This window comes from Ascaphus truei, chromosome 2 (genome assembly GCF_040206685.1).
Source record: "Ascaphus truei isolate aAscTru1 chromosome 2, aAscTru1.hap1, whole genome shotgun sequence".
NCBI classification, from domain to species: domain Eukaryota; kingdom Metazoa; phylum Chordata; class Amphibia; order Anura; family Ascaphidae; genus Ascaphus; species Ascaphus truei.
Window position 1 is genome coordinate 456,932,256 of NC_134484.1, and position 68,364 is coordinate 457,000,619.

General features: G+C 44.7%; 1 protein-coding gene and 1 long non-coding RNA gene across 7 annotated transcripts; one reads left to right on the forward strand and one right to left on the reverse strand.

The window, feature by feature from the left end:
* The first annotated feature begins 12,612 nt into the window (after positions 1–12,612).
* On the forward strand, positions 12,613–51,653 carry NKTR (natural killer cell triggering receptor). 6 transcript variants are annotated; one of them, XM_075587990.1, is made up of 17 exons: positions 12,613–12,754; positions 19,002–19,076; positions 25,004–25,078; positions 26,247–26,354; positions 26,515–26,559; positions 29,189–29,276; positions 31,400–31,429; positions 32,060–32,205; positions 36,002–36,245; positions 39,366–39,518; positions 40,870–40,960; positions 41,638–41,783; positions 42,611–45,385; positions 46,520–46,603; positions 49,536–49,595; positions 50,415–50,507; positions 50,931–51,653. In XM_075587990.1, exons 1-17 carry the CDS (start codon positions 12,676–12,678, stop codon positions 51,007–51,009), a joined length of 4,371 nt encoding a protein of 1,456 aa, XP_075444105.1. In that variant the 5' UTR covers positions 12,613–12,675; the 3' UTR covers positions 51,010–51,653. The 6 variants fall into 6 exon arrangements, with proteins under 6 accessions (XP_075444105.1, XP_075444107.1, XP_075444108.1 ...); XM_075587992.1 differs by having other exon boundaries at positions 49,539–49,595; XM_075587993.1 differs by having other exon boundaries at positions 36,095–36,245.
* On the reverse strand, positions 46,656–59,220 carry LOC142487906 (uncharacterized). Its single transcript, XR_012799343.1, has 3 exons — positions 58,707–59,220; positions 50,093–50,181; positions 46,656–46,809 (listed from the first exon to the last, which is right to left on the reverse strand). It is a non-coding gene; the product is annotated as an uncharacterized LOC142487906 (long non-coding RNA).
* Between the last annotated feature and the right edge of the window lie 9,144 nt (positions 59,221–68,364).

Sequence of the window (68,364 nt, forward strand, 5' to 3'; positions counted from 1 at the left end):
GCTACCTGTTTGGCCGCCTTGTTGCTGTTTCCATGTTCATGTTCATTGTTCCTTGTTCATGTTCCTAGTTCCTTGTTCCTGGAGCCTGCTACTCTCTCTCCATTGCAGAGGCCGTGTCCTGGTTCCTGTGCTGAAGCGGTGGATCTCCAGCGTAACTTCAGCTCCCTGTTTCCTGAGGCCTGCTGCCCTTCCCATAGCAGAGGCCTGTCTCCGAGTCCTGAGGTCTGTAGCTCTCTCTCCCCGCAGAGGCTCGTCCTGGACTCCTGCGCTGCAGCATTGGTTTACCAGTGCTGCCTGGCGGTGTGCCCACTCCGGTCAGCCTTCTCCTTCCTGAGACCAGCGCCATGGGCCGTGGACGCCACTCACGCAAACCCTGTTCCCGACCTGCAGCAATTTCACTGAAGCAGGAAGACCTGCTTGATCTCCTGTTGCTGACTCCCTGCTTGGACTACGTCTACCATGATGTCTCCAATCCTGACCCTGGCTCGTCCACTGACTACGCTGCTCTCTCCAGTCCCGACCCTGCTATGTACGACTATGAACTGCGCAATCCGGATCAGCCTGCGCGGTCTAAGGTCGGTGCTTATATAACCCCACCTCAGCCACGCGGCCCGACCCTGGTTTGTGGCGAGCACAACCGTGACAAGGCCTTAGTTAGCATGTTAAATGTTAAAGTTCATGACAGTACAATTAGAAAAAGACTGAACAAGTATGGTTTGTTTGGAAGGGTTGCCAGGAGAAGGCCTCTTCTCTCTAAAAAGAACATGGCAGCACGGCTTAGGTTTGCAAAGTTGCATCTGAACAAACCACAAGATTTCTGAAACAATGTCCTTTGGACAGACGAGACCAAAGTGGAGATGTTTGGCCATAAAACACAGTGCCACGTTTGGCTAAAACCAAACACAGCATATCAGCACAAACACCTCATACCAACTGTCATGCACGGTGGTGGAGGGGTGATGATTTGGGCTTGTTTGCAGCCACAGGACCTGGGAACCTTGCAGTCATTGAGTCAACCATGAACTCCTCTGTATACCAAAGTATTCTAGAGTCAAATGTGAGGCCATCTGTCCGACAGCTAAAGCTTGGCCGAAATTGAGTCATGCAACAGGACAATGATCCCAAGCACACCAGCAAATCTACAACAGAATGGCTGAAAAAGAAAAGAATCAAGGTGGTGCAATGGCCAGTCAAAGTCCAGACCTCAACCCGATTGAAATGCTGTGGCGGGACTTAAGAGAGCTGTGCATAAACAAATGCTCGCAAACCTCAATGAACTGAAGCAACGTTGTAAAGAAGAGTGGGACAAAATTCCTCCACAACGATGTGACAGACTGATAAAGTCATACAGAAAACGATTACTTCAAGTTATTGCTGCTAAAGGTGGTTCTACAAGCTATTGAATTAAAAGATATACTTAGATTTTCACACATGGCTTCTCCATTTTGGCTCTATTTTTGTTAAATCATGACACTGTGTAATATGTCATGTGTTGTTCATCTGAGGTTGTATTTACCTAATTTTAAGACCTGCTAAGGAACAGATGATTGTTATGTCCTGATATGTAAAACCATAGAATTCAAAGAGGGTGTACTTTCTTTTTCACACAACTGTATACAGAACAATTAAACAATGTTTGTATATCATGTGCTTCCAGTTCTAGGCTATATTGGCTTTTAATTTTTTTATTTGATATGTAATATGCAAAATTGCCACAGCAAAGATGCCTATGTGCGTTTTTACAGCTTGCTTAATAATAGCCACAGTTGAACTTTCTGACACTGACGAGTGACGAGTGACATATAGATGATACACTCCAGCCTTATTATATAAACTGCCAGAATAGAAAGCCCCCATTGAAGGGCATTAGGGGCACATTTATCAAGCGCCGGTGCAGGTTATCAATGGGATAAATGTGCCAGAGTGGGTGCAATAACCCGTACCAGCACTTGTTAAATGTAACCCGTAGAGTCTCCCCCTCTCTCTCTCCCCCCTCTCCCTCCCTAAAATGTTATTAGATCTTAATCTAAGAATAGCTAATACTAGATAAATATAACCTGATCAAACAAATGACATGATACGTTTTCAACATTTATTAATCCACAAATGATTCAACATTCAATATCCGTGTGTGACAAAGTATGTGACCCTTTAGATTCAGTACCTGGTGGCGCCCCCTTGAGCAGTAATGACATCAACTAAGCATTTCCTGTAACTGCTGGTCAGTCTCTCGCATCGATTCTGAGGAATGTGGCCCATTTCTCCATACAGAACTGCTTCAACTCATGACCCACATTCAGTTCAGCTTCAGCTCACAGACGGATGGCCTGACATTCTACTCTACAATCTTCTGATACAATGCAGGATTCATGGTTGTGTCAATGACGGCAAGCCATCCAGGCCCTGAGGCAGCAAAGCAACCCCAAACCATCACACTCCCACCACCATGTTTAACGGTTAGGATGAGGTTCTTCTGTTCTAATGCAGTTTTGGTTTTTGCCAAACATAAAGTTTCTCACTGAGGCCAAAAAGTTCCACCTTTGACTCGTCTGTCCAGAGAACATTGTTCCAGAAGTTTTGTGGATCATCTATGTGTTCTTTGGCGAACTTCAGATGACAGTAATGTTCTTTTCAGTGGTTTCCTCCTGGCTATCCTTCCATGCAGGTTGAGTCATGAACACTCACATTAGCCAAGGCGAGAGTGGCCTGCAGATCCTTGGATGTTACTCTGAGGTTCTTTGTGACATCCTGGATGATTTGTCGGTTTGTGGATTGTGGAATATTACTTGTGGATATTACTCTTACAATCCTCCATTGGATTGCAGAAATCTATGAATTGTACTCTGAGAATCCTCCAGCAGATTGCGGAATCCGCGGATTGGATTGTAATTGATAAAAAAAACAAAAATCCGGAAAGACGAATCGCCCGTTTTGAGCTAGATTCGCAGAAGTCTGCGGACCAAAGGAATCGCCCGATCTGCAGCAGATCCAAATCCGCAAAAAAACATTTGCCCATCTCCACTGCCATAACATACCGCAAAAATAGACACTGTGATGGAAGCAATACGTCTGATTTAATAGGCTCTTTAGCCCATCAGTCATTGGCTTTAAATAGCAAGAGAGATGCCAATTGTTGTTTGTCAAAATAGTGTACTGGTATGCGTTTTTTAAATACAGCAAAATAGACACACTGTGGAATCATAGGCTTTTTAGCCTATCAGTAATTTGCTTTAACTAGCAAGAGGAGTAATTAGTGAGAAAAGTATCACCTAAGACTGTGGGCATGCTGATGTAGTTGCTACAATATTACCTATTCTGTGAGTGGAGTCATAATATATTTAACTAAATACTAGGTACCTGATTACCCTAGAATCGCTTACAGCAGCAAAACATGTGAAAACTTGTGTTTGTTACATAAATCAGTTCTGTAATATTAAATAATAGTGACTGTTTTGTTTGTTTGTTTTTATCATTTTAATATACTGCTCATCCCTTGATCCCACGGAGTCTGAGTTTCATTCCCCATAGAGACTCTGCCAACATCATCCCTTGATTTCTATAGCAGGCTTTAGCCCACCTCCCCACCAGTGCAAGATCTTTGCAACACTTTCCTGTGTGTGGCCATTTGTTGCCAATGTTCCCAGCAGTTTGAGCCGCAAACTGTAACAATAGATAATGTTGCCATAGTAATAAGGATACATTGTTGCTGCTGAGTTACACTGTCTGAAGCAGCCATTACGTTAGGCACAAAATCAGGATTTTGACAGATTTATAACAGGAGGACCAAACGATTGCCAGTTTAGCTAGGAATGTAGAATTATACATTGCCACGCCCTCTACATATACAAAGAAGAAGAAAAAGGGGGAATGTAGTATTTCTGTTTTAATAGTGAATGGAAAAAAAATGATCGCAAGTAGGTGGTATATTGAAGGTAATTAAGTCGGTATATATCCCAACACTTCCACCTCCATTTAAAGTACCCGTTGCACAGAGTGTGATTGTATCACTTTGAGAGACCACTTAATGACCCCGTGGAAAGGTCATGCAGCCTGTAAATCCCGTTGCAGTTTAGAAGGTAACCCTGATCGTGTCACTGTAAACCGCGCGGGGGGATAGGGCAGGGGTGCACAACTCCAGTCCTCCACCCCCCCTCCCCCCTTCAACAGATCAGGTTTTCAGGATATCCCTGCTTCAGCACAGGAAGCTCAATCAGTCCCTGCTTCAGCACAGATGGGCCTAATCAGTCAATATTGCCTCCAAATTCACCCGGAGGTGAGAAGGAGTAGGAAGATAACAGGTCAGTACAGCCAGGGCGGGGACCGGCTCCTGGATGTGGGGTTTTCGGGGCGTATCGCCGCTGGGTGGATAGAACGAAGCACAGATTCTTTAATGATACTCCGGGGACTCCCTGAGATACTTACATCTGAACGTGAGGCCTGTATTTCTGCATGTTTAAAGGTCCTGGGTCACGCGGGCCAATAGGAAGCGGCAAGGGATGACGCCGCGGCTTCCTATTGGCCCACGGGACCGGGGTACCTTTAAACAGACAGCTGGGGCTGCTACTGGCATCGCCATCAGATGGAAGTATTAATTAACGTGGTTCAGCTCAGGAGACCCCTTGCTTAAAAATATATATATATATATATATATATATATATATATATATATATAAATGAGTAAAAAAGTCAAATGGTACAGCCACTTTAAATGCCTCATTGTTATTGTCGGCACAAGAAGCACCTTCTGAAACACATGATCTCCTGCCAAATATGTCATTATCAATAGAAAAGCAGATGTAACCCTGGCTTGACAAGTCAACCTTACTAACTAAACGTATTCAGATCACTGGTTCTGACAGGCGCTTTGAAATACACTGATGTGCCAACTTGTGTGTGCTAGGATCCGGGTTGTGGATGTAGGGCAGGTGGACAATCTCCGCGAGCGTCACATGAGTGAATTGTTATCCTCTGCCACTGGGATCCGCACGGTGTACAATAAATGGTTAGCTCTGCTTGCAGATAGGAAATGGCAGGAAAAGAAAAAAGCAAGACGCTAAAGACTCCAATAAACAATACAACAATAGGCGAGGGTGGACATTTTTCTGCAGTTAAAAACCAGGACAATTTTTGCGCATGCGCGAATGCCAGAGCCGACTACTCGCTCTCGCCAGGCGCGTGAATACGCAATCGGCTTTCGCCGGCAGCACATTTGCAATCGGCGCAAAAGACGGGGCCTTTTGGAAAAAGTCACCGGGACAGAAGCAGTGGTGGTATTCAAAAATGTTAGCAACAAGTTCTCTCTCACCGTACCGACCTTTTTATAGGGGGGGGAGAGAGACCAAGGGAGTGGGGAGAGACCAGAAGGAACCAATACAATTCAATTCATTTTTGCACACACTGATTTCATGGATACAAAATCATTTTTTATTCAGTTTAACAGGACTGCACACGGGGGGGTGGGGGGGAACAGACCAGGGAGAAGGAAGAGAGACCAGGGAGGGGTAAGAGAGAGAGAGCCCAGGGAGGGGGAGAGAAAGACATGGAGGGGGGGGAGAGACAGGGGAGAGATAGAGACCAGGGGGGGGAGAGAGACCAAGGAGGGAAGAAGGAAACCAGGGAGGGGGAGAGAGAGACCAGGGAGGGGGAGAGAGAGACCATGGAGGGGGAGAGAGAGGCCATGGAGGGGGAGAGAAACCAGGGGGGGAGAGAGAGACCAGGGAGGGGGAGAGAAAGACATGGAGGGGGGGGGAGAGAGAGAGACCAGGGGGGAGGGAGAGAGAGACCAGGGGGGGGGAGAGAGACCAAGGAGGGAAGAGGGAAACCAGGGAGGGGGAGAGAGAGACCAGGGAGGGGGAAAGAGAGACCATGGAGGGGGAGAGAGAGGCCATGGAGGGGGAGAGAAACCAGGAGGGGAGAGAGAGACCAGGGAGGGGGAGAGAGAGACCAGGGGGAAGCAGTGCCATACAAATGTCCCTAAGTGCAGCCTACACCCAGTGCAAATACAAATGTGAAAGTGTTTTCTGTCAGCAGTACAGGACAGTTCGCGGCGGGGGGGGGGGTATGACAGCGGTATGACGGAGCCGCTGCCGCACTCACCTGGTAGACGGAAGATTGGTGTCTATTGCAGCTTATAACAAAAACACAGTGACAACAATGACACATCTATAAATATCAGAACGTCATGTAGGGCCCTTAAGACCCTAAAATGAGGTGCGTTATAGAAGTGCGTTATATTTGGCGGTGCAATGTTGATGTATCGCTCTTTTAAAAAAATCACTTTTTTGGGGCGATAGTACCGCATTTGTAGGCTACTGCAGTTTGATGTATCCAAATTCTAAGTTGGATTCCGTCTGTTTGTTTCTTTGTATGTCCGAAGCATCGAAATCTCACAAACGGCACCACGTAGCACCACAAAACTTTCACTGTACATTCTGCTGCGGATTTGTAGGTCAACGCAACTATTTTGAGCTTCCAATGTGACTCACATCCCAAATTATGGACATTCTAAGTTTCCCTCGGCTGTCCAGCAAAAATGTTAGAGCAGGGGCTGGAGGCGTGGCTACTAAGGGAGGGCTTGTCCTTGCCTGGATCGGAGCTGTGAGTGTGTCTGTGTCTCTGTGTGTGTGATGTGAGATGTGCGGGGGAGATATGCCAGCGGGGGGGAGGGGGGAGATGTGCCAGCTAGCAGGGGGAGATGTGCCAGCTAGCGGGGGGAGATGTACCAGCGGGGGGGAGGGGGGGAGATGTGCCAGCTAGCAGGGGGAGATGTGCCAGCTAGCGGGGGGAGATGTACCAGCGGGGGGGAGGGGGGAGATGTGCCAGCTAGCGGGGGGAGATGTACCAGCGGGGGGGGGGGAGAGGGGGGCAGATGTGCCAGCTAGCGGGGGAAGCTGTACCAGCGGGGTGGGGGGGACATGTGCCGGCAGTGGGGGGAGATGTACCAATGGTGGGGGCGGGGAGACGTGCCGGCAGCGAGGGGACATGCCACAGCAGTGCGGGGAGATGTGCCACCAGCGGGGGGGGGGGGGGCGGGGACATGTTCCGCCAGCGGGTGGAGACACACACACACAGACACACATAGACACACACAGACAGACACACACAGACAGACACACACAGAGACAAATCTCACCCCGCACTACATCCAGCAGCGGAGGGGGAGAGGGGGGGCCGGGGACATGTTCCGGCAGCGGGGGAGAGGGGGCGCGGGGAGATGTATTCAATATTACATTCCCCGGTTGAAGCCGGGCACAAAAGCTAGTATATATATTTTATAAATCTATATATGGCATACAGCTCAGGACTGGATGCAGTTTTCCAGCTGGCAACATATTATTCCCAGAACTTACCAACCTCAGTGGTTACAGAGGCCTTTACATTAAAATAATGCACCGCACACAAGCTACAGTACATTAATTAAATAATGTGTACGAGCAGCAATCCATCTCACTCATTTTGTTTGAGAGAGCTTTTTTTCAGGAGGAATGTAGTTTCTGTACCTTTTTTCATAGACCAATTCATAAGGGAATTGTACAGCATTATTGTGATGATCTAAAATACCCTAATTTTTATATGTTTTATAAAAGTGGGAATAAATGTGTATATTATTTCTTATGTTCAAGAATAATTCCCCTCTCGCCCCCCTTTTCTCTAGAAAAAAATCAGTGTGTGTACATGCATGTGTAGCACACTTTCCCCCACCCCCTGGGAGATAAGGCGACTACGGTGTGTGTGGTGCGTTACCTGTGCGTTACTCCTACCACCCCAATACATATAAAATATACCCCCTCCCCATATATATTAAATATACTCCTACCACCCCAATACATATAAAATATACCCCCCCCCATATATATTAAATATACTCCTATTACCCCAATACATATAAAATATACCCCCACCACCCCCATATATATGTAGCCCTGGTAAGAAATGGGGCTATAGTTCTATCCTCCTCCTAGTATAATCCCTGCTAAGGGCAGGTTGCCAGGAGTTATCATGGGTTTCCCCCACTTCAAGCACTTGCCCTGAATGGTGGAGGTAGGTCACCTGACCCTGTGTCCAATCAAGAGACACAGGGGCGATGCCTGCTGATATCATAAAGAGCAGTGCATTTCCTATTTAGAGTGAGTTCTCTCTGAGTCAGAGAGAGACAGTGAGTTAGTGTTAGGGAGGAGAGGAGTGAGCAGCTTATGAGTAGAGCTGATAGAAGATAGTGAGGTGGACCAAATACCTCTCACCCTGCTTAGGGGGTGAGGGAAGAGCTAGCCCCACTCTGGATGGCCCTTGGGTCCAAAGTGGAGGCAGGGACCATCACAAAGGAGAACAGCTAAAGGGACATTGTATATCAACTGCACCTGTCTGCTGCTGCGGGAGACTGAATAAAGGAGTCTGCTGTTAAAAGGATCAGTGTGTGAGACTGGAATCTCTCATCCCTGGGAGGGGAATTTCTGTGGTAGGGATTCCACCCCGTATTCCTGGGGCTTACACCATTGCACCATGGAGGCGCTGCACCATTGAAGAAGAACGAAGGCATCCACCCCAGTAACCTGTCCTGTTGTTCCCCTATGACACCGCGGGAGACTCAGGCCCTCATGTTGCCAGCAGGTATGCACCACACAGAGACATGTAGCCAGACCTCAGAACACCTTAGGGGGCCCGATCTGCGATTGGGTGGGGGTCCATGGGTTATATATATTAAATATACTCCTACCTCCCCAATACATATAAAATATACCCCCCACATTGTACTTTACCTATCTCCTGCAGGACACAGACAGCACAGGAATATGTCTCTGGCCCGCCGGGGTGTGGGCTCCGCCCCCGCTGTCCTCTGATTGGCTGACCTCTACTCCAATCAGGGACAGCACACCTGTCCTCCTTGCTTTGCCCAGCCACCGTCCCGGCCCTCCCTCTCTCTGCCTCCGCCCTCTCAGCACTTAACGCTCGCCTGCCCTCGCCACTGACCATGCCAGCCCTCGCGCTGCCACTGCCGCAACGATTTTATACCGGAGAACAAGCAGCAGAATTACCGGCCTGTCCGGGTGAAAACCGGACACCTGGCAACACTACGGTGGGCACGCATGGGCCAGGCGCATGGGGCCCCCTCTGCTGTGGGCCCCAGGGCAACTGCCCAGCGTGCCCATATGTTAAGGCGGCCCTGGTTACATAATATTATAACACGTAATGGAAATAAGCGCTTCAGACATGACAGTAACGTAAGGAAGGGAGTCCCTGTCCCGCAGAGCTTACAATCTAAGTGGTAATTAGGGAAAACTTGCAGAGACAGTTGGAGGGTGTTATGGTAAGAAGCGTATAGCATCAGCCACTGGAGCTACCAATATGCTGCGGTACAGAGATGTGTTTTTAGAGGTAGAAATAAAGGGTGGCGGTCGGATATTGAGGGGAAGGGTATTCCAGAGGTGTGGGGTAGTGAGTGAGAGGTTGTAGATGGGAGAGGGTTTTAGATACAAAAGGGGCGGACAGAATACATCGTTGACCAGAACGCAAGAGTCGGGCAGGTGCATAGCGAGAAATGAGGGCTGAGATGTAACAAGGGGCAGGAGAGTGTAAAGCTTTAAAAGCGAGGAGAAGAGGAATTTTGTAAGTGATACAGAGTTTAATAAGAAGCAAGGAGAGGGATTTCAGCAGGGGAGACGCTGAGACAGATTTAGGAAAGAGTAGAGTGATTCTGGCAGCAGCGTTTAGGTTAGATTGTAGGGGAGACAGGTGAGAGGCAGGACAGTAGGTTACAATAGTCGAGACGGGAGAGAATGAGGGCCTGCGTTAGAGTTTTAGCAGTAGAGGGACAGAGGAAAGGTTGTATTTTTGCAATGTTACGGAGGAAAAAAAGTATTTGAGCTACAATGTGAATGTGACAGGGGAATGTTAGTGAGGAGTCTAATGTGACCCCTAGGCAGCATGCTTGTGATACTGTGTGATACTGCAAACACTAATGTAGAAGGGGGCAGTAGGGCCAGGCTTGGGAGGGAATATGAGGAGTTCCGTCTTTTACATGCTAAGTTTGAGTCGGCGGAGGGCCATTCAGGACGATATAGTGGAGAGACATTCAGAGATTTTGGTCAGTACAGCAGGTGTATGGGATTGAAAGCTAAATTGGGTTTGCATCAGCACAGAGGTAATCTTTGAATCCTAGAGATGTAATAATGTGACCTAGAGAGAGTGTGTAAAGAGAAAAGAGGTCCAAGGACAGGGCCTAAGGCTGAGATTATACCAAGTGCTGCATGGCGGCAGCGCTATTCTGTGACGTCACCCTGCGCTGCCGCCGAGCAGCATCTTGATTATACCGGGGAGAGAGAGAAGAGGAGGCTCGGAGACGTGACCATGAGCGGTTCGCTCTCATTGGCTGAACCGCTCACGTGACACGGCCGTCGCAAGAGAAAAACTAAACCCTCTGTCTCTTCCCCAGACGTCCGCTTTGCAGTACGGTCGCGGTGCGGCCGTCACCAGCAGTATGAGCGGTTCCATAGGATTTTTGCTCGTTGTTTTGGCGCCCCTTAGGCTGAGTCCATAGAGACGGCAGCCCCGCGGAGGCTGAGGGAAAGCGGGTGCTTTCCCTGGCCTTACTACGCGCGCCGTCCGGGGGCGTGTCTATGGGCGGGCCAGTGACGTCACGGAGCTGGTTTGCCCTCATTGGGTGAACCGCTCACGTGACCGACCCTCCGCTCCCCTCAGTGCTGAAACGTAATTTTTTCTGTCTGCTACGACTCCGCACGCCTGCTCACTGACAAGCATGAGCGCGGCTCAGCGCAGACCCTAGGCATGGCCGGCTGGGATTATCGTGGATCTCGGTGCGGGGGCTTTTGCGGGGCCTCTTACCTTTTCCGGTGTAGCATCTCCTACTCCTCCAACGCAGTGTTGTGACATTGTGGCATACTGTTGTCATGGCAACGCGGTGCCACGATACCGGAACCCTGCAGGAGGAGGTGCCACCGCCGGACAAGGTAAGAGACGGTTACCGAGGCCCGCTCGGTTCGAAGGCACAGATGGAACCGCCATCATCCAGCCCTGCCGCTGGGGTACGCCCATAGAGAGATCGACAGAGGGAGGAGGTGTTGGCAAACGTGACACTGAAAGTACGATGTAAGAGGAAATCCAGGATAAAGCTCTGTTACGGATACCAAGGGTATAGAGAATGTGAAGCAGAAGCGGGTGGTCCACAGTATCAAAGGCTGCAGAGAGGTCAAGTAATATGAGCAAAATGTATTGACCTCTGTCTTTGGCAGCATGGATGTCATTAGTTGTTTCAGTGGAGTGAGCAGTGCGGAAGCCAGATTGTAGAGCTGGGGTCTCAAACTCAGTCCTCAAGGGCCACCAACAGGCCAGCTGTTATGGATATCCCTGCTTCAGCACAGGTGGCTCAATCAGTCGCTGAGTCGTCGACTGAGCCACCTGTGCTGAAGCAGGGATATCCATAAAAGCTGGCCTGTTGGTGGCCCTTGAGGACTGAGTTTGAGAGCCCGGTTGTAGAGGATCTAGGAGAGAATAGGAGGTGAGAAAATGGAGCAGGTGAGAGAATAGAAGAGGTTCAAAGAGCTTAGAGGCAAAAGGGAGACAGCACGGTAAATAGAGACAGATAAATATATATATATGCAATACGATACCGTTTGAAGACGAATATCAGAGGCAGCACTCCAGGTAAGTGGTCAAAAGAAATTTGTATTAACAAGACATCTTATATTATATATATATTTATGGATAAGATGTCGTTAATTCAAATTTCTTTTGACCACTTACCTGGAGTGCTTCCTCTGATATTCGTCTTCAAACGGTATCGTATTGCCTATTCTATACCATACAGGATTTGCACCCACATTATTTCAACCAGACGGAGTGCCTATTGTTCTGCACCATCTATTATATATATATATATATATGTAAATACAACTGTATGCTCATCTGCATGTCTTAGGCAGGTCTGCAACCCCACCTTTCCCCATTATCACCCAGCACACAGCACTTCCACTGCAGCAAGGGATTCTGGGAAATGACATGCAAATGAGCACACAGTGCCACTTTTTGCTTCAAAAACAATTTTTAACATGGTTCCCTATAGGCTTAAGCTTGCTGCATGGTCACAGCTTTGAGCACAGCCAGGGTTAAGGTGCATACCCAGAAAACCACCCACAGACAGCTGTTTCGACCTTTATGGGTCTCATCAGTGTGGGGTTGATTAACTGGGTATGCAAAGAAGCTAAAGGATGGGCCAACCATAATAATATATATATATATATATATATATATATATATATATATATATATTTTTTTTATTAACAGGGAACAAAGTTGTCTCAAGTTGTGAACTTCTAATGCCCCCAAATAAATGTGATGTTAGGGGTATGGACTAAACAAAACGTAATTTTAATTTAAAAAATGCTGACTTCAGAGACTGAGAGGCTGCTGGAGCCTGTGGGCCCACACGTGTATTATAAACCAGGCCTCCCTCTTATTGCGTGCTATGGAAACTGGCTGGGCCTGCGCTCCAGCAGTGGAGGGGTTAAGGAGAGCCTGCTCTGGCCACGCCCCCATGCGCTCCGCCCTTCTCTCTGCCACGTCACCCCCTGTGCCGCGCGGGGAGTGGGCGGGGTCGCGGACGTGGTGCGCGCGCCGCCGTGTTCGGACTCAGGCAGCGCCAACGACAGCCCTCTTCCCGGCATGCACCGCGGCGCAGGACCCCCACCGCAGTGTCGGCGGAGAAGAGGACACGCAGGGAGAATAGCGGAGCCGGGAGCGGGTAATAATACTGAGGCCGCAACCCCCCCTACAATTCCCACAGGGTAGTAATAGGGGGGGGGTTAACAATTATAACCGGGGGTGTAATATACATGGTAAGGAGAGCCGGGGCGGGGAGTGTAATATACAGGGTAAGGAGAGCCGGGGCGGGGGGTGTAATATACAGGGTAAGGAGAGCCGGGGCGGGGGGTGTAATATACAGGGTAAAGAGAGCCCGGGGCGGGGGGTGTAATATACAGGGTAAGGAGAGCCCGGGCTGGGGGTGTAATATACAGGGTAAGGAGAGCTGGGGCGGGGGGGTGTAATATACAGGGTAAGGAGAGGCGGGGGGGCTAGGGGTAATATACAGGGTAAGGAGAGCCGGGGCGGGGGGTGTAATATACAGGGTAAGGAGAGCCGGGACGGGGGGTGTAATATACAGGGTAAGGAGAGCCCGGGGCGGGGGGTGTAATATACAGGGTAAGGAGAGCCCGGGCGGGGGGGTAATATACAGGGTAAGGAGAGCTGGGGCGGGGGGTGTAATATACAGGGTAAGGAGAGCCGGGGCGGAGGGTGTAATATACAGGGTAAGGAGAGCCGGGGTGGGGGGTGCAATATACAGGGTAAGGAGAGCCGGGGCGGGGGGTGTAATATACAGGGTAAGGAGAGCCGGGGCGGGGGGTGTAATATACAGGGTAAGGAGAGCCGGGGCGGGGGGTGTAATATACAGGGTAAGGAGAGCCGGGGCGGGGGGTGTAATATACAGGGTAAGGAGAGCCGGGGTGGGGGGTGTAATATACAGGGTAAGGAGAGCCGGGGCGGGGGGTGTAATATACAGGGTAAGGAGAGCCGGGGCGGGTGGTGTAATATACAGGGTAAGGAGAGCCGGGGCGGGGGGGTGTAATATACAGGGTAAGGAGAGTCCGGGGCGGGGGGTGTAATATACAGGGTAAGGAGAGCCTGGGCGGGGGGTGTAATATACAGGGTAAGGAGAGCCCGGGCGGGGGGTGTAATATACAGGGTAAGGAGAGCCGGGGGGGGGGGGGCTCAGGGTAATATACAGGGTAAGGAGAGGCGGGGGGGCTAGGGGTAATATACAGGGTAAGGAGAGCCGGGGCGGGGGGTGTAATATACAGGGTAAGGAGAGCCGGGGTGGGGGGTGTAATATACAGGGTAAGGAGAGCCCGGGCGGGGGGTGTAATATACAGGGTAAGGAGAGCCCGGGCGGGGGGTGTAATATACAGGGTAAGGAGAGGCGGGGGGGGGGGGCTAGGGGTAATATACAGGGTAAGGAGAGGCGGGGGGGGGGCTAGGGGTAATATACAGGGTAAGGAGAGCCGGGGGGGGGGTAGGGGTAATATACAGGGTAAGGAGAGCCGGGGGGGGGGGGGTGTAATATACAGGGTAAGGAGGGGGGGGTGTAATATACAGGGTAAGGAGAGCCGGGGTGGGGGGCTAGGGGTAATATACAGTGTAAGGAGAGAACCAGTGGATGGGGGATTAATACACAGATACAGTGAGAGTATTACGAGGCACACAGGGAGATTATATTATAAGCTCTCAGGCAGGGATATCCTTTCCTATTTTCTAATTGCCTGTTGCTCTTAGTGTGTGTATAATTCCCTTTAATGCATTCTCTCGTGTAAAGTGTACACTGGTGGCATTATGCAAGTAAAAATATGCATACATGGGAAATGGGGTGGGGGGGTATACAACAAGCAGGGTTAATGTCAGGAAGGGGGAATAAGCGTCAGGGGAAGGATGAGACAGATATATAAATACCGGAAGGAAGTGATGAGTACAGATTGTGTTCGCTGGGAATACCACACAGGGAAGGGTATACCACACACAGATGTAAGAGAATGGTTGGGAGATGGATATAGATAAGTCAATATAGATCACAAAAAGTGATAAAAATACGAACACAGCGCTAGAATGTCAAAACAATGAAGGTTTATTTAGTCCGACATGCAGACATAGCCTGATGTTTCGGCCCCTACGTCTGGCTATGTGTACATGTTGAACTAAATAAACTTTATTGTTTTAACAACTGAGCCACTGATTGAACCACCTGTGCTGAAGCATTGATATCCTTAAAACCTGACCTGTTTGTGGCCCGTAAGGACTGGACTTGGCCATCCCTGGGTTAATCCCTTCAGTGCCCTATGGACATACAATGTAGTACTTAATGAAAGCCTGCACCCTGGAGGCCCTTGTATGTCCTGCACTCCTCTGTCCCCCCTCCCCCCCCATCTCCTTTATCTGAGGGCCCCTCCTCCCAACCCCTACTTCGTGGCTTGTGGGGGAGAGGTAGTCGTTTGAAGACCAGGGGGAGAGGGAACCTCCATACAAAAAATCTATATAATTAACCCCCTTCAAGCGCATTCAAATTAAATAAATCTCTTTCAATACCCCCCTGACCAGCTCCCTACCTCCTCCGTGGCCAGGGACCAGTCAGGGGGTTGATTGTTGGGGAACTGCCACCCATTTGGTCGCGGGGCACCATCTTTCTTTAGGTCTGTGACGCCACTGGCACCCGACACCACGTAGGCTGTGTGGCTGATTTTGACTTTTTGGAAGCACGCACACAAATTGAAAATGCAATATTTCTATTTCTTTGGTGTTGGGAGGGGAAAGGGTCACAGTGACACGTGCTCCCGCACCATTTTCTTCCTATGAGAACCACAGATTGATGAGGACAAAGTTCTCGCCAATCATGGGTACTTCTAAATTTGTTGGTGTCTTGTGAAACTGAACTACAAAACACACGTATGTAATGTGACAGTGTGTTTCCACACTAATTTCACGAGACCCCACAGGCACATTTTATTCCTATCAATATGGAGTCAGCCTTGATTCCCGTTGGTAGTTTCCTTAGTAACACCATTAAAAAGCACCCCACCTAACGTAAAAACATATCGTTTTTCATTTGATCTATTTTAGAAAGCAATCATTATTCACCTCTTTTTTTTTTATATATATATATATATGCCAATTTAAAGTGACGTATCCCAGGATTCCTCTGCCTACTTTCAGAAAATATTGTACTGCAGAAATTGTCTGGGTGTATTACTCTTTAGTTACTGAATGTGAAAGAAAAAAATGTGAACTAGCGCTAAAGTGTAAAACACAGTGTGAAATATTACAATAATAACTTCTAGTGAAGGTAGGCTGCCTAGTGATACTGCCAATACTAACAGAAAAACACAAGAACAAGAGAGAACCTGGCGCCAAACAGTCAGTGGAATGTCCTGTACTCCTCATGGGATCCGCACACTTGCTCGACAGACCACGTAGTGGAAAAAACACAAACAAACACAGATCATTGTGCAACACTGTACTATCGCGCGCAGAGACATCCTGTTTGTGCCGGAGGAGGAAGTGAGGCGAGCGGCCACACGCGGTGCAGAGCTGTGGATCCCGCGCACCAGCCTCCACAGCCGGCACGGTTCCGGTCAACATCACAAGGGCGGTTTGGAGCTGAAGTCGTGGCGGAGCAGAGACATCACTCTGCAGGGAGACCATCTGTGCCAAGGACTCGTTCCTAACAACGCGGTTTTATGCCTTGCTGTTTGTAAGTAGGGCTCCAATTTTTCCCTCCCGGATGACCTGCGGTTCTTTCTTGTATTTGCCAATGCCATTTATGGCATAGGTCCTTTTATTAAATAGTGTTTTTAATTGTCGCTAGGACTCTCATTGTTTTGTGTGATTTATAGTGTTATAACTGCTTACCGTACAGTGTTGCACTATGATTTGTGTTTTTTCCACTACATGGTCTGTCGAGCAAGTGTGCGGATCCCATGAGGAGTACAGGACATTCCACTGACTGTTTGGCGCCAGGTTTTCTCTTGTTCTACTGTTTAGTTACTGTAATTACTTGAGAATATCGGTGCGTCATAATCTGTCTAATGCTACTTTGGGACCCACCACACGTGCATGTAAAAATATGGTGTGTGACATAGTTTACCAGACAGTGTGGCTATCTATATTACATTCTGCATTGCAAAGTGTAAAAAAAAAGACGTGGTACATATGAGGTGGATCACATGAATCATGAACAAATGTATACCAAAAAGTTTGAAAATGTGTGGCCACTCAGGTGGCAAACTCTCGTGGCATTGAAGGGGTTAGTATAGGTTTGTGCCACAACTAGCAGTCCTGTCTAGTTTTACATTTGAAATAAACGTTTGTGTGTATTTCTCCGCGATAGAATAACACTGTCACTGTAATACACACACACAAATGCAATTAGGCGTGAATACGTTTTGCTGCAGTGTGTGCAAATATTCATGCACCCCTCTGCTTATTAGTTCATCCCAGGTATGATGTTCTCGTTTAACCTGAACACACACAAGAGGACACACACACAGGGGAGAGACTGCATGTATGTGGGGAATGTGGGAAGGGATTTAGTCGGTTAGATCACCTGAACACACACAAGAGGACACACACGGGAGAGAACGCATGTATGTGGGGAATGTGGGAAGCGATTTAGTGACCTTTCCAGCCTGAACACACACAAGAGGACACACACAGGGGAGAGACCGCATGTATGTGGGGAATGTGGGAAGCGATTTAGTGACCTTTCCAGCCTGAACACACACAAGAGGACACACACAGGGGAGAGACCGCATGTATGTGGGGAATGAGGGAAGGGATTTGGTCTGTTATCCCACCTGAAGAGAGACACAGGGGAGAGACCGCATGTACTGATGGAGCGGCCGTTATTCGAACACATCTCGGTGCTGATTTTGAGTTCTCTGCTGTTCCCCACGCAGCATGAAACGTGGCTAATCGCCCCAGGCACCCGCGCTTATCGCGGATGCTTTGTTTGAATTTCATGGGTTCTGTTTCTGTGTTTGCGATATAATGGATGAATTGTAATGTGTACAGTACTGTGCTACTGTGCTACTGTGCTACTGTGTCAATTTCATGTTTTTAAAAGCCAGAACACTAAAATTTGTGTTTCTGCTCTCGCCGCGCTCGCATCTTAGTGCGGGAAGGCTGGAATTCATCCCACGGTTTCAAATCAGGATTCCAATGTACATGACGCGTGAAGTGTTCGAATAACGGCCGCTTGATCAGTATGTGGGGAATGTGGGAAGGGATTCAGTGTGTTATCCCTGTTCATTTATGTAACTGTATTTGTAACCATGTATTATTTGTCTTAGCTCTATGCCCAGGACATACTTGAAAACGAGAGGTAACTCTCAACGTATTACTTCCTGGTAAAACATTTTGTAAATAAATGTTGTGATGTATCGGGGAGCTGATTTATGGCACTCGTAGATGTTTCCTAGCCATACAAAGTGTTTTTGTATTAATTTATTGTCAGTTTGATGATTCCCCTTTTAGGCATCTGGCTACATTTGATGTCTAAAGAGATGTGGGTGTTGTAGTCTATAAATAAATCAAATACATGACTGTATTCAAGTATCAATGCCAACTATTTCATGTTACATTTTGGAAAGTGACTGATTAGTACGTAGCGCTATCGAATCTTAAACAAGTTGAAGCACATTTAACCCTCTGTACTGGAACTGTGGTACAGCCCCATAGAATGTAATTGTAAAGGTGCAATTTATCTCTGCTTGTAGCTTGGAAGCGGAAATCACAAAGATAAGCCCCCATTTATTAGAAGGAAAATTCTTCCATTTCACAAGAATACATTTGCAAGGGGTGTCTCTTGAGTGAGAGTGACTCTTAACCTCAGTACCTCTATCCCAGATGCTTATGTGCTTCAGTAATAGGGAAAAAAGATATAGTAGGGCCAACCGTATGCTGATTCAAATGCAGGTATTCAATACATGCACAGAGAAGTCCCGCTGCCAGAGTTCATAGAGGTGATTCAAAATCCTCCACACACTGTCAATTCCATTTTAACCTCCCCTTTTCTGTGGTTTGTTATTTTCTCCCTACATGTCTTGGGAACCACGAGTATAACCACTTTTTTCCTTGATGTGCTTCAGTAATGTTATGTTGGGAGTAATTTATCTAAAACGGTTCAGAGAGGTTGTTAGTGTCTCTTTAAAGAACCAGGTGATGATATGAGGGAGGGGGGAAGAGTATTTTTTATTTATTTTTGAACTTGTGGGAGGTGTTTGAGGTGATTTATAGCTGGAGGAGGCTTCAGGAAAGGAATTTTCATGGGCTTTGCTGTCCTGTCCCAGGACAAGCAGATGTTCTGTTCACTGTTCTATTCTTGCTCTATTGTCACTGTTCGTGTTGAAGCCTGTGTTTCAGAGGACTCTTTTTTGCTTTATTTTAAGGTTGTATCCTGGCTGCCATGGGGGAGACAGCTCGCCCCCAGTGTTACTTCGGGGTTGAAATTAATCGGGAACCCAGTAAGTATAGCATAATGTTTCATCTGAAGTTATCCCTGTCAGCAGCTCCAGATGCAGAGATCCTGTGCTTCTAACAGCTGGAGAGATCGTACATGTTTGCATATTCGTCGTCAAGATAAACATTACTTTGCATGTGATGGAGATAATGCACTAACTCTATAAAGTACTTTGTATGTAATTGTGTATTCTAAAGATGCATTGTGTATGTAATATGTTTGCAACACAGAAAGCACTGTAAAACGTGTGTACACACTATATGTAATGCAGCTATATACTGATCTGAGTATGATGCGAACAATGTGGCTATATAATGCTTTGCATCTGATCCCGTTGATTTTTATACAATGTTGTATACATAATACCACCCTGATACAATAATATGCGTAAGGAGTGCTATGCACTGATACTCATAATACAGCTTTACTTTGCTTCCTGTGTCGCAGAGATGCTTCTTCTGCAAAGTATATGTAATGCCTATATGTAGGATTGTACCTCTAATACGTAATGCCTATATGTAGGATTGTACCTCTAATACGTAATGCCTATATGTAGGATTGTACCTCTAATACGTAATGCCTATATGGAGGATTGTACCTCTAATACGTAATGCCTATATGTAGGATTGTACCTCTAATACGTAATGCCTATATGTAGGATTGTACCTCTAATACGTAATGCCTATATGTAGGATTGTACCTCTAATACGTAATGCCTATATGTAGGATTGTACCTCTAATACGTAATGCCTATATGTAGGATTGTACCTCTAATACGTAATGCCTATATGTAGGATTGTACCTCTAATACGTAATGCCTATATGTAGGATTGTACCTCTAATACGTAATGCCTATATGTAGGATTGTACCTCTAATACGTAATGCCTATATGGAGGATTGTACTTCTAATACGTAATGCCTTCGTCTCGTTCTGGGCTCTGTATAGTTGGGAATGTGTCGCCGCTTAGATATAATACAACTATGCAGATTATAGCAACTCCAAATAAAGTTATTTATGTAACAGAATAAACGGTCAGCAAAAAAATGTGGACAGTGGTTTTTTTTTTAAATTTAAAATTTATTTGAATGAAACGATTGGCAGTGTATTGCCAGGATTCGGTTAGTTATTTTGGGGTCCAGTCCTAACATGCAAAGGTTATTCTTGCTAATTAGTGCATTTTTATATGTAAAAAGGGTTACAGAGAGAAGTTGTAGGGGAGGATCCTCACATAGAATGGGTTTTTTCCACCAAAAAATGTTTAAACTTTTTTTTTAGTGCTTCCAATCTTTTTAAGACACTGTGAGGAGCCTTCTGTATTCTGTCAAATCTTACATTCAAATTTTCTTTGTTCATCTTTGGTAAAGTGGTGGACGAGGAGGATACATTGAAAATAAAAACATTAATTTAGTACAAGAATAAGCAACATTTCCTTTTAAGATTGGTTGAATAATTGAATAGTTTAAAGAAAGGTAGAGTAATTACATTGATAAGTTGTATGTGTATATCTATATCTTTCTAGCTTGACCGCTTTGCCACATCTCCTTACACTTCGTCCTTTAAATATGCAAAACTTAATTTAACGTTAAAGGTATTTTGGGGGGGGGGGATTGCAATGAATCTATATTTATTCAGTCATATATAATGTCGGCGTATACTAGAACAAACCACCCCCAAGAGAATGTAGGGGGGAGGAAAAAGCCCCAAGGGAATGCAGACTTTAGCTTTTAACTTAGTAGATGAGTAAAGTACAAAGGCCTCAAATATGTGATCACGGGGGAAGGAGACACTTCTGAGTGCTTGTGATATGCTTATTGTGATCTTTTGTTGGAGTCTGAGAAGGTAAATCACTTTCCTTCAGAGTTCTTATATAAGAGTTAAAATCAATCTTTATTTTACAATCCGACTAAAATAACACTCCATTTTATTAAAATGAACTAAATGGGATGTATGATCATACAATGGGTTAAAATCTTTCAGAGTTACTGTATTGGTTGCAAGAAAGAAATTTGCTGAGTGACGTCTGTAATGTCCCGACGTGCGTTTTGCATTTGCTCCCTTGGTAAGGGAATGGCCAAGCGAGCATCGGGACATTACATTGGCGTCATTCAGTCACAACTTCCTTCCATTCAGACGGTTGCACAGAGATTACAGAATCTTGTGTGGGGCTGTAACAGGTGGGGTTGCCAGCAGTAGGGGCAGGCATACATACTATAGCTAGTTCCAAAATCTAGTGAGCATACTTGGAAATGGGAGTTCCCGTGTATTTCTACCCTCTGGAGTCTGTCTTAAAGAATAGGATGTAGACTAGTCAGTTGAATTGTAAACCGAGACTCACTACACACACTTAATGTTTTACTACCAATTTTGCTGATGGTAAATATTTTTTAACCCACTGTACGATAGTAGCACATTTAGTCAATGTATTAGAATGGTGTTTTATTTTAGTCGGATTGTACAATAAAGATTGTTTTTAACCCTTCATATAAGAACTCAGAAGGAAAGTGATTTGCCTTCTCAGACCTCTCGTACTCCAACAAAAGATCACAATAAGCATGTCGCAAGCATCAGACGTGTCTCCATCCCCCGAGATCGGATATTTGGGGGCTTTGTACTTCACTCTCCTACATGAGTTAAAGGTGCATTCAATTTGAGCTTTTTCCTCCCTCTGTTTTCTTGGCGGTGGTTCCCTGTACATAATGTATATGTTTATGCATGTTTTTCCCTTAATGCACCTTCCTTAATGACATGACGGTCGCGCGGGCACCATTGTATTGGGGTGGGGGGGGGTGGGTGGGTTTGTGTGTGTATAAAAATGTCCATCGTGTATATTCGCTGGCAGCGAATGGAAGAAACCCCGGGGGGAAATCCCTCTGCAGTTGGTGACCTCGGCATCACTTTGTCACCTGAACCGCGGTTTCCTAAGAGTAGAAGTGCTCATCAAAATAAATAAACCACAACATTGTATTCGCTCTTGGAGGGATTGCTGCTTTAATGTTATCCCCTAGCTTGCCAGTGAGGTCTGCAGTGTGTGGCAGGCCTTATTGGCAGTTGTTATGGGGTAAATATCCTTTTGCGCTGCTCTTTCTGCGATGATTACTTGTTTAAGGGGTGTGATGTGGCTTGTAGAGACCGTGCCCATAAGAATAACTATGAAAGCGACACTGTCCGATGCCAATCCCTAGAACAATTGGCTCTTTATTATATCATCTTCCCTCCACTGTTTCCTCTTTGAAGGCATAAGAGCAGGTGACCCCATTTGAACTTTCGTTTTAAGGGTGTGAACCGTCCTAATAGTTTTAGATTGTCACAGAAAATCGACATCCACTTAGTGTTCAGCATCCAATCTTTTCGTTTTTTTAAATCTAGCCATACAAAACATTCAATCATTTGGTGGCACAATCTTATTTTCTATGGAGAGAAGCTGTTTTTAAATCCCTAAAGATGTGAAAACGAGAGCTCTCTCTAGCGTAGTATGACACAAATGAAAGGCAAGCGATCTCTGTATATAGCAAGCAGTAAAATACACAATCTTGCACACCAATAGAAAAATGTAAACTGCGATACTTCTAACCGGTGCGCCTAGCGCGGGGGAAGACCCGCAGCTGTTTGTTTTGTGAATACAAAAAGAAGAATTAGGGGTTTCAAAAGCAGGTTTGTTCAGTCAAAAAAAGTGAACCGAGGTTTCGGCTGGATTTAAAGGCTGAACAGATGAAGTTTTTTTTTGGCTTAATAAATTAGCTTTTTTGGCTGCAACAAAAGGAACATATTGTAATTGAATATCAGGAATGATCATTTGAAAGTGAATCCCTTTTGCTAATATATGTACTGACACTTCAATAGGTCAAGTGTTTTTTTGTTTTTTTAAATAGTTTTGTATGGGGGGGGGAGAGAGAGAAGGGTACACAAATGGAAAAAGGTGTGGGGTACATTAAGTTTTATTCCGTAATATGTATAGTTGGGTTGCCATTACCTATTGTGTGTGTTGGATGCACTTTTCTTTCTTATTGCCACATCGTACTCCCCTGCAGTTTGTTGGCAGCATATACATAAAAGATATTAGTTCAATAAAATGACTCCCACTTTTCCATTGTGTTTAATCATTTAGAGACATTGCATGGTTATACCATCCAAGTGAAACAGTCAACACTGTGTATATACAGATTTGTATACATAAATATACCCGCTCACGTGTTAAGGGATTGAAGGATTTCATTCAATGAAATATTACTTTAGTAATTTTAAATAAAATAACTTGGAGATTTACCCTTTTTAATTCCCCATGCACTCCTAAAACCAGTCATTTCAGCTGGAGATTTGTTTGGAAAGCTGGCTTTGCATAGACATCGTTGTTTCGCGGTCTTCTCGCGTCCATTACGTTCATCCCTCTGTCAGACGTTCTTCAAAGTACAAACAAATTAAAATAAGAAGCAACATCTGAATAACGAACCTTCTTCTGTGGTTTTTAAAACTCATGCAAAACCTATTATAGTAACTGGGTCGTTTCCAATAAAAAGTACCGCAGCTGGTTTTAGTTTTTCGTAAGCCAAGAATTCTCTTGTGATCCTATTAATTACAACTTGCGCTATCTGACCTGCCATTTTACCCGTCTTATTTGTTGGATGTAACATTTTCGTTCTCCATGTGCACCCGTGCGTGGCTTTGCTTTTGGCTTCACCTGTGCATAACGCTCTAGTTGGTGGCTCTTTGAAACCACTGCGGTTGACTACTTAAGACCCTTCATTACCGGCTAGTAACCCCTTTTTATATTTAATCTTTGAACTGTAGAACTTCACAACAAGTTAATCTCCTGTGTGTAGTTCTCCTTGAAATCTTTGCTTCTTGGCAGTGACTTTAAATCTATGTTGACACCTACTTGTTCACTTGAATAGTAATAGGGAAAGTATGTTGTGGCATAAGTGGTCATGACTATTGCATTGTTTGGGATAGAGGCAAACAAATGGTAATTAAGTGAATGGTGTACGACAGGGGTGCGCAAACTGGGGGGGGGGAGCGCAAGATTATTATGGGGGGACACGGCGGTTGCAGAGGCCCAATGCGCTTCTCCCAAGGCATTTAAATGAATGCCGGGGGATCGCCTGATTCCTCTGCAACTTCACTTACCTTGTCTTTGGCAAAGCAGCATCAAATGATGCCACGTGACCCAATGACGCCAAGAGTCGGAAACAAGGTAAGGGAGTGGGCCGCAGCAGGGAAAGACTGCGCACCCCTGGGGTACGGGACCTGTACCCATTTTTTCCAACCACATACTATATTAAGCACATTCCTGGCCCTTCAAACTGAAAAGAGCAATTGTATTTTTGTTGAAATACTTGGTACGGTAGATTTACTAAATTACACCTCTGCCTACTGTATGTGGTTAAGCCTTGGACAATTGCTCCTTTGATTTTCCCCTCCACTCCCTGTCTTGCTTCTTGGCCCTATTCTTCACCACCTTGTTTTGTCACTGACTGCCATTTCATGCATTTATTTAACCTGATCATGAAACATGTGATGTAACTACTGGAACTACTCATTGGTACCAAAACATTATCCTTAAGCGGACCCCTAGTTGGTTTTCGTTTGTGTTGTCAGTGGCAGTTGGCTAGAAATGAGAAAGTTGGTGGAATGGCCGTTAGTTAGATCAGTTTAATACTTTGCTTATAGCACCAATATCCGATAATGAAAACGTACAAGAATATCAAATGTATTTATTTACAAAATGGTTGATATGAAAGGTTAACGGCTTTAATTTGTGAAATGACAAAGGGGTATGATGCAGTGTGTGCTTTCTGAGTTGTGTTTAGTTCCAATGCTTTGTGCACATAATAGGGGAAGAGAATGTCTCGTTTGAAGGCATTGGCTTCGATCGTACTTCGTTGAGAAGTTTTTAATTTATGAATAATCAACGTGTTTATTATTTTTTCCCCAGTTGGTCGTATTGTATTTCAGCTCTTCTCAGATGTATGTCCAAAGACTTGCAAAAACTTTCTCTGCTTGTGTACAGGTGGGTACAAAGATGCGGAGTCATTTCTTTTATTGTTACTGAACCGATTGTGCTTGTTCTTGGCGTGTATGGGACTGTGCCAGTGGAAGGTAACATGAAGTTCCAGTTAAACAAGGCGATTATCGCCACCATGTACAACTGTACAGGGTAATAAAGCATATGGGTTTTGGCCCCATAAAGTTATTACAGTATGTACAGTATGTGTTCTACATTATACTTAACTTACCTCCAAACACTAACAAAATAAAGCTATATGAACAGGCTATAAACAAGTGTGTGTGTGTGTGTGTGTGTGTGTGTGTGTGTGTGTGTGTGTGTGTGTGTGTGTGTGTGTGTGTGTCCATTTGCATGCAACACATTCATAGATGTTCTTTGCCATGGTATTAGCAGACAGTTGTGTGTGGAGATTAGGTGAAACGCCCAACGAAATTAAATGTTGACACCGCAAAGCAGGAATCGCACGTTTCTTTATCGCAGACCACTTCAGTGTTAGTAATCATTTTGAAACACGATCATACTTAAAATATAAATTAACTGAACCAGGAACGAGTATGGTAGTCCTCCAAATAATGTATATTTATAAAATATTATATATTTCACTGTTACTTCATGTGGATCCGAACCTGTCTTTATTAATAATGGAAAATAAGTCACATACTGTATTTGAGTCTCACTTCTTCTCTCAGACAGCTCTTCCATGTAGCAAATAAACCTTAATAAATAAAGTACATATGAAGACATATGATGCCATTTGCAGTGATCTTACCAATGTAAGGCTACGGCCCCAATCCTCTCTGCTGCACGCGCGACTGGCGGCGCGTGCACGAGTGAATGCTGCGGTCTGTGGGTCTGCTGCAAGGGAAGAGGCGATCCGACGGGGGGCGCGGCCATGTCGTCACGCGGCTGGTTCGCCCTCATTGGCTTAACCGCCACCGTGACGTGGCCAGCGCTCCGTCGCCACGACAACTCAATTCTTGTCAGAAAATCTGGTCGCGCATCGCGATTGCTGCGCACGCAGGCAGCTACTGGGACCGGCCCCATTGAGGGGCGGAACTTGTTCCTGCAGCGCACGCCGTAGCGAGGGCAGCAGTAGGCACTGGGGCCGAGGCCTAAGTAGTCGGTACTCCTCATTCTTTGCTTCTTTTTTTTCTTCTTCTTTTCTCTCCAGGTGAACAGGGTACTGGAAAAACAACTGGAAAAAAGTTGTGCTATAAGGGTTCTACGTTCCATCGAGTTGTTAAAAACTTTATGATTCAGGGAGGGGACTTCAGCGAAGGTAACGTGATGACGAGCGTTGAGACGCCCTCCTTCGCCTTTCGACTGGAGTTTAACGGGGTGGTGGAGGATCGTTTCGAAAGTTCAAAATTGCTCCACACGTATAACACTTTTTCTTTTTTTTTCCCTCTCTTCTTCCCACGACCACTTTTGTTTGGCAGGTAACGGAAAAGGCGGGGAATCCATATACGGCGGTTTTTTTAAAGGTACGGCCACGTCTCTCTTGCTTTTGTGATTCCTTTCATACATTCGATGAGGGATAGACTTTTTCTCAAAGTCAATGGATAGGTCACTTGCATGATTCTAATGTTGCATGAACAATCCATATGCATGAGTGGGGGCGAAGTACTTTCCTACGCTGCTTAACTTTTAAGAAAGTGCAATCTAACTGTATTGGTTAATACCGTGTCTTTCTCAGCATGGAGGCTAGGCAGCTTTATTCATGAAAACTCCTATCTTCCTGCCTAAAACTGTCAACATATTCTTTTATTTATAGAGAATGTGGTCTTTTGCAAAATGAAAAGGTAAGAAACAAAAGCTCAGTAACACAATGAATTCACTCTTCCCCCTCCCTCCCCCCCTCCCCTTTACACCCTCCCCAGTAAGCTGATTATTTTGCAGTCAGTTTGGTAGCAGGAAATTCTGTTCTGCTCTCTAGAAATGGGAGGATTTTAGAATTCCTAGCAAATTTGTCCATCGATTTTGTCAGAACAAATGTTTTGTCATTTTTATTCGTTTCTCTCCCCAAGGTTTGTACGTTCCCTCCTTTGGTAGTCACCACAACTATAGAGCAGGTTTTATAATTCTCACCATTTCTGTAGCAGACGGCAGGCAGATCTATAAAGGCACCCGTCTCGCACCTGCCCGACGTCGAAATTCTCATATCCCAAACCAGTGCCGTTTTAACACCGGTGTTTGCTTCCTTTAAATGCTAAACGTTAATACAAACGTTAGTTACTCTCTGTATTATTCCTGTCTGTGGGACATGCATGCCATTTAAATGTTTCACCTGGGTGACTGACATGATAGCAAGGTGCAGCAATGCTGTGCTTCTGCACCAGGGGTGCTCAACGCTTGTCTTCAAGCCTCTTTCCCTCAACAGGTCAGGTTTTCAGGATATCCCAACTTCACAATAGGTGCCGTGTCCCGGCTTCAGCACACATGGCTGCATCAGTCCCTTTAGCACTGGTGGTTCAGTCAAAAACTGTGCTGAAGCTGGGATAGCGTGAAAACCTGACCTGTTAGGGGGGAGCGGGCTTGAGGACTGGAATTGAGCACACCTGTTCTACACTACTGTGGCCAAATGGCAACTTTTCTTTTCCACTGAAGGTTTTCTTGTGTTTTTTTCCTGTTTTTAAACAGTGTTCTCAAATAGGTAAGTGTAACCAGTCTGGGTCATTAGACTTCTTTCCATCCTAGTTTCAGCATATAGTTTAATTCCTACAAATCTCTCATATCACATATTGTCCCTTAAAAGTTATCTGAAGATGGCTTTGCTTTGCAGCTGTTAGTCTGCACAATGCAGGCCCTTCTGCTGCAGAGAACTGGTTTCTTAGCTCTGAAATCTTGAACCGATTTTGCCTCCAACACCAAGAGTTGCTGTCGCAGCCGGCAATAAGTTGGGTAAAGGGCTCCACAGCTTAGAGGCGATTTGCTGCGACAATCGTGAACCGTCGAAATCTGTCGTCCGCTCTTCACCATCAAGTTCTCTCAATGTACAGGTGGCAAGTGTGGAGTTAGGTCTTCTTTCATAATGGGTTGATTGAAGCATCACGTAACTCAGTCCATGCAAACACATCTCACTCAACGTGGGTCTCTGGTAAATGCTTTATAATAGTGTTTATATATAGGTTGAAAATAGTTAGATGATATATTCAGTCTTGATGAAGTTTGCTACGGCAGCAAGCATGCAGGTTAGAGATGGGGTGGCCGACTCCTCAAAGGCAAAGGTGGTCCTCAAGGGCCACAATGGGTGAGGTTTTAAGGATATTCCTGCTTCAGCACAGGTGGCTCAATAAGTGGTTCGTTGACAGAGCCTCCTGTGCTGCAGCAGGGATATCCTTAAAATCTGGTCTGTTGGTGGTCCTTGAGGACTGGAGTTAGCCAATCTTGGGCAAGATGAGGTGGTTGGCTGCTACTGTTAAAGTGATATCTTGAGAGAGAGATTCTATATAGATAGATGTACATATATATTAGTTTATTTTTCCATGGGATTTTGGAGGATTGGCATTTTTACCTACAAATAATGTTCCATTTGTGTCATACACAGAGAGCATGGTGGTGTAGAGTGAATCTCAAAATGTATAGCAATACAAGTGCTCTTCTTCGTTGACAAAGTTAATCTTTTTCTACCTCCACCTATAATCGGAGCTTTAGAGAGCGAGAAAGTATTTGGAAGTCTGCAGTTGTAATCATTGGAGAAGTCGGGTGTTTTAGGGGTAGTTTTACGCTGAAGCTTTGTAAGGGCTCAAAGTATATAGGACGTATGCGCTAGATGCCTTAGAAAGTATGTAAGGGGATTGCTGAGCATGGTCTTTTTAGTTTTGCTATAGATTGACAGGGCGCTGACATTATGACTTGGCTGTTCTTGGTAGAATGATTCCTTGGGGGGGTCATCAATGCATTGTTCTGCAGATGAATCCTATATTTATCCATACACTTCCTGCCACTCTACTGCAGACCTCTCTGTCTGTGCTTCCATAAATATTTAGCAACTGGGTTGTATGTGTATTATTTACCATTGATTACCGTTTTCCCCCTTGGTTTCTCTTTGGACCGACTAAACCGTTCGTTCTTTTTTTGTTTTTTGTTTTTATTTTATTTTTCCCCTCACAGATGAAAACTTTGTCCTCAAACATGACCATGCGTTCCTTCTGTCTATGGCAAACCGTGGGAAGCATACCAATGGCTCCCAGTTCTTCATGTAAGTTCTGTTTTTTTGTTTATTTTTTTTAAATTCATCTAATTGATCATTCAGACCTTAAGTGATTTAACTCTGGCTAGTTACTGTATATAGTACACCCGAGATTACCATTCTCACTAATGAGTTTACATTGTTCCCTGGAAGAACGTCTTGGTTGTAACTATTGGTTATTGCTGACTATTTTGTCTGGTAAATTAGATAAGCCTAATATTAGAGCGAGGGAGATGCAGGCTATACTAAGTGTATGTAACAATTTGATTCATACTTGTAAAAGCTTTGACCATAAGGTGTGTGTGTGTGTGTGTGTGTGTGTGTGTGTGTGTGTGTGTGTGTGTGTGTGTGTGTGTGTGTGTGTGTGTGTGTGTGTGTGTGTGTGTGTGTGTGTGTGTGTGTGTGTGTGTGTGTGTGTGTGTGTCAGGGTTGCAGACCTGTCTAAGACATGCAAATGAATATACAGGAATATTTACAGTTGCTTTATGTATGTATATTAATTCATTTCTGCTGTAAAGAATTGGAAGCTTACCGTCTAGCACGGGGATACAGAACTGTTGTAAAATTGCCACTGTTCATGTTGTTATGGTCTTAAAGCTGCAGTTCCACTAACACAACGTCGAGTAGATTCTGTATCGTTGCCTTTATACACTTTACTCAGCAGTATCCTTACTCCTAAACTTACCACTGGCAGGTGCACATTGCAGCTTTTGGATCAACCTGGCTATCCTTGTCAGTCCCAGCTTTAATTGAGTCATTCAGATATTTAAGGGCATTCATCTGCCTCCAATTACCTGACCACCCCAGACTATCCCAAATGGTGACCTCTAACGTTCAGAGCGCTGGGGATTCTCTGTTGGTTTATGCAATGAGACCAGCCTGGTTGGAGGATAGAAATCAGGGGGTATATGTGGGTATATGTCTATTTGAATTGATCTGGCAAAAACAATGTACATATAATACAGTAAGTCCATCAGACATAAGCACATAAAAGGAATCCCGCCCCCCCCCAGAGAGCTTGCAATCTAATGGATTGTTGGGAGACTTGAAGTCCTTAGGGGAAGGCTGATATCTGTAAGTGCCTCTGGCAATGTATTAAACTTTCATGCGGTCTCTGTGTATTTTTCACTTAATTGGGTTTATTCTAGGCTTGTAACGCTTTGGGAAAGTGAGAATGTAAAGTGCAGTTTAGTACTTTCAGTGTAATAGGGAGAGACTCCGTGAGTAAAGACACTGACTGGCACTGAGTGTGAAGCAGGGGAGCCTGGTTCAATTCCCGGTGTCGGCTCCTTGTGACCTTGGGCAAGTCACTTTATCTCCCTGTGCCTCAGGCACCAAAAGCATAGATTGTAAGCTCCACAGGGCAGGGACCTGTGGCTGCAAAATGTCTCTGTAAAGCGCTACGTAAAACTAGCAGCGTTATACAGGAACATGCTATTATTACTATTATATCCTGAACATAAACTATTTATGCAACCCCATCTTATTGGGATATTTAATTTGTACATGTACAGAGAGGCAAGTATTAAGTAGTTAGCGGTATGTTAATACCGATCGCCTTGACTGTCCGATCCATCACCATGCTACCGGCAAGACTAAATCCAGAGACCTGACCCCTGCCCACCAACCAAGCAATGTATCTAACCCATATAACCTGACCATAATGTTCCCACCACAGACATTAACAATTACTCTATGCCCATCACATGAAATGTTCCATATCTAACCCCACCATTGTTTTACCAACTAAAGGGCAGTATATAAATGTTATAAATAAATACTGGCGCGTATTTTCAAAACCACAGCTCCCATTAATACCAAGTGACCTGGGATAGATTCAGGTCTGGGAGATTGTAGTCTGGGCCGTGCTGCCCGTGCTGCCCGTGTACCCCCCCTGCCCCTGCCCCACAGACGTTGAGACCGGTCAATTGGATCATCCTCCTTACACGGTCACTGTTTAAAGCCAGTCACTATAATCCTCACATGACTTAATCAGATTCCTCATTAGTGCATCTTGTTTCGTTATTAATTGGTGTATTGTATTGACCTTACAAGATGTGTATCATGATCTAATTTTTTGTATATATATTTTTTTCCCATACATATTCGTTTACTGCTGGTTTATTATACAGAACGACAAAGCCCGCTCCACATCTTGATGGGTAAGGCCTGTGTGTTGCTTGTTTTCTCTCTGGTTGTTTTCAAACCTATTTGAAGACGTTTCTGTTTTAAAGAGATTAAAGGAGCAGTCCTTGTCCATGCCAACTTCTCCAGAGCATGCTGCATTTAGCACTTTGCATAACTGATGTATACATGGCAATACATTGTATGCATGTGTACAGTGTATATCTGAGCAGTGCTGGATAGAGTATCTGTACAGTGAATAGACTCATTTATATCTTTGCATATGAAAAATCTCAATCGAACCGCAAAAATGGAGCAAATAGTATTGTGTTAAGTAGCATTGAGCGTATGGTCTAGAACATTTGGTCGCCGCCATTCACCACGATTCACCCCACTGCCACCCACTTCGCCACTACGGTAACGTGCCTTACCCTAACCACTAACACCCCTTAAATTAACCCCCTACACTAACCACCATAGATGCGGTGGGGATTCCATTGGCGAATCGGCTACGGCGGCGGGGTGTGTCGCGGCGAAGCGGTAGCGGCCACTTGGTCTTGGCGAAACAGCCGTGAACGAATATCCCATTCCCTTGAGCATATGGGGTTAGCTACATTTTTAAAGTGAACAGGTATTTGACTCTGGGTTTTTTTTTTGTCTCCCCCCAGCGTTCATGTGGTCTTTGGGCTCGTTATTTCCGGGTTTGAGGTGATCGAGCAGATAGAGAATCTGAAGACGGATGCTGCCAGCAGGCCCTATGCAGATGTGAGGGTTATTGACTGTGGGCTGCTGGTAGCTAAGCCAGCAAAGGATGGTAAGTTGCATGAATTTAATGCAAGTGTAGTCCTGACTTCTCCAAACATTTTACGGGTCCTACAAGACACAGATGGGGCAGATCACACGGGGCGGTGCATTTTGTAAGTGCTTTAGCTGCACTAGTTAATTGCTGACCTCTCTGGTAGTGAAGGGGTTAGCCCCAAGCAGCAAAACAATCCACCCAAGCACCATGCAATGATGAAACTTCTAGACGTTTTGCAGATAAATAGGCTATTATTTTGTCTTGATCAGTGTGGCACGGTGGCATCAATGCTTGAGACCTTTTACTACAGAATAAGGCTTGCATTGTTCCATACCTTTATTTATATAGCACCCTCCATGTACTCAGCGCTTTATAAAAGAGACAATACAGTACAGGGAATTCTAGTACAGTAAGTGCAACAAAGTCAGACAATAGTAAAGAAAGTCCCTGTCCCGGGGAGCTTACAATCTAAGTGAATTGTTGGAAGACTTAGACAGCGGGTGAAGGAATTTATTTATAACAACATTTATATAGTGCCCCCTTATCCAGAGGACTGTACATTATTTGGTAAAAAAAAAAGTGTGGTTACATGTAGATTAGATTATCGAGTAATTAAAATGTCTTTGTGGTGCGCAGGGAGGGTGGACATTACGGTCGGGTTATGTGCCTTGAGAGCTTGCTTCATTGTTGGGCATGGGTTGGGGTCAGGTCTCTGGATTTAGTCTGGTCGGTGGTATAGGGAGGTGGGTGACTTTGGAGTGTTTGGGAGAGAATTTAGGAAGAGGTGAGGGTAGGGGAGATCATGGGCCTTGGGAGGTGATGGGATAGTAGGGAGGTGATGGGATAGTAGGATAACTGGGGATCATGGAATGTGATGGAGAAGAGTTTTGAGTCTGCTTCTGAAGATCAGGATGGGTAATTTGGATGTGGTGGGGTAGCTTGTTCCAGTGTAGGGGGGGGCAAGTAAGGCAAATGATCGGAATCGAGAGGAGGCATGGGGCTGGGGGGGAGTGAGGGTTGTGGTAGTCGGGGATCGAAGTGGACGGGAAGGGGTGTAGTGAGGTGAATGCTTAAAGGTAAGGGGGAGCAAGACCATGGAGAGTTGTAGACCACGGTGAAGAATTTGAAAAGGAAACGTTGGATGGGTTGCCAGTGGAGTTGGGAGAGGAGATTGGTGGTGTGGGCAGAGCAGGGGAGAGTGTGAAGTGTACGGGCTGCTGCGTTTTGAATTTGTTGGAGGAGCAGAGGGGGAGACTGAGGAGCAGGGCATTACAGTAGTCGAGACAGGTGAAGATGAGGGAGTGGATGAGAAGTTTGGCCGAGAAGAGAGACGTGACTAGATTAATTTTTCTTATGTTATATAAGTGGTAGTGATGGAGATGTGTGGGCGAGGAGATGGGGAGGGTCGAAGGTAACTCCAAGGTTGCGAGCGGAGGGGACATGGTGGTGATTGGGGAGGCTGTAAGGGAGGGGCAAGTAGGAAGGTAGAGGACTTCAGCCGTAGCTGGGTTCATTTGTAGGAAGTATGGGAACACCCATGTGGAAATGGCAGAAAGGCAGGCAGAGATATGGGTGGAAAGTTCGGGTGAGAATAGTGGGAAAGGGAAGTAGATTTGATGACATCTGCAAAAAAAATGGATGTTTAAATCCATGGGAGCAGATGAGGGCAGTGTAGAGGGAAAGGAGGAGAGGACCAAGGATGGAGCCTTGGGGCACGCCCACTTGGAGGCTGGTGGGCGGAGAGGGTGAATTGTTGAAGGTGACGGAGCGGGAGTAGTGGGAGAGAGAGGATGAGGGCGGTGTCAGTGATGCCATCGTTGTCGAGGGTGGAGATGAGTGAGGTGATCGGTGTCAAAGGCTGGAGAGAGTTCACGTGTAAATCCTGGCTGAGAGGGAAGTGTAGCACGGTTACCCAGCCGTTGATTAAGATTAAAACTTCAAGTTGTGTTTAGATTGTCAGAACATTAAAGAAGGCAAATTCTCACAAGTGCAGAATAGCTGAAGTGCTGAACCCAGTCTTTTCTTGTTCGCCTCCAATTCAACTCTAATATATCTCTACAGACACTTAACATGTAGCGCAGCCAAATACATTCATTGTGTTTACCAACTCCTTCAGTCAGAAAGGGGTTAAATCAGTGGCGGGATTGAAATTTTTTTAATAACCGTTTCTTACCTGGGCGGCGTCTACCAGCATCTTTTTCCTGCATATCTTCTCCAAATGGCTGCGCGGCGTCACATGGCGCCGTGACGGCGTAGCGTCTCATTGCCATTGCAACGGCCGTCACGTGCCGTTCCCGTTGGCATGGCAACGCGGAACCATTTGACGCTGCGCGGCCATACTGAGAAGATTCGCCTGGAAAAGACGCCACCCAGGTAAGAGAATTAAGCACCGGTTCGGCGAACGTGTGAAATTTTAGTAACAGGTTCGCGTGGACCGGCTGGATCCCACCACTGTGTTAAATGGATCCAGCTGGCTTAGGTCTGTTGTCCTTGCAAAGACTTTAAACATTCACGTCATTGGACCTAGTCCAGAATATTGATAAGTGTCTGCAGTGCAAACTTTGTATGTTGTTCGCTAAACCAGTGGCGCTCAACTCCAGTCCTCAAGACCCCCCCAACAGGTCAGGTTTTCAGGATATCCCTGCTTCAGCACAGGTGGCCCAATCACTGGCTCAGTCAAAGAGAACTGTGCAAAACTGTGACAGACTTGGCAAATAAGTGGAGAAAATATGGAGACCATTTTGCCTTTTATGAATTTGTACGGTGTTATTAACTTTTACGAATGCTCAGTTTCTACGTTTTAAAACTGCAGTTTATTTTTGTTGGCTATGTTAAAAAAATTTTTACAAAATCTACCTCCACTAACATAAGCTAAAATCACTTCAAAACATTTATTCCTCCTCCCATATCGCTTAATAATTTCCTTTTTGCACCTAATGATGCATTTTTAAGACTTCCACTTTCATTTTAAATACTACAAAAACTGTACATTGGGGGAGCATTTATTCTGACTACCAGCTAAAGATTCTTCTAAACCTTTGATTGGCGTCAAATGACGCCGCGTTGCGATGGCAATTGACACCACATGACCCGCGCCGTCATTTGACATTGCGTTGCCATAGCGAGGCGTCACACCAGCCATCTGAATCACGGTAAGTAGCGTTGCAGAGGCCTAACGGGATCCCCCGGCATTTAAATTAAATGCCGAAGAGCGCGAGGCCTCTGTAACCGCCGCACCCCCCCTGAAAAATCCCGTGCCCCACAGTTTGTGCACCCCTGCTCTAGACCACTTTAGCATATTGAGTTTAATGTATCGCACCTAAGTGAATCTCTTGCCTCCACCCCCACTCCCCCCAGCACCAGTTTGGGCCTTAAAAACGATCTTGAGCAGCACAGTAAATGTCAGGGTATATGCAATTTGTACTGCGTTTCTCAGCGGGCTCTCAGGGATCATACAGTGGCTTTCGGGATTGCGTTTTCAAATTGTAAAACCCTATTTGGGATACTCAGGTGGCCATGCACTAAAGAGCTGAAGCTGTTGGCTCACAGTATTGCTCATTGACTGGCCAATGTTTCACATGCTTAATTATTTATTTGTATTCATGTACAATGAAGAATAACACAATTATGTAAAATCACAATGGTGTGACTGTGCCGATAGCAAAAGGTTTATATTGGATGACAAACTTTGAGGATTTCATCTGTGTGGCTGTAATTAATCAAGAAGAGAGGGTTAATGATTCTTTTGTAACATAGTGGTCTTTGCCCTTTTGTTGAATAAACATTCAATTTTGTTTCCCATCTGTCTAAGTTTCAGAGAAAATTAAGAGAGTTGCGTCTCACTCAGAAGTGGCAGGTTCCAGTTCCAAATCCTCTTCCCCCTCTTCTTCTTCATCATCTTCAGAATCCTCCTCGGAGAGTGAGATTGAAATTGAGAGAAACCGGAGGAAGAAGCGCAAGCGAGGCACCACCAAACCCAAGCCATCGAAGAGGAGGAAGAAGGAGCAAAGCAGGAGACATGAGACCACAGAGAAAAGGCCTCCGAGTGAACCGAGGTGTGTAGTAAATGTCACAATGACTTGTTTAGCAGAGAAGATTGAGATGTTCCATGGGGCTCTGAGTAGTCTGTGTCTTTACTGCATCACTGTTTCCTGTACCCGCGTTTCACATCCAGTTCTCTTCCTCACTATTCTCAGTCATCAGCTGATTAAGTGGATCGCGTACCCTGCGAAACGCGTAGGGTGAATTATAGCAGAAGTTAGAGAGCTAGTGGGAAGTGAGCTGCTGAAGTAGAGGATTCCTTTGTTCCTTTTTAAAAAAAAAATATTTTAATCCATTTGTCTAACTACGTGCTTAGGGGCGTTTCCGGTGCCTTGTTTTGTCTAAACAAGTATAATAAATAGACCGCCCTCAATAAATGCAATATTGGAATATGTTGAAGTGAATGGTGGTGCAGCGGGAACAGGGAGGGACACTAAAACCTCCACAGTATCGGTGAAAATGGTGAAGTTCCCAGCACTCTATAAGCCTTCAATGAAATTATCTTGGAATAAGCCAAATACAATTTTAATAGGATCACATGTGTAAACATAAGCACACTGAAAATAGTGATAGTGTAATCTGTCACATCAGTAACAGAAAGCGGATGCAACATGAGGAGAGGGAGGAAACAGGGTAAGGGAAGGGATAGGAGGGGAGAAATAGGGGAATAAGGGCGGCAACGTTTCCAGGGGTGAGCCCCTTATTCAGGCCCGTTCCCAGAGATCCAACCGATCCGTGGTACTTCCCTTAACCCTGGGCTAAAACAACCTCCTTAATGACAGTGAAACATATGTGTTCCCTGCACCGCAGGATCGACACAAGGAGACGCCAGTCAGCGTGTCGGCGACATGGCGAGCTGAGCGAGTGCAGCAGCTGGCAGGACGCCATTTCGGGAGACTCTTGGGAAACCACTTTGCCCAACGTAATGTTGTGTTTTTCATTTAGAAATGTTGCTTCTGGCTCCTACTCATCACCGCAGCGTTTCCTATAACTTGTTCCGGGACTTTCTTGCTATATTGAGTGCGCTGGTATCTCTTGCTGAATGACAAGCAGCACTGTGTCTGCTTTGTACCGGTGACACGCTGACTTACTGTGGACTCCTCGTGTTGATCCTGCGGTGCAGGGAACACGTATGTTTCACGGTCATTAAGAATTGTTGTTTTATCCCAGGGTTTAAGGGAAGTACCACTGATCGTTTGGATGTCTGGGAACGGGCCTGAAGAAGGGGCTCACCCCCTTAGTTCCCTATTTCTCTCCCCTCTCCATTTCCTGGTCTTCCTTTCTCTCCCCCCCTCCTTCCCTTACCCTCTTTCCTCCCTCCTGTTGCATTCCTTGTTTCTGTTACTGATGTGACAGGTATTTATCACTATTTTCAGCGTGCTCATGTTTGATTTGGTTTCTTCCAAAATCATTTCATTGAAGTCTTATTGAGTTTTCTGTTTTGTCTGAAGATTTGAGGAATCCATAGACCCATGGCAGCCAAGATTGGACTTCACATGACACGTTTTATACACGCATTCATTTTATAGACGTGTTCTGGTTAATATTTCTTTACACATAACGATGGCGGAGGAGTCGCCTCCCTTGAGTCCGGTCTCTGGAGATATGCCGGGGCCTAGATACAGAAAAGGAAGCAGCAACTTGCGTTGTCTTTTTAATATTGCGAGAAATGTCATGTGGGATAAGCATTTTGGTCCCACACCCATATCTTTTTCAAGGTACAGAACAGTGAAAAAAACCACCTTAATATACAAGGTATGTGGGGAGGAGGAAGGGGTGAGGAGGGGTTAATGTGTATGATTGAGGGATCGGTGTGTGCTGTGAGAATGGGGGTACATATGGAGTGTGAGTAAAATAATGTGGGTGGGTGTGTGTGTGCTTATGGTCGAGGAGGGACGGATTGAGGTCTAAAGTGTTTCCCTGAGAGTTTCAAAATCCTTCACGGTTGCCCCCAACTCAAAAAAGGGTGTAGCCCACTCGTCTAGTTTGTCGAATGACTGATTACTTTAAAAAAAAAGGAATATGTCCAAAGTATGAGGCACGGGGGTACAAATACAAAAAGTAGCCTGTATGGGGCTAAATAAATATATACAGGCAGGGAGCGCACCGTACAGACATGACTGTCAGTATAACAAGCAAATATGAATACATTGAATATCGTACGTGAAACTGTATCAATTTGGAGAATCCGACACGCTTCACACCTTGGGAGATGAGGATACAAAGATGTCGTCTCTTCGCCCCATCTCCCACTTTTCTGTATCTTGAGTAAGGAACTGAAACGTTCATCCCACGTAATACATATTTCTCTATGTTGAAAAGGTTCACGTGAGCTGCCGCTTCCCCTTTTTCTAAACCATTCCTACAATATATATTTATATATCTTTTCACTAAATTCACTATCGCTTTATTCATTTATGATCCGTTAAGTGCTTGGCCTTTATTTCATAAAAATAATCTACATTGACTTGGAAAGGATTGCTGCTTTATTCATTTTTTTGATGCAATATTATTTGAGAAAGTGTGATTGGAACAGGAGTGGCCTCCAGTCCTCGAGCCATCAACAGGTCAGGTTTTCAGGGTATCACTGCTTCAGCACAGGTGGTGCAGTGTGGAGTTGGCCACTCCTGGATTAGACATGGGGTGCGCGAGATTTTTCTACGGGGCGTAGAGTTTGCAGAGGCCCCACTCTTCCCCACGGCATTTAAACGCCAAGGGATCGCGTGAGGCCTCTGCAACCTCAACTTACCAAGATTCAGACGGCTGTGTTGACGCGTCACCATGGCAACGCCGCGGGGTGACGTCAAAAGACCCAGCGGCGCCATTTGACGCCTGGAACAGAGGTAAGGGGGCGCGAGCACATGGGGGCAGCAGGCAGGGGGGGGGCAGCTACAAAAGTTTGCGCACCCCTGGATTAGACTATTGGTAGCAGCACTGGCTTTAAAAAAGAAAAGCCTGATGCAAGAGACAGACAGACCGTTCTTGAGACATTGAGCAATTAGCTTAATCTACTTTTACTGGCTGCACCATATTGTGTCCTTCAAAATAAGGGCGTTCTGGCGCTTGCAAAGCTACATACCGCGCTGCTTGCCATGTCAATTGCTCTCTATAATGAACTGTGAATGTTCTCTTAGCACTCACACCGTCAAGAACAATCTCATCGAGGAAAAGGACTCGAGTGCAGTGAGAAAAAAGCCTGTTGTGCGCCCTGAAGAAATCCCACCTGTACCTGAAAATAGGTTTCTACTGAGAAGAGATGCACCCGCCCTAAAGCCAGAGCCCGAAACGTAAGCCGCAGAGCCCCTCGTACTTTCCAGCTGGTGGACTGCAATGTAATGTCACATTTCAGAAACTTTCCCATTCCTGCCTGAAAATGCACATGCTGCACTGAATATTTATACTTGGGATCTTTAAACTATTCAAAACCTCCAGCACTGTGTGCAGTGTACTGTTCAGACTGGCTTTATATTGGGACGGGGGGTGGAGTACACATTTTATAATATGTAGAATTTGTGATGCGGACTGGTTGACCTTTCACGCACATTTTTCTTGTCACTTTAACAGCCAGGTCCCACGTTTGACCGATAGTGAATGCACTGCAGCGGTATAATTGTGGTTTAATTGTAGGTGACATAAACCAATTAACGGGGAGCATATAGGGAAAAAAGGCAGTGATACAAACAATATAAGTGCAGACGTATTTTCGTGTGGAAAAAATGCTGCTGCAGGTTCGGCTCTATACACAGCATACTCACAAGATGCTGGATGTAAAGAGCAGGGGTTTTAAATGTAGCTGAAGACTATGAAGGTGTATGGTGGTCAGGAATCCCATCAATTGACTTAGAGGAGATGATCCAGTATATGAGGGAAAAGGGAAACTAACATAGCACAGATCAATCGTATAAAAAAGTTTTATGTAAAAAATATATAGAAAACGCACTTACAATAGTGCCATTAAAGCAGGGCATTTAACACATAAATGTGTAAGCAGGATCAATACAACGCAGTATCTCTCACCACCTTCTCTTCGTTAGATGTCTCTTGTAATCGACCGGGACTCAGCGTGGGCCAATTAACCTCACCAGTTCTTAAATCACTTTGCTCCTAGGTGAATAATAGTGGAATAGCGAGAGCCCCAGAAATCTTGCTGTAAGAAGCGGCCTTGTCCTATCATTCGAGGAGTCCTTATACTGATTTCTTAACCGCTATTGCAAGTAGATTTTCACAGGCAAAGCACCTATGATAGCAGCTGAGACTAATAGAAAGGTGCAGTCACATAGGAAGTCTTCAGTAGAAGTACAACTTTGCAAGGGATCTCTGTCCCAGATCACAGCATTTAAACCTGTGATTTTCCTCATCCTTTCTCTCTCCCCCCCACCTCCCCCGTTGCTTTCTTTCCTTGTAAAGATGAGTTCTTGTTTTGCATAACATTACTTAAATGTACATATTTCTTGCACACTATACATGTATGTTCATGTAAGTAATTGTACACCATGGCACATACGTATAACATACAATTACAAAAAGAAATGCTTGTTTCCAAGTAATATTTTTCTTGCTTTTTTTATTTTATGTAAATCGTTGTTGCACGTTGATCATATACACGTTTATCACAATTGTGCATCTTGACCGTTTCAGGAAACCAGTGTCCGTCCAAGCAGAGCAAAATGACCAGCAGCAACCCTCGCTCTCAAAATCTGGCCGCAAGATTAGGGGCAGAGGCACCATAGTACGTATCATTTGTGTTCTGTCTAATTACTGATTTTAGATCTGTTCTGGTATGTTTTTATGTTGCTTTTCATTGTGTTGCTTTATTAGCGCGTAGGTAGGAGAGATGCAGGGTCCCACGATCTGTTACACACAGCACGTTATGTCAGAACTAACCCTTTCATTGCTGGGGAGACGTGCAGGCCCATCTTACAGTCTAGGTGAGGGGAGCCAATCGCCAGTTCTCAAGGGCTGCCAGGATTTCAGGATATCCCTGCTTCAACACAGGTGTCTCAGTCTCTGAGCGCTGAAGCAGGGATATTCTGTGATCCTGGCCTGTTGGTGGCCCTTGAGGCCTAGAGATGCCCACCCCTGGTCTAGGTGTTTTAGTCAGGGATTCATTTGTAGGCCCGTACAAATCACATCTACTCAGAAGTACAAGTTTTTGTTTTGAAAAAGTCTGTTTCCAGAAGTGGTGAAATTATCAGTGGAATGAAGCCGAGAATGACCATCAATGCAGAGCCATTTATTCTGGTTATATAGTATATATTCTGGTTTCTAAATGACATTTGAATATGTCCATATAGCCCTATTTAATATACTGTAAAGGTTAGTGCTTTCCAAGCAAGGTGAAGATGACTTGTGCAGCACATTGTATAAGGACTGTAGTGTTTCACATTCTACTTAATCTGCTTTCAGCGGTATCACACACCACCTCGATCCAGGTCTCAGTCAGAATCGGTAGATGATGAAAGCAGCGAGACTCCCCCTTATTGGAAGGAGGAAATGCAGAGATTGAGAGCGTACAAGCCTCCCACAGGAGAGAAATGGAGCAAAGGAGACAAGTAAGAGCAATGTCTGAAACTAGGATTGCAGAAGGGATTTATGCAGACACTTAAGCTTTATAATGCACCAACCTATTCTACAGTACAATAGACTGTAACACAAAACAATACAATACAACATGAGCACACTGGCACAGTAGGTGTGGAGGAGTATTCTGCAATGAGCCTAGTCTAAAAGGAAGGGAGAGTGGAAACATACGGTGCAGTAGGACATTGAAGTGTTTCCAGAAGATACTTTCTATGATGGTGACAACTGGGATGCTCTTACTATAGTATAATCAAAACTTTGCACCGCCTCCAAGGCAAACTTCAAAACACGGTTTATGTTATTTTGTTTAAGAAGAAATATTTTTACTTCGACATACAGTACCACTTCTATAAGTTCACCTTGGTACTACATGGGACTGCTACTTCATGTAATCATTTGTAAACTACGTATGTTTGGAGTTGATAGAAACCATTACAAGTGGGAATTGGAGTTCAGCAAATATAATATCCAGCTGATGTCCCATAGTCTCAAAAAAAAAAACCCCCCGCTGTTTAAACAGTTTCAAAATATTGGGAATACTGTACCTTACAAGTACACTAGTATAAACTTGAAACGAGAGGTATCTCTCAATGTATTACTTCCTGGTAAAACATTTTTTATAAATAAATAAAGCTGCTTAAAATTCAAGTTATGGTACTTAATATATATTGCCATCCTTCTCTTCATGAATGACGACGTGTAAACTGATTTTATTTTATTTCACAGAGCGAGTGAGTGAACAAATGCATTTTGAAGGGAAAAGACTAATCAATTAATTCAAATCTTCTTCTTTCTGCAGGCTAACCGATAGTTTTTCAAGTCGTTGGGATGATCGGAGCCTGTCTCGGAGATCCAGGTCCTGGTCACACGATGGTAATCGCTCTGATGCTAGTAGAGAGAGAGGTTCCCGTTCTAAAAATCGCAAGAAAGAAAAGAAGTTGAAACACAAAAAGAAATCAAAAAAGCTGAAGCATTCAAAGAAGCATAAGCCACCTAAAAAAGATCCGTCGCCCCTTCCTGAAGAGGAGTCGCCTCGCTCTTCAAGCAGGAGAAAAAAATCTTCACATGGACAAATTAAGAGATCTTCATCGGTGTTATCTAGATGCTCTTCTAAAAAGAACTTGATTCGTTCAGCCAAAGAACAATACTCTTCAGTTCATTCCAGCAAAGAATCTCGCTCTTATTCCAGGTCTGGATCAAGCTCCTATTCAAGAGGAAGTTTGAGATCCAGAACGGCCTCTAAATCCTCTTCACACTCTAGGAGCGGCTCTAGAAGTAGATCACAAACTAAGTCTAGGTCAAGGAATAGGACCAAGTCTAGATCCAGATCAAATTCACAATCTCACTCTTCGAAGTCCAAGCAGGGGAAAACAGTGTCACGGTCACCCAAAACCATAGAGCTGCCTTCAGTGGAAATTAAACCAGTTGTTAAAACAGAGCCAGGAAAACCAGTAGTGCATAGTGATAAACTTGTGTTGCCCTCCGTAGCCCCTGATAAAATTCCTGTGATGCCCCTAAGTGACAGTCCACCACCTTCCAGATGGAAACCTGGACAAAAACCATGGAAACCATCTTATGAACGTATACCGGATGTTAAGGTCAAAGCCTCAGTCCTACCTACACAAAGTAGGTATTCTGTTAGAGATGTCAAAGTTGGTTCATATAAAAAACGGCGGTCAAGCTCAGATAGTGAAGATAGTTATTCAGGCAGTTCAGCCTATCGGCGGAAATCAAAACTTCAGTCTTCAAGGAGCAGATCTTATAGCCGGTCATACACTAGATCAAGGAGTCGTAGTAGCTCACGGTCCAGGTCTGGGCACAGGTCTCATTCCCATACTTCCCATTCTTCATCGTATGAAAGGTCATCATCGTATGACTCTAGTGACGACAAATGTCCAAGTAGCAGATCCTTGTTGAAGTCAAAAAGAAAAACTTCTAAGAGCCCCAACCACAGTCAAAAGATAAAAGTAAAAGAATCTATTTCTCGAAAAAGTAGGAGCCAGTCTAATTCGTATTCAAGTTCAGACAGTGAGCCAGAGGATTCTAAGAAGAGTGTGTTGAAAACAACCACGGAGAAGAAAGAACTGGAAAATCATGATGTTATCAAACCGATTCAGGAGACAGATGTGCACATCACAAATTCTAACATGGATCAGCAGAAATCACGACCTGAACAAGACGGTGATACTGATTCTGTGAACGCATTAGCCACAGATAAAGAGCAGTTGGTCGATGAACAAATAGTCAAAAGTGATGAGATGGAAGAAAACCAAATGGCAATTATCCAATTGGAAACGGTTTCTGAACAAAATGAAAACGTGCATGGTGTAGAAGACGCCAGAAATTCCTCAGGGAAAGAGGAAGGTGAAGCTAGTTCAGAATCGGACACCGAGACCACCTGCCAGTCAAAAACAAAGTCCTCAGAAGTTTTGTCTCCCCTTCCTTCTGCAAATATTCCTGAGAAGCTGACGAAGACCCCGCCTTCTGCGAGCTCGAGTCTAGAGAATAGTAAAAGCAAATCCAAGAAACGTAAACACCGCTCCAGCAAAAAGAGTCTGAAGAAAAACCATTTGAAAAAAGGAAAAGAAAAGTCTAAGAAGAGAAAAGACAAAAAGCGCAAAATTCAGAAACGAAAGCAAACGTTTCACTGGCAGCCTCCCCTAGAGTTTGGTGAAGAGGAGGAGGATGAAACGGTGACTGGAAAACCTGATGTTAAGCATAAAGTAAATGAAAGAAAAGACTTGGTTCATGACGACAACAAATCGGAGGGAACTAGTCGGTCACATAAGAACACTACAAACGCCGAATCGCCGAAGGATAATATTAAACCTTGCGTGGAACAAGGGAAAAGTGTAAATCCATTGGCAATTTTACATACAACAGAGGAAAGGGAGTATGTAGCCTGTACGAATAAGAGTCAGATGACAACTGCACATGTTACTCAAATTGTTGATGCCAACGTGAAAATGTATACACCTGACCGATCATCAAATCACAGTAATGTGGGAAGATGCTCTCCTGGTGGCAGCAAGGATAATGCCTCGATTGCAAATTCTGACACAACCACCCTGCCATCAACTAGCATTGTTTCCACCAAAGAAGAAAATGTACCAGTTAAGGTAGAAAAAACAACCTTAAGTAATCAACCAGTATCCGATAAGGTAACAAGTTTAGGAAAAGTCAAGGTTGAGAATACTGAAGTTGTTGACCATAAATGGAAACCTGTACAAGGACAAAGTCACTTGCAAGTGGTCAAACCTCCAAGCATACCCCTGAGTACACCATTGGAGCAAGAAAAGAAGCCACAAGGTCTAAGAATGGAAATAAAAAGTAAAAATAAAGTGCGGCCAGGATCCCTCTTTGACGAAGTCAGGAAAACTGCCCGTTTGAACCAAAGACCAAGAAACCAAGAAAGCTCAAGTGAAGAGGGGTCTTCAAGCCAAGACGAGAAAAGTCTGTCCCGGAGTGAGACCAGGTCTCGAAGTAAATCCAGGTCGGGGTCAAGGCATAGAACAAGGTCACTTTCCTACAGCAGGTCCAGAAGCCGATCTCGTTCTTACAGCCATTCATCCAGGTAAGGAAACAAACTAAACTTTTAGGTTAAAGGTTGCATTTTAATTTTGTAGTTACTTTAGTATAAGCAGGGTGTTTCCGCAGCTTAACTACATTAATTTCAGCTCTGGGGACCCCCTGCTTCCCAAGATAACTCCGTAGGGGGGTGCCAGTATCGCCGGCATGTAGCAGCTCTGAAGGGGGTTGTTAAGGCTAACATAATGGCGGTTTTAAATGTCCCGCATCACGTGGACCAATAGGAAGCTGAGACGTCATCCCTTGCAGCTTGTAATTAACCCACGGGACAATTTAATATGGAGGAGATACTAGCACCCCCTACGGAGGTGTGTATCTCGGGAAGCAGAGGATCCCAGGAGCTGAAATGACTGTAGTTTAGCTGCGGAGACCCCCTGCTTCAATCCTATAAAGGAATAAAACAAACAGTAACCTGTAGTGCTGCTATAAAGGGAAATGCCATGATCTATCATTTTAAAAGGGCTGTGCTGACCCTTTCTGACTCCTTGAGAAAGCACCACAGTGGGTGTGAAACGCGTGGGAGAGTAGTTAGCACTGTTTGTTTCTTTTGTTTTTATGTAGTCCAATAAATTTGATTTTTACCCTCTCTTGCTGGTGAGCGCCTTACCTTTTTTCTTGGAGCGGATGTTCTTCTGATCCATATCCTGTTTGCCCATTCAGAGAGTGCGGCGTTTTTGTAATCATTCCTATCTCCACATTTGTATTTTGTATTTATTTAGTTTTGCTTCAAAAATAGAAAAATAACATGAGTTTCTCAGATCCACAGACGCCTTTGCTACGTCATACAGTGGTTAACCTTTAGCTTAGAATTACGGATAGTAACATGCAAATGAGAGCAATGGTGGGTCTATTTTAGCTTCCTGTCCATTTGAAAGTAGCTTTCCCTTTTGCCTGTTTCATTGCACGGCTCTTACAGCCAAGACTGGGACACGGGAATTCAGAATGAGGCTTTCGGACTTGCTAGTTTGAGTTTGTCACAGATTCTGCACTGTGAATCTAATGAGTACCCGTGGAAGACATTGCAGACACAGGTTTCCTATTCTGTGTGAACTGGGGAGGCTTGTTCACGCCTTTTTTTAATACGCCCGAAAAAATAATTGTTTAATCGGTTACATTTCAGATCAAGAAGCCGGAGCAGACGACATTACAGCCGGTATACAACACGGAGTCGCAGCCGGTCTTGTGGCAGCTATAAAAGTCATAGGCAAGTTGTACATGAAAGTCTCTTATACACAGTGGCATTGTTAGTGCACACTTTTATTTAGTATTGTGTAAATGATATTATGCAGCCATGATTTGCCAAAGAGACGGGGAAGTACCAGAAGATTAGCATAACACGGACTTGAAGAAAATAAATCACATGCTTATTTCTATTCAGGAAGCAATGCTGCTATAAGGGGGGTTTGAATCCTGTGAAGGGGAAATGGTAACATCAGTAAAAGGGCCTTTTTTTTGCCTGTTATACATTCTAAGTATGATTCACAAAACACTGCAGATAGTTGAGCAAGCCTGTATAGTATATCCCCATGTCCCATGAAAAGATTTCAACTGTGTGTGTGTGTGTGTGTGTGTGTGTGTGTGTGTGTGTGTGTGTGTGTGTGTGTGTGTGTGTGTGTGTGTGTGTGTGTGTGTGTGTGTGTGTGTGTGTGTCTCTCACATGCAATATATGTAGTAGCCACACCTCAAAAAAAAAGTTCACAAGCCATAAAAATAAATACAGAAATGGTTCACACAACGCCAGGATGGATGAAGACTCGGCACTGCATGATGCTGATCAATAAAGAATTGTATTAAGGCAATCAAAATAACCAACGTCTTCATTCCTGTTATGGGAATTTCGTCAGTTGGTTATTATGGTTGACTTAATTACATTCTTTATTGATCACGATCATACAGTGCCGAGTCTTCATTGATCCTGGCATTGGGTGAAGTATTTCTGTAGACATATGTACATAGATATGTCTGTGTGATTAGATGTACACCAAGGTATACAAAATTACCAGCATGGATTTATGAAGGATAGATCATGCCAAACTAACCTTATTTGTTTCTTTGAGGAGGTAAGTAGGAATTTAGACCAGGGTAATGCAGTTGATGTGGTCTACTTAGATTTTGCAAAGGCTTTTGATACGGTTTCACAGAAGAGGTTGGTGTACAAAATAAAGAAAATTGGACTCGGCAATAATATATGCACCTGGATTGAAAACTGGTTAAAGGACAGACAACAGAGGGATGTCATGAATGGAACTTTTTCAGGTTGGGCTAAAGTCGTGAGTGGAGTACCTCAGGGATCGGTACTGGGACCCCTTTTTTTAACTTGTTTATTAATGACCTTGAGGTTGGCATCGAGAGCAAAGTCTCCATCTTTGCTGATGATACTAAATTGTGTAAGGTAATAGAATCAGAGCAGGATGTAATTTCTTTTCAGAAGGACTTGGAGAGACTGGAAACGTGGGCAGGTAAATGGCAGATGAGGTTTAATACAGATAAATGTAAGGTTATGCATTTGGGATGCAAGAATAAAAAGGTGAATTACACATTAAATGGGGATAAATTGGGGGAATCCCTGATGGAGAAGGATTTAGGAGTGCTTGTAGACAGCAGGCTTAGCAATAGTGCCCAATGTCATGTAGTAGCTGCAAAGGGAAACAAGATCTTATCTTGCATCAAACGGGTAATGAATGGATGGAAGGGAAGTAAACATAAGTATGCCCCTTTACAAAGCATTAATAAGACCACACCTTGAATATGGAGTACAATTTTGGGCACCAATCCTAAGAAAAGGCATTATGGAACTAGAGAGAGTGCAGAGAAGAGCCACCAAATTAATAAAGGGGATGGACAATCTAACTTATGAGGAGAGGTTATCTAAATTAGATTGATTTACATTAGAAAAGAGGCGTCTATGGGGATATGATAACTATATACAAATATCTTCGTGGACAATACAAGGAGCTTTCAAAAGAACTATTCATCCCACGGGCAGTACAAAGGACTCGGGGCCATCCCTTAAGGTTGGAGGAAAGGAGATTTCACCACCAACAAAGGAAAGGGTTCTTTACAGTAAGTGCAGTTACAATGTGGAATTCATTACCCATGGAGACTGTGATGGCAGATACAATAGATTTGTTCAAAAACAGGTTGGACATCTTTTTAGATAGGAAAGGTATACAGGGATATACCAAATAAGTAAATATGGGAAGGATGTTGATCCAGGGATTAATCCGATTGCCAATTCTTGGTCAGGAAGGAATTTATTTTTCCCCTTATGAGATATCATTGGATGATATGACTCAGGTTTTTTGTTTGCCTTCCTCTGGATCAATAAGTAAGTACAGATATAGGATAAAGTATCTGTTGTCTAAATTTAGCATAGGTTGAACTTGATGGACGTACGTCTTTTTTCAACCTCATGTAACTATGTAACTACTATGTAACCAGCACAGACCACCGGTTGATCTGATGTTATATGGATAAATAAACACTTCTTTCCATGACCCGTGTGGTCGGTGCTGGTAATTTTGTATACCTTGGTGTACATCTGTAACTCTTAAGTCAAGTCCGCCTGGTACGCCTCCCAGCTATTGAGTCCATTTTTGTGTATGTACACACCGCCAGTATTGTTGAGCCTTCACCTTGCGAAAGGCAGTATTAGACTGGCGAAACGTTGGTCTTTATGGCATATTAAACCTCCTCATGATTAAGACCGTGTGCCTGTTTCTTCATTATACTGTATCATATTGGGACTTCAGGAGCTCCCCAGGACCAGCGCACCGGCAGCTAAGTACCCCACCTCTATTACCATTGGGACTGAGTATGTGTCTCACCCTCTATCTATACACACTGCCAGTATACCAGACGCCACATGAAGAAATCTCCTACCATGGCCTGAACCATTTTAAATGCACTGCAGCTGTGACTTGGTATAGTAGTGCATCTGGCATAGATACAATCGGGTCATAAAAGTGTAAATGTGGGTAAAAAGCTTACTTGCACACTAAACGGCCTCGTCCTAATCTGACTGTCCGGGTACACTCCTGTCTACAGATCTCCAAAGAGCAAAAATACTAATTTGTGTGTGGTAGAGAAGGCAGCCCTGCAGTGTGTTTCAACATAGTTGTATTCTGTTCTTACAGTAGAGCATACATAAGAAGCCGCTCCAGAAGCCCCTCCTATGGCCGTCGTAGAAGAAGCAGGTATGTTGAGCATTTATATAATGTAAATTAAAAATGCTTCCACTCCGGCCATTTTTTTTATTTGAAATTCTTTTTAATTTGCAGCATTTGGGCCTGCAATGAATTTAAGTCCCTCCTACAAAAGAAACGGAGAGGCTGTTGTGTTCATTCTAAAGTTATACAAGTTCACGGGAGCTCAACACCAGTCCTCAAGGGCCACCAGCAGGGCAGCTTTTAAGGCTATCGCTGCTTCAGCACAGGTGGTTCAGTCAACCACTGAGCCACCTGTGCTCAAGCAGAGATCCTGAAAACCTGGCCCGTTGGTGGCCCTTGAGGACTGGCGTTGAGCACCCGTGAACTAGTTAGTGCCAAGTGCTAAAAAAAAAACGTTTTATTTAAATGTTCCTGAATTTTTCTGAATCGGAAAACAAAAAAAAAGGTATTTACTGTATGCATATTCTGGGACAAGCAGGTTGGATCACAGCTTTGCATGATGCATACATTAATATACAACATACCATAGCTTTGGGGTTGGAAGACTGTTAATGGACCACTCATCAGGTACATTGTTGGGCCTCTGGTGGCTGGGGATTGGAAATGCAGTAAGCTGAAATGCAGAAAGAGAATAGGTTAGGTTACAAAACAGAAGTGTAGTCATCTTCGCCCGTGAGTTTGTTTTGCTCTGTGCAATGCCCTTCATTGTCATCGCACAACGTAGTCTGTGCCAAATTACTTAAAGCCATTTTCCTACAATGGGTTGTGAAAAAAAATATACATTTTTGAGGGCTTTATTATTTTTGTAATGTGGCTCAATCTTCCTTTTGTAATGTATTCTGACAGAAGCAGATCACACACATACGACAGCACCTACAGCAGAAGCCCAAGTCGCAGCAGAAGTTGTCACAGAGCACGTAGTTACGACAGACGATCCAGGTATCGGCCACAGGTTGAAAAGATCTAGAATCCTAAAACACATTTTAGAGGAGGTGGAACTAATATTTCACGATGTGCCACTTGTAGTTAAGGAGATGGCACCCTCAGATGAAAAATAGAAATGCAATGAATTCATATTATGTCAGTTCTTTTCTCCTTCAGTGTTGGAATAAAATGCTGTTCTCTGCTTCCCGTTATTTTGGCATTCAGCTTACTTGTCCTCTGATATTAAATACACTTTACACCGCCTGTGATGGAGATCCAACTTGACTTCGAACTCTTCATTAAGCATGTGAATTTCACCCCCGATCAACTAATACCTGACATATCGTCTGATTATTGACGCATCATGCCTATCTATCGATTGTTGTTTCAAATGTATGGCCACATGCTAAACATGCACCTTGTACTTGCTTTTTGCAGAAGTCGGAGATCCTACGCATCGTACAGCGGTAGTGATCGCAGCTACTCCCGCCGTCGAAGTGACAGTGAAAGCAGTTAACACAGAGAGAGGCCATTGTGTGTGTGTACTATCACACAGCTAATGCACACATGTGGGTACCATGCAGTGTACACCTGTCCATTACAGCGCTACTAAATTATCTAAACCAAGGCTACCATGAAACCTGTATGTCCCAACGTGATGGGTCATCCTGGATCTAATTAGAATGATCAGTCGGGATCTGTTTGAATGGAGTATTGTACGGATGACTCGGCAGATCTGACAGCTGCCTGGGCTTCTGTTGAATCCTACGTAGGAGCCACCTGTTGCAAAGTAACAAGAGATGACCTAAGAGTTCAATTCTATGTACTTCAAAGCGACCGTTTGTGTGGTTTTCGGCCAAAAATGCCCATTGACATCAACGTGGTTTTTCAGCCACTTAAAAGTATATAGAATAGACCCCTTGGCAAAACTGGTTGTCAGCTGTTGGTCACATGCGCTACCCCGTCACTTCCAGAAGGGCCAGTAATGTGCGGAGGGCAGGGCGAGGGGGGTGTGGTACCGGAGATGTACTGAAGAAAGCTAATTCATTAGGAATTGGAATGTGACTAGTATTTGACACTTAACAGGCAGGGCTATATTTTTTTTATTTTCCATGCCAATAAATATATCTTTTAGATACAAGTCAACTTGTTTCTATGTCATATTGCTTGCATCAACAAGTGTATATATAAATGTTGGGTCAGGGCACGTCTATAGGATTGTGGTACCTTAAACCAGTTGATATAGTACAGTATTTGAAGAAAGGGGGTAAACGCCCCATAAAGAAGCATTACCCACCTGTTTTAATGTTGATCTTCACCTTGAATTAGTTTTCAGTGTGGGGGGAGGTGGAAGACATGAACTAGGCATAATTGTAAAATATTTGGTATTAATTCAGTTGTAAAGCAAAATTAAAACCACATTGGTCCTACATAGTTCCGCACAGCTACTCCTTGTGCTTTTTATGCCTGGTGTTTCCACTGGAGTATTTGATGAAGACCCATTTGTTATTCATTGATTGAAGACCTGTAACACCAATGGGTATATTGAGGGGGGATGCTAGGGAATGGTTGTTAACTTGAAGCACATCTGCAGTTGATATTTTGTGTTGCTCTATGTTTACACACCTTCACTGTTTCTTATAAATAAAACAGCAGTCTAAAGGAAGATTTGCTGCTTAGCGCAGGCTCTCTATTAGGTGGGTTAGTGAGCATTTTAGTTACTTTTTCCAAGCCATACATTTTCCCCCCTCTTCTAATAAAGGGAGGTGTCCCCCCCCCCCCTTCCCTCGAGAGCCTTGCAACATGTTACTGGATTTCCCCTGCATTGAAGAGGTTAATCTGTTCATGGAGGGAAAAGTTGCTATATTTTAGTTTTTACTGTGAAAAATAAGTTTAGAAATAGGTTATTTTTTAATCCTATAAAATGTGTACTCTTTATCTTTGCTTTTTGGGGGATTTTCACTACTATTAGCAATTTGGGCTTTGTGTAAGCATCTGTTTGTGTTGGTTCAGCTGCAGCTTGAAAGGTTGCTTTGGGACAGCAGACTACAAAATGTTAAATTTGCCATTTTATAATCTGGTTGTGGCTGTAAGGTGAGGCTTCATCTTGTGCTGTCCTCTTCATCCCTGGCTACATGTGAGAGCCCTTCACCCACACGAAGTAATAATCTTCACGTCCCTTTATGTGGTCCCTAAATGCTTCTTTTATTACAACATTGGAAAAGCTTTGCCAGGACCAAGCATAGCGTTACAAGCCATTAACATGGTTTCAAACTTTCATTACATTTCCTTTTCCTATCGAGGTTCGTTCAAAGGAGTTTTCATTAAAGCAAAAGTCATTTGTCCCAAATCCAGTCCTCCCAGGGCTACCAACAGATCAGGTTTTCAGGATATCCGTAATACCTGGCCTGTTGGTGGCCCTGAATGGCTGGAGTTGGCCACTCCTGCATTCGGACTTCTATCCTCCATTCACTTTGGAAATATTGCATGACAAGTTTAGGTAAAGGTGTAGTCGTACACAAGATCATATTAAACCAATGACGGGGATATGTTTAATAGATTAAAACTCGGTGATTTTGTTGCCTCTAAAATGGGGGGGGGACTAGTACACGGCCATATTACAGAAAATTACCAAAGTCCATTGGAGTCTAAACTTCAGTCATTTAATACAGGATATAAAAGGGAGATTATAATCCAGTTCTTACAGACATCACTATATTAGTTTCCAGTATAATTATAACAAATTATGTTTAGATTGAACACAATATTGTGTTAAGAGTTGGAGCAATTGTCTCAGTAAGACGGTTGTGATCAGGAGAGTCGAGGACTTGGACAATGATGAATTCTGCTAAAACGGCATAGCAAAAGAAGTTTGTTTTTCAAAAAGGGCAGTGGTTTCTTGGGGGGTTTTGTTTGTTTTAATTGAGTATGACTTGGATGAAATAAAACAATGAAAATGTTCTTGTTCAAGAAATGAATTTGTTTAAAACTGTAAAATGGTACTGATATACTTTTTGTATGTAACTACAAATACTGATTTATATTCCTTCTACTGTTTTTGAAATCCTCGGAAAAACTTTGTATGTATGAGAGTAAGTGACATTAAAGATATTTACTCCAACTGTTTTTGGTTTATTTTAGCCCTATGCATGAATGGACAAAATCCTCATTGTTTATACAACCAAAACTGGAATCCAGGCTGAGTGATCATGCTAAGGCCGCGCCTATAGTGCCGTCGATGGCGACACGACAGGTGACGTCGCCGTCGGCAAAAGTTATGTTCCGCTGGGCGGCGGCGCGGGATTCCGGCAATTTGATTTGTTCAAGGGCCTTCACGTAACGCGACAGCCCTTGAAAAATCAAATTTTGCCGGCTTCCAGTTTTCGCGACGTTGCTGTCGCGCACACTAAAAGCGCACGCGGCAGCAGCAGCAGCAATGTATTTGTTTTCGGCCGACGTCGCCGGCACTATTAACGCGGCCTAAGAGAAGAAAAGAGAATAACTGAAGCACTCATCTCCTACAGCCCCCAATAACGTTACCTTCGTTAATTGGCTATTGATTTGTAGAGAAGCTGCTTATGTGCACGTAGTTCATAATAGGGTAGTGCTGGTTTTGAAGTTGGGTGTAGGCCTCGTCAGCACTGACTTCCCTTGGCCAAACTGCTAACAAGCTGCAAGCCGTTGCACTCTAGATCGTTTTTTGATAATATTCTCTACATGTGTTTGTGTAGGAATGAGCAATGAGTTTTGTTACACTGATGCACAGCCAATACAAATATCACTTGTGAGCACATCCACATGTCTCAGGCAGGTCTGCAGCCCCATTTATCTCTTGGCATACAGTGCTTCCACTGCAGCAAGGAATTATGGGAAATGACACGCAACTAAAGCAAAAGGTGACACTATGCTCATGGCCATCTTAACATGGAGCCCTGTAAGATTATGCCAATTGAATATTTGTACATAATTGCAAGTCAAATTATCAATCACAATATTTAAGAGGTGGAGGGGGATTTAGGGGATGGAGGGTACAACAATAAAGTGGGGGAGAAATAAAAATCCAGGAAGGTTATGGAGGAGGAGGCTGGAAATATAATAGAGGCAAAGCCCAATCCAAATCACCACATCCTGTTTATACACAAACCTTTCCTCTAAAAGAACCCTCTTGGAAGGCCCTTCCAGAAATACTCTACACAGTAACAGTAATGGTTAAGTCCAGGAATTGCTACATATGAGATCCAAGACGGCCAGACCTTTTGGAACTTGACGAGGGAAAAGGACTCACGTGATGGGTCAATTTATCCATTTGGCAGATAAACCATATTTTGTTTTTAATTGTGGCTAGGTACGGGATGTCATTTAGTTTTCATACTGATGCTATTTCCACACGAGATGTGCGATATTAGCAGAAACGGCCATGGATCTAGGGGGTACTTCCATTTGTACTATTCTTTGCACTCAATCTCTGATGGCCCTCCATAAAATAGACACTCTTGGACAGGTCTACCAAATGTGAATGAAAGAAGCCTGGCCTCCACAACCTTTTAGGCATAGGAGGGAATATCCTGAAACAAATATTTGGCTAATCTCAAGGCTGTGAGGTACCACCATCAATAGTTTATTGGCGTTTTCTTTCAATGTCGGCAGATTTGAGCTTTTGGCCGCTGCTTCAAAAATGTTGTACCACTCTTTATCAATTTCCTCTCCTAAATCTGAATCCCATTGGGGCATGAATTTTGGCCTAGCCTCCGATTCTCCAGTTTGTTAGAAAATATCCATGAAGTTGTGATATGAGTTTCTGTGGGACAGAATTGGCGTCAAGTTTTTTATTACTACTGCCAGTTCTTCTCAAGATATTTTTGGGCCTAGGGATAAATTATCTGGACTGCTAAATTTAGGTACTCCCGCTCCACAGTGAAAATTAGAGAACAAGCACTAGTTATGTGAAAATATAAACATAATATATAACTTAATAGTAATAAAGTTCTAATAGTCTTTGAAGTCCAAAGGCTGCCTAACCGGTCTAGCTGCTTATCCCTAAACCAGAAAATGATAGAGTGCAAAAAAGACCTAGGTGCCATATAGGTGTTTTTTGCATTCTAGGTACTCGGGCTGCAGTTAAAAAGGCAGGTAGTGTTCTTTCTGATCCAGCATCCTTTGCAACCTTTTTACCATCGTACAGATTTGCATAATATTCCTGAAAGTTCTTTGCAATGTCTAAAGGATTTTAAGTGAGCGCTCCCGCCCTTCGTCTAGTTGCCTGAATATTATAAGAGGGGTTCTTAAGTCTTAATTTTGCAGCGAGCATCGAGTCGGCTTTATTGGTTGTTTCATAATATTTCCTTTTGGTCCATCTCAAAGCTTGTTCCGCGGCTGAGGTAAGGCATAAGTTTAGTTCCTCTTTAGCGTCATTAAGATTCTCGAGTACCTCTTCATTACCCTCTTGTCTTTTGGGCAGGATGTTATTTTAGACTGAAGGGAGATGATTCATTAATTTCTCTCTTTTTCTGTTAGCTGCGAGGCCTATCAGTCTTCCTCTCATCAACACTTATGTGCGCCTTCCACAGCAACATCTCCGAAGAGACAGACCCCACATTAGTTAAAAAAGAAAAGAAAGATAACCAGTGGGGGATTTCCCATTAGGCCCGAGCCTGGGGCGGCATAATTTGGAGGCGGCATGCGCTACCGACCCGCTTGCTGCTCCCGGGCACGTGTGATCGGCTCTTGCCGAGCAAGTGAACCCCCTTCCCTGATAACCACCAGTCGGAACGCGAAAGCCAAGGTAGTAGATAGAAGAAAAAAAACATAGCGCTCTGCAAAAAAGAACTGGAGGCGGGATCACGTGTAAAAAATAAAAAAACATTTATTAGCAAAAAATGCCCATGAGAGTCTCTTTGATAAAGCGTCAGTTCGGCGAGAAACGCGTCAGAGTGGTTTTTTTTAGCTCTCGTGTTATTTTTTGCAGTGCTCTGTTTTTTTTCCTATCTACTACTTTGGATTTCGCTGACGAGATGCACGCAAGGATGAATGATATGGTTCCAATCCATGGAAGCTGTCCGTGAGTAAAGCGAATATTTCCTTTGGTTGGCTCACTGCCTATGGAATTTGCACGGAGTTGACCTAGAGTTGCTGGTTGTTATTTGATCCCACGGTTTGTCTCACATTTTGTGAGATTTCTATTGGTTTCTATTCCGGCTTCTCTTTTTCTGGTCTGATATTACAGCTCAAAGATGGACTTCATCCTAATTGTTATATAAAGGGCTTGCGATATGCCTTTGAAAACAAACGGACTATAAAAATTCCCTGTAACACCACATGGAGATTCGTTTCTCGAGTCTTATTCTTGGCCTCGATGTTCTCGTCGAACTTCCTTTCCAAGGAATCTGTTGTGGTGCCCAGAGCACCAATGACTTGCCGTAGCTCCTGTAGTGATTTTTGTCATTCTGATTGCAAGAGGGTTCTTAGGTCACAATACAAGTCTGTGATGTCTTGTTTCATTACCCATCTGTCGGAAGTTTCTTCTTCTGATTTCGATTGAGACTCCGCATGGAAACCATTTTTAGTGGCATGAGAAGCGTGGGACTCTTCTCTTTGCTTAAAGAAGTCTTTCATCTCTGTATTTTTCTTTTTTTGTCACCTTAGGTGCCATCTCTGATGTTTACCTAGTTAGATCTGTCCGTTTTGCTTTGTTCTGTATAGGTTTCTACTGCTTAATATGGCTTTTATTCCCAGGGTGTCCTGGAGCTCACCGATCAAGCAGCCATACTCTGACACTGCGCATGCGTCTCGGTTGCACTATATCTTTAATGTACAGCATTGTGAATTTTTACGGAACACTGCGAGGCTCTGAAAAAAAGAGATATGTAGGCAGTGTCTGTATGAGCACTAGAGACGAGGTGAGTATAAAAAGTGTGGACCACTCAACAGTGAAGTGTTTGGCCCTTTAAAAGCTTTTAAAAAGGTCAAGTTAAGCTACTGGTCTATCAAAGGGCTGCTCTACTACTAGCTTTGGTTCCCTTTAAATTTGGGGATATGTCTTATCTCCCTCGGTTTCGGGCACCAAAATTTAGATGACAACTAATTGAAATGACTATCACCCCTTTTGAATTACATCTCCGGAACAGTGGCCATCTTTCTCTTATGAAAGTGTTCATACATTTTGGAACATATAGAGATGTTGACATTTGTGCATTTCTTTCGTTCTCTTTAATTGTCTTGATTGGGAGTACACACTTTGCCTTTTCTCCACTTGCCCCATTTTACACATTGTTAAGGCAATATGGTTTTTTATGTTCATATTGATGTCTCTAATACTGTCATTTTGTTCCTTTTATTCCCCAAGTGAGGAGCCCCCCCTCTCTGTGTTGCCCCCCACCCCTCCTTCCCCCATGTCTCCATACTTTTATAAGTCGTGCCATACAATATTGTATTTGTATTTTAGTTTAGAATCTGTATCTTTTTTGGGGGGAAATTGGAGATGTCCCCCAATCTTCTAATTATCATTTTAATAATCCATGTTGAATATGTCAGATGTATCTTTTTTTTCCCCTCCCATTTCAATATTGGTCTCTAATGTGAATATCACTACATCATTTCAATTGACCATTTTAATACATTTTCCATACATTTTAAAATTTATATCTTGGCTTTTTAAACTTTTTGTTTGAAGGATTTTATATGTGAGAATATTGCAGATTGGGAATTCACTATGCATACACCTCTAACCTTCTCTGATCTTAGGTTTATGTAACTGTAGCCCTGTTTCCCCCACCCCTAAGTGAGATATTGGGGGGGGTGATTGTAAATAGCTACCGGTGCTGCCCCTTTACCTGTTTGGCTCGCAGGAGCCTAAGCCTTTGCCGCTTGAAGCCTGGGGTGAATTACTCTTACTACTACTATATGGTGCAGCGCTTCCACCTGTGATGGCTCCAAGCAGAGTGGGAGTTGTTCCTCGCAGGACACATACACTGGATGTAAAATAGCAAAGGGCTTTACTGAACATAACATATCTCTTAACGCTCTAATATACTGACTTATAACTTTATGATAATATCTTATCACTACCCACTGAAGACACAACTAGCCACACACCTCGCAGGGCCTTGTACCCCACACCTTATTCCCTGAGTCCCAAGTGTCCCAAGAGTTATGCAACCTTAGGCGTGATCAGTGCCTGTGTGGTACCGGTAATGGTGGTGCACTTGGTGACTGTACCTGCCGAGGGTGTCCACACCCGGTATGATGAATCTTCACAAAGGATCCGCTGATCCTGCGATGAATCCGCCTCCGCGTGGGATGGTGTCCTGCCAGACGCTCCCACCGTGAAGACTGTCTCTTTCCCGAAGAGGTCTGTTCCCAGACCAAACTTGCCACGCCACGTGCACCCAGCTGTGTCCCTGACTATTTTATAACACACCTGACTGCTAAGGGGATCCGTTCCCTATCTAGGGCATGTCCCTGTAGCAGCTCTAACCTTTCAATGACTCAGGGCCTAATTGGGCCTGGGGTATAGGGCCTAGTGTAGGGGCTACTTGCCTCCCTACACGCAGAGCTCCTTCTTCCACCTCCCGGTCTCCTCTCCCTCACTAATGTAACAGGTTCCTATCCTAGGGCCTCTCCCTGTGACCACCCACCCTCACTAGTGGGGAGTCAGGGCCTCAACTCTAGCCTGGGGATTCCTGGCCTAGGGCAGAAGCTCGCAGCTCTCTGCCCCCCTTCTTTCCCCCTCTGTATCCTCAGTCTGACTGACTCATGTGCTACACAGTCTGCTTCCTGATTCTGCACACAACATTGTATCCAATCCCCTGCTGCAGAGAGTCTGCAAGTCTCAGTGGCTGGCTGCAGGTGACAGGGATCATAGGGCATTCCCCAGAGGCTGCTGGGAGATGTAGTCCACTCAGGACCTCTTTCCTATGGGGACCGCGTGCGCGATCTCTACTGCGCCTGTGCGAAGCTGTAATGGCCGCCGCTACGCTTAACTGCGCCTGCACTAAATCTTAGAGCTCCTGCTCCTGCACACTTGTAATGGCCACCGCTACCCTTGCCAACTTCTGCGCATTGCGCGAACCTCGCGCCACCCACAACATGGCCGCCGCGGCTATCTGCGCATGCGCAACCCTTCGTGCATGCGCGAGCATCAGGACCCCTACTGCGCCGGCCCAGATGGCGGCGCCCACCGGGAGAAGTTCACCGTCCCCTTCCCCCACTGCCACAGGGGTAAGGCAGAGGGCAAAGGAAAATCAGGGGAACCGGGAGTGACCCCCTTACACAACCATTATTAATAAACCTCATTGAGACTGTTGGCAAATCTGATGTATGCATACTGCCCCCCACACCAAGTCCCAACCAATAAGTGCGCCTAGAATTGAATCCTGGACCAATCAGCACGTCGACAGGGTTAGGCTGCGGTCCCAGCCAGCACTGTAGCACGCGCCCCCCGCGGGGGGGAGGGTGGAGTCGCTGTGCGTGCACAGCGCTTCACCGCAGATCGCGGTCTTGTGAGAGAGGGAGATTGTGACGGAAGGGGGCGTGGTGGAGGATTTGTGGGGGCGTGGCCATGACCTCACGTGGCTGGTTCGCCCTCATTGGCTGAACCACCGGTGGGGGCGTGGCCACGCCTCCGACGCGAGTTCCAAATACAATTTCTTTGTATTTGAGAGAACTTCTCGTAGAGCGCGGCTGCACCTTCCGCGTGGAGGTAGGGACTGGGACCGGACTGATTGGGGGGCGGTGCTTGTGCGCACCGCGTAGAGCGCACTGGGACCACAGCCTTATATACATGCTGCTGCCTCTTCTGCTTGGCTCCACCCAGGTTCCTGACACCACCTACCCAGCAGCAGCCAATCAGGATGGCGGCAACAGCCCAGCTTCCTAGCAACCGCCCTGCTCTCTGGCTGCTGGGGAAGTCCCCTGGCCCCGAGTACTCTGCACTAGGCGAAAATGTACCACCCCAAAATTCTGCTTCCATAGGCAGGCCGCCTAGGTGTCTTAATGGTTAAACCGGCCCTACCCCTGGTAAGTATAAGGTGTACTTGGGGCTTCAAACTAGTGATGTACCAAGGGCCATATATGAACTTAATCTGTTTCTGTAAAGACCGGATACTAGACTAGATGTACCATTTTGTCTGACCCTATATTCCAGTGTTTCCCAACTCCAGTCCTCAGGGAGACCCAACAGGTCAGGACTTAAGGATATCCCTGCTCCAGCACAGTTGACAGTCAAAATGACTGAGCCGCTGATTTACCCACCTGTGCTGGAGCAGGGATATCCTGAAGACCTGACCTGTTGGGTCTCCCTGAGGACTGGAGTTGGGAAACACTGCTTTATTCACAGTTCTTAAATCTAATCCTAGAGCAGAGGCAATAATATTTCTTTATTTGTAGGCTCTGTTATTAAAATGTAGGTTGCAGATTAATATCTATATGGATAAAATTCGGTGATACACACACCACGACACGCCGTACACAACAATGGCTAATACATTAGCAACCTCCTACTACCAGAAACATGACGACAAGCAAGGCCGTACCAGCAATCATTAACCCATTCACTGCCTTGTTCTGCTAATGATCCACAAAGAAATTATTAACCCAATTGCACTACCTTTTCAGTGATGATTAACCTGAACGCAGCACTGGCTGATAAGATGTCTTCCTGGGGGGAAAAAACCACAATGCTTAACCTTTTCTTATGAGAGAGACTAACAGCAGATTTTTTAGTTAAGCACCTTAATATTGAATAGCTCCAAGCAATTCTTCACTCCTACCCTATCTGAAAGATCAGAGAGAAATCAATCGCCCATTTGCAGATATAGATGCTGATGATGGGGTCACTGAAATGTTGAAATGTTTGTTGCACAATACATCAGGAAGTGGTGATAGCAGAGTACAGACAACGTTGACAAAACTCAGATCTAGAGGACAGGTCGGAGTCCTGTAACCCTGCTTTTCCAAACGTTGACATGAATGTGATGGTGTGTAACATTATTTTGTTATTGAGCTGTTTCTTTCTCCAAATAAGTGAAACTTTTTATTTCCAATCAGATTTTTTTCAAATTTACCACACCAATAAAAACCATTCAGACACGTATTCTCACAAGAAAAAGAACACACACACACACACACACACACACACACACACACACACACACACACACACACACACACACACACATACACACACACACACCGTATGATGATACGTTTCACGCACTTTAAATGTCTGTGTTCCACTAACGCTCATCACAAGACATGTCTATATCTCCTGCTGCTAGACCAGCAAGTGCGTCGCAAGAAGATAACACCAGCCACCTACTGATGCGCCGACGCATTTCACTCTCGATCTGCTTTATTAGACTGGAATGTGATAGGTGTAGTAGAGGATCTCTGTTATACGAAATGAATATATAGCAAAAATAATAATGACAGAATAAAATCTCTAAGTGTTATTATGCATTTAAACCATCTGAGAACCAATTGACTAGTGCAGGGGTGCGCAAACTGAGGGTGGCGGGAGATTTTGCTGAGGGGGGGGGGGCGCAGGTTTGTTGCAGAGGCCCTGGGCTCTTCCCCACGGCATGTAAATTAAATGCCGGGGGATCGCGTGAGGCCTCTGCAACGCTTTACTTACCCAGATTCAGCCGCTCTGTGACTCGTCGCCATGGCAATGCGGCGTCAAATGACGCCGTGGGTTCATGTGACGTGATGTCACACGCATTAAATGACGCCGCGGGTCGCGTGACGTCACATGACCACGTAGCTCTAAGGTAGGGAGCCGGGCGTGGGTGACGCAGCAGGGAAGACGGGGGCGCAGCACAAAAAGTTTGCACTCCGCTGGACTAGTGGATCCATAGCTAGTGTGTGTCCTCACTGAAATTATGTATGCATATTTGTTTGTGTATTTCTTTCTAAGATATTTTACCAGGAGAAAAGACATTGAGCGTTTTCAGGTATGTCCTGGGTACAGAATATTGTGAAGACAACATTAGATAGATAAATTTGGTGCAAAATAAATAAGTACTTCAGTATTTATTGATGACTTTTATTTGGAGTAACAATTGATATTGAAGGACGTGTCTGAGCGTTCCCACTGCCTTCCTCACGCCAGGTAACACTAATTTACAAAGGTTTCACCGCGTTTAACACAGATGTAAAAACCAAGATAACAAACTAAGGGAAGCTGCAGGTAGAAGCAGAAAGAGTGGCAGAGGGACACAGGAACGGCAAATAGCCAGCCGGCAATAAGTGGATGAAAGTGACAAATGTGCAGTGCATGGAGAACCAAACACCCAAGAGCACTCTGAGGGGGACTTGGGCTGAGTCCATGCTCCCTGCTTGCTCGCTGAGGCGCGCTGAGGCTCAGGGAAAGCGGGTGCTTTCCCTGGCCTTGCGGTTGCTTACCGCACGCGCCGTCAGCGGGCCTGCCGGGGGCGGGCGCGTCACTGGCCGGGGGCGGGCCAGTGACGTAACGGAGCTGGTTCGCCTCATTGGGCGAACCGCTCACGTGACCTGCCTGTCTCGCCGGCAAGCGGGGGAATTTTAAATTCCCCTAAGACCTGCGCTTCCGCAAGCGCGCGGAAGCGTAGGCGAGCCCCTACTAAAGCCGCTCTAATTGCGGCTGTAGGGGCTCAGTGCTGAGCGGGAGCGCGCCTCAGCGCGCTTCCGCCAGCAAGCAGGTAACATGGCCGAGGCCTTACACGGGGTAAAGCAGCAAAACAGGTGACATCTTATATGAACTTTGAAAAAAAAAATCCGTTCTGTATTGTTAGATAATTGATTTTTTTTTTTTAATATAATCTTAATGCCATTTTTAATGAGTTTTAAAGCATCCTTTTGATTTCTATAGCAGCGCACCTCCCAAGATCTTGGCAACACTTTCCTGTTTGGGGGTAATTTGTTGCAAATGTTCTCAGCAGTGTGAGCTGCAAATTGTAACAATAGATCATCTTAAGTAATATAAGGATACATTGTAGCTGCTGAGTTACACCGATTGAAGCAGCCAATATGTTAGGTATACAATCAGGATTTTTACAGATTTATAACAGGAGCACCAAACGATTGCCAGCTGAGCTAAGAATGTAGAATTATACATTGTCACGCGCTTTACATATACAAATAATTTTTAAAAAAATTGGAAAGTAGTATTGCTGCTTTAAAGTGTATGATTATCAGTGAGGCAGAAAGAAACATTATAGACATTTTTGAACGTGTGTAAGAAACCTAGATCAATATTAAGTCCTTTTTTTTTGTGTGTCAAAGAGTATTATCATTTTGAGTTCAAATGTTTCCCATTCTTGGGACATCCCTTTGGGGATTTGTATTTTTAAATCAATTATGGAATGATCTGGCAGTGAGAAGTTATGTCCCACCAGAGTGCACTATATTTCTTCTTTATGGTGAGTTATTGTGTGTATGTGTATGTAGGCAGGTCCCCCCTCTTGCTCCCCGATTCCCCCGTTTCCCCTTCATTACCTCTGCTGCCGTGGGAGGGAGGTTGTAGGTGGCGACGGGTTAGCTGGCGGCTCCATCTGCAGGGCGCCGCCACGTTGGTGGTGCGAGCGCATCGCAAGGGTCGCGCGTGCGCAGTAGAGCTGCCGCGGCCATTGCAGGGTTGCGCATGCGCAATGTAGGCAGCACACGTGGCAGTTCATAAAGAGAGGCTCCGCGGGGACTACAAGCCCCATAGTGCTTAGGGGTTGGAGTACCACCTGACACCTGGGAGCCAATAGTGCGGCCGGATCCCGTGCTAGAGAGAGAGAGATACTTTTGACGCGCTCAGGAAGAAGTGGCAGTCGAAGCTGGGACACAGACGGGGGAGGAGGTATGTGTGCAGGGGTCTATAAGCCTCTGCACTAGGCCAGATTTCCCCTAGGCCCCAGCAAGGCCCCGACTCACAAGTGTAGTTTGTGGCTGCTATAGGTACAGGCCCTTAGGTAGGGAAAAACACAAAACACAGCGCACAACGCTCATAGTGCATTAAATAAAATATTATTCAATTACACAGTAAAAAGTAAGTATTCTGCGTACATCAAAGATTAATTAAAACAGCATTTCAAGGGATATTGTTACCCAAGCGCCAACCGACAAGACCAGGTCTCTCCAGCAAGATGTCATCTGGTGTTCCACAGGTTAGTACTTCCGGATCTTGAGTTCTCACTCTAGTACCCTTGGACAGTGTCTGTGGTGGGTCTGTTGTTTCGTCGCCAGTCCTGTTCCACCCGTGAGGTGTAATGCAGGTGAGGATGTCCCAACAACACAGTTCTACTGCTAGATGGTTGTGAGGGATCCGTTAGCGGGAGTAGTAGCTGGCGGTGGTTTACTGCATTCCTGCATCCGACCGCCTCTCCCTCTAACACTCAGTGACGTCACTCGGCAGTGACACCGTGTATCCCAAGCCCCGATCCTCTCCCCGGTCAGGAAATCACATCAGCAGCAGATTTTTGGATGTTATAATCATCTGATCACTGATGGTCTCAAATCGCAGTACTTTCCAACGCGTTTCAAAACCGCAAGGTTTCTTCATCAGGGAAGAAACGCGTTCTTCATCAGGGAGCCTTGCTGGAGCACCCGGCAGGTACCTTTTCAGCAAATGCACCAACCACTACTATACTTTCCATAGTGGGCCACGCAGTCTCACACATTGGGGGATGGGAGTGGGACTCTTGGGACACGGTGGTGGTGGGTCACAGCTGAAGGCTAGTTGTACCATTAGTAATCTTTATGGAGTCATTACGATATGTTGCCAAGTAAAGGTATTGTTATTTTACTCTGTGTGCGTTAGTATTGTTAATTGGTCCTGCGAGGGGCTCCTCCCACTACGCTGGGTTCCCTCTCAGGAGGAGGCGCTGCACCGATCTTTTTTTTTTTGCACCTCAGGCTCTCCGTGGCGGAGGCTCAGGCTCCGCGTGAGCCAAAAGGTAAAGGCAGCACCAGTAGCCATCTTGTTTAGGGGGAAACAGGGCTACATGTATGTACAGGTTTATTCTGGAATGGCTGCTTTCACCATTGCAGCATTCTCAGTCACATTTGCTGCATTGAATAATATATATGGGGTGCACAAACTTTTCCCCATGTGCACCCCTGCCTGCTCTCCGTACCGGCCCGCCCCCCCCCCCTCCTTGTCCTTGACGTCAAATGACACAGCGGGGTAAAATGACGTCACGTGACCCGGCTGCGTCATTTGATGCCACGTTGCCGTGGCGACGTGTCGCCGAAGACAAAGCAGGAGACATTGCAGAGGCCTCACGCGATCCCGCGGTATTTCATTTAAATGCTGTGGGAACGAATGCGGAGCTTCTGCAACCGCCGTGCTCCCCCTGAAAAATGTGCCCCCCCCTGAAAAATCTTGCGCCCCACACTTTTTGCACCCCTGATATATACCACATAACTGGATGGGTAGCAGTATGATCCTTGAACATTGAATGTTCTATTCTTGTGACTGAATATGGGATGTTCGCATATCTGTTTGCAAAGTTTGCGGCCTGTGATGTTGCATGGTTTCGTACCATTCTCGGCGTCCTTGAGTTCATTAGGACGTTCTCGGTTGACTAACTTCTGTCTGAGGTTGCCAGAATGCAAGGATGATAGGATAGGGCAGGGGTGTGCAAACTGGGGGGGGGCATGATTTTCCTGGGGCGGTACGGCAGTTATAGATGTCCCACGCTCACCCCCAAGGTATTTAAATTAAATGCCGGGGGACCGCGTGAGGCCACTATAACACCTTACTATCCAGCGACGCGTCGTCATGGTAACCCGGTTATCATGGCAACGTGACCTCACATGACCCCGCGCGTCATTTGACGCCGGGCCGAGCAGGTTGGGGGAGCCACAGAGGAGAGCAGGCGGGGGTGCGCACGGTGAAAAGTTTGCGCACCCCTGGGATAGGGAAGATGTATTTTAATGTGTCATCCTCTATCAGTATGCAGGGTGTGTGGGTGCTAGATTATTTTTGCATTCCCCTCTAGAGTAGGGTTGTATGTGGTATGTGTTTGTGTTTTCTTTTTTGTTCAGGAGCATGTTTTCTCCGGGGGCTTTTAGAGCAGTTGATTGTTTTGGTAAAAGTATTTGGCTTGTTTCCCTTCTGTATGAATGGTTAGGGTTATGAGGTGTCTGTTCCAATTTCCAGTATCAGATCATAAGAAGTGCTTTCTGATAGATTGACTGTGTATACTGTCTTGTTTTGTATGAGTGGGATGGAAGCGGGAGTTATAGAAGTAACAACATCTCTTTGTGGGTTTCTTGTATACAGATGTGTTGAGTTTGCCATTTGTCAGTGTTACTGTAGTATCCAGAAAGTTCACTAGGTTCCCCAGCTAATCTATTTTGAGTTTAATTGATGGATCGCCTGAGTTGAAGGACTTGTGAAAGTGTTTCAGATTTTCCAATTAGTACAGGTATACTACACTTCAGTGTCAGTCTGAGCATCACCCTCCAAGAGTAGGTGAATGTATAAGGCTGACTGAAAGAGCAATATATGTAAGTTTTACTATATTCACACATGGGAATTTGTACACCCCCAGTTTACCTCTATAGTAAGGTAACCATGATACTGGATTTGGCCAGCTTTTATTGCACTACTCACAAAAGCATATGCTTTCTTTAACCCCTTCAGGGCTTTCTCAAATCTTTCACTAGTCCATAGGACAATAATTACATATATTCAGTGTAGGTACCTGCAAATTTGGTTATGCCTTGATGTTAACTGCAGGCTTATAATGCTTTGGCCAAAGGGTTTAATTAAATAACCCTTATTCATGAGATCACTATTTTATCTTAGCCTAATTGGTAGGAACGCAGGAATCGTTCTTTTTGTTTTTCTATATGTACGGCCTATCTTTTTACCAGTAGCAAACTTCTATAGGGAGAAGCGCGGTAATGGGTACAATGTTTGCATATCTGTTTGCAAAGTTTGCAGCGTATAATGTTGCATGGTTTCATACCCTTCTCGGCGTTCTTGAGTTCATTAGGATGTTTTCGGTTGACTAACTTCTGTCTGACGTTGCCAAAATGCAAGGATGATAGGATAGGAGAAGATTTATTTCAATGTGTCATCCTCTATCAGTATGTAGTGTGTGTGGGTGCTTGATTATTTTTTGCATTCTCCTCTAGAGTAGGGTTGTATGTGTCCCCTTGTGGTATGTGTTTGTATTTAGTTTTTTCTTTTTTGTTCAGGAGCATGTTTTCTCCGGGGGCTTTTAGAGCAGTTGATTGTTTTGGTAAAAGTATTTGGCTTGTTTCCCTTCTGTATGAATGGTTAGGGTTATGAGGTGTCTGTTCCAATTTCCAGTATCAGATCATAAGAAGTGCTTTCTGATAGATTGACTGTGTATACTGTCTTGTTTTGTATGAGTGGGATGGAAGCTGGAGTTATAGAAGTAACAACATCTCTTTGTGGGTTTCTTGTATACAGATGTGTTGAGATTGCCATTCGTCAGTGTTACTGTAGTATCCAGAAAGTTCACTAGCCTCCCCAACTAATCTATTTTGAGTTTAATAGATGGGTCGCCTGAGTTGAAGGACTTGTGAAAGTGTTTCAGATTTTCTTCCCCCTCCATTTTATAAATATATCATCAATGTATCTCTAATATTTGTAATAATCTGTGGTGGTATGTGGTTAGGAATCTATGTTCAAGATTTGTCGTAAAAAGATTGGCTTATTGCAGTGCCATCCTGGTGGCCCCTGCAGTCCCCTTTAGTTGCAGTAAAATATATTTATTAACACTGAAGTAGTTGTGTGTGAGGCTATATTCTGTCACTTTGTTTTTTTTTTTGGTCCAGGGAAGATGTAAAGAATTTGACACATGAATCAAGGACATCCGTATACGAGATATCGCTGTACAGGGATTCTACATCCATGGTGACCAGTACTGTTGGA

What these genes read in the sequence shown, in the direction of transcription:
- NKTR (XM_075587990.1), top strand. Translation starts at nt 12,676, where the DNA reads ATGCACCGCGGCGCAGGACCCCCACCGCAGTGTCGGCGGAGAAGAGGA. An exon ending in CCCGCTCCACATCTTGATGG is followed by an intron (nt 31,430 to 32,059) that starts GTAAGGCCTGTG and finishes GTCTCCCCCCAG; the next exon opens with CGTTCATGTGGTCTTTGGGC. An exon ending in AGCTAAGCCAGCAAAGGATG is followed by an intron (nt 32,206 to 36,001) that starts GTAAGTTGCATG and finishes CATCTGTCTAAG; the next exon opens with TTTCAGAGAAAATTAAGAGA.